We start from the raw sequence: 71,662 nt of genomic DNA, 5'->3' as shown, positions 1-71,662 counted from the left end.
ACTGTGTTGTTTGAGCAACCAGTAAGGTAATAAAGAAGCTGTTTTATGCTGGCTTGGTAAATCTAAGTATTGGAGGTTTCAGAGTAGCAGCCGTGTTAGTCTGTATTCGCAAAAAGAAAATGAGGACTTGTGGCACCTTAGAGACTAATAAATTTGTTTGAGCATAAGCTTTCGTGAGCTACAGCTAACTTCATCGGATGCATTCAGTGGAAAATACAGTGGGGATCTGTATGAGTTTTTTCATGAAGTTGATAGATTTCCACTCCATACGGCTAAATTCAGTGCCTTGCATAATGACAGGTTTCAGAGTAGCAGCCGTGTTAGTCTGTATCTGCAAAAAGAAAAGGAGGACTTGTGGCACCTTAGAGACTAACAATATCCACCAGCTTTATGGGGACTGTCTGCCCCATTCTTTGCAGTTCACCTTAATTGAGTGACCACAGCTGGCTCCCCACTGGGACCCTGGTCACAACAAGAAGGAAAACAAGCGAGCTATTGGTAAAGGCCTGAAACTGGCAATATAATGCTAACTTTAAAATGTACCACCCAGAAGCCAGCCCTGATGTTAGGGCTGGGGCTACAGCTGACACAGTACTGTGCAAAGCTTTGAGAGGTGCTTGAACTATGTACAAAGTACCCCACTCTTCATGAACTGCCGTCACTATATAAAACAAATGATTTTTCTGAACTCTGCTGAGTTTTGATTTTCTTCCAAGGGGTCTTATGTCTCTCATCACTACACGCTGTCCTTCAGTATCTGTTGCAACTTCCTTCAGATAATCTAAACCCTCCCCCCAGCTCATTGTATTTCCCCTGTAAAGTTGAAGGGGTTCCCAAAGCTCTCTGTTTCCCATCTCCTTTTGGCTATTCCCCTCTGCTTGCCACAGTATGTGTTATTCCTTGATATGTTTCCTAATATTTATTACCTTATTACTAGTCTATTGCTTTGCTCACCTGGTATCAATTCCTATCATTAAATCACTTTACATTTATTATTTCCCCCCAACAAGCCTCTCTACACTAATCATATAAAACAGCAACTGAAGACTCTGCCTCGATGTGTAATGAGCATATCTGTAACTGGTATGTTCTGCTCTAATGGAAACAGAGCCTCATGCACTTTGGAGGAGCAGAGGAAACTGTCTGCACACCCATATTTTAATTCACTACATTTTTATAGTCATTACACTGATATTCTTGCATTTCAAATGCATTATGCTTTTTTAAAAATGCAAAAGAACTTCAGAAATAGCTGAACTGCCTTCCCCAGACTCTTTTTTTGGAGTCATCTAACAGCCAGGTAAAAGGACATTCACATACATATCAATCCAGAAAGGTTTCTCACTCCCAATACATCTGTCCTCATACTTCACATACCCTTCTCCTTCACTTATGGGTGTCAGTGAATTCAAATGTGATTAATCTATCTGTTTTGTATGCTTTGTTTATTAATCATGTAGTTAAATGCCAATTCATTACATGGAGGTACACTAAAGACAGAAAAAAACCCTATTAGATCATCTGGTTAATTTTCCTGCCTGTGCCGGATACAGTTCCTAGACAGAGGATGTTTCAGATAATAAATGCTAAAATGATACAGTTTCTGAATTAAAACTTCAGGAGGCAGATCCTCAACAGGTGTAAAGTAGCATAGCTACATTAGAGGGGTAGCCATTTTAGTCTGTAGCCACAAAAGCAACGCGGCATCCGGTGGCACCTTAAAGACTAACAGATTTATTTGGGCATAAGGATTTGTGGGTAAAAACCCCACTTTTTCAGATGCATGGAGTGAAAATTACAGATGCAGGCATAAATATCCTGGCACATGAAGAGAAGGGAGTTACCTCATAAGTGGAGAACCAGTGCTGACAAGGCCAATTCCAATTGTGGAGCTATGACACTTTATACCAGCTGCTCCTATCTTTTTTCTTTATCAAGGTCTAAAGGTTAACATTATAAAGACAGTTGAATCCAAACAGCTCTATTTTTTTAATCTCTGATCCTGTCAATCAATTTGGGGTGGAATCAGAGGCTTAAATAATAATAATAATAATAATAATAAAAAAAAGCGTATTTATATATCTTTTTTTAAAAAAATCATGATTTAAAAAAAGGGAAGGGGCAAACAGCCCCCCCATAAACCACTTGATCATCTTCAAATGGGTCACTCCCTCTGGGTTTAGGGCTTCCCTAAAACTTGCCAGGTGGGAGAAGGGGAATCTGGAACACCCCTTGCCCCCATAAAAAAGTAATATTTTTATAAAGTGCCCAATATATGTTAATTTTGTGGGGGGGAGGGTGTAAGTTATTTGCTATATTTTTAATTCACAGAGAACAACCATTGGCTTTCAGTGGGAGTGACTTTTATTTCAGGTTAAAGGAAAAGTCAAATAAGAAATAACAAAAATAAGGAGAGCGAGAGCGAGAGCGCACAGAGTGTGTCTCTATTATAACATGTTCTCTTACAAAATGGCAGCAGCCCCTGCAGACTTGGAAATATTCAAAGGTGCACAGATACAAAGATAATGGTTACAGAGCTATGGCCATTATTTAATCCTAGCATGCCACTAATGCCCGTGTCTTGCTTTGTTAACTCTCTTTGTTCAGACACCCTTGATATCTAAGTGCCACCGGCTGTGCGAGAAGCAGCACTCAGCAAAGCTCTGCAAATCATCACCAGAGGCTCTTGTGCATGTGTATAATGGCCAAAGGATGAACTCATTTATGATTTTTGAGAAGTATCCAATTTAGGGAAAATAAACTAAAGGGTTCAATTCCATTTTGCAGCTATTAAATCCCCACATCCTACTGGAGTAAAGCCCAGCATCTGCGAGCTGCTGTTTGGAGGAAGTTCACAAGGTGACTCTCTGAGTCCTGCCAACACAAGTGTAAGACCTGGTGTTGTTTTCAAAGCCATGATAGGAAAACAAAGATGCATTGTTCAAGGAAGTGAAAAACATCCTCAAACTCAAACATAATATTCTTAAAATGTGGCTCTCAATGAACAGTTAAATAGACCAGATTGCATTTATTCTGAAAATCTGTTATCATCTCACTGTTTCCTTGAGCTCCCCTTGACTGTTGTAGTATCCACCTCTTGTCACATATTTGAATTATAAACTCTTTGGGACGGGGACTATCTTGTTGTTAGATGTGAGCAGAGTATCTAGCGCAAGTGGTTCCTAATCACTGGCTGGGACCTCTAGGCATTACGGCAATACAAATAATACATACATAATCGAGTGGCTGTCAAAACTCCATAGTTAAGAGACTGCATCTGAGGCCTTGTCTATATTATGAAGTTACAATGGTTTTCCTTAGGACTTGTTATGGTGTTTAGATGTTGCTTGTAATTATTAGAATTGGGAGCTGTCATATCTATATAAAGGAAAGGGTAACCACCTTTCTGTATACAGTGCTATAAAATCCCTCCTGGCCAGAGGCAAAATCCTTTCACCTATAAAGGGTTAAGAAGCTAAGGTAACCCCGCTGGCACCTGACCCAAAATGGCCAATGAGGGGACAATATTCTTTCAAATCTGGAGGGGTGGGGGAACAAAGGGTTTGAGCTATCTGTGTGATGCTTTTGCTGGGAACAGATCAGGAATGCAAGCCATCCAACTCCTGTAAAGTTAGTAAGTAATCTAGCTAGAAAATGCATTAGATTTTCTTTTGTTTAATGGCTTGTAAAATTCACTGTGCTGGAAGGAATGTATATTCCTGTTTTTGTGTCTTTTTGTAACTTAAGGTTTTGCCTAGAGGGATTCTCTATGTTTTGAATCTGATTACCCTGTAAAGTATTTACCGTCCTGATTTTACAGAGGTGATTCTTTTACCTTTTCTTTAAATAAAATTCTTCTTTTAAGAACCTGATTGATTTTTCATTGTTTTTAAGATCCAAGGGTTTGGGTCTGTGTTCACCTGTACCAATTGGTGAGGATATTATTACCAAGCCTTCCCCAGGAAAGGGGGTGTAGGGCTTGGGGGAATATTTTGGGGGAATAGGACTCCAAGTGGCCCTTTCCCTGTTCTTTGCCTAAAACACTTAGTGGTGGCAGCGTTTTACCTACTCCAAGGGCAAAGACTTTGTGCCTTGGGGAAGTTTTAACCTAAACTTATTGGTAGAAATAAGCTTAGTGGGTCTTTCATGCGGGTCCCCACATCTGTACCCTAATGTTCAGAGTGGGGAAGGAACCTTGACAGGAGCACTGGCTGTTGGGAGTCTGAAAGGACAGGAAACAGGAAGGAGCAGGGAGGAGCTGAGAGGCTGGGAGAAAGCTACAGAGGGTGCAGCAGCAGCTTGGTAAAGAGGTTTCCACTTTGAAAATAAAGTCCTGTTGAAGCTTGTTAGTACCTTGCCTGGTTGATACAACATTTTGGCGACGAGGATGGATCTTCTGCCTCTGAACCCACCTGCACCCTTTCTGCAAAGCCCAGGTGAGCCTCCAATTGCTTTTACTACCTGGATCCATATGTTTGAGACTTATCTGCTTGCAATCAGTGCTACAGAGATTTCTGAAGTAAGAAAGCGTGCTCTGCTAATCCACTGCCTTGGAGCAGAAGGGCAATGTATATTTTACATTTTTCCCCTTGCAGATGATAAATATGAGACTGCACTCACTGCATTAAAAAAATTTTTTGTGCCAAAAGTGAATGTAGTAGCTAATCATGACAGATTCCGCCAGTGTGAGCAGAAACCAGGGGAAACTATAATGCAGTATATTGCTTCCCTGAGGAGTCTGATTGTAATCTGTGACTTTGGGAATAGGGCAGATGAGATGATTAGAGACCAGCTTATTGAGAAAAACAGCTGAACAGAACCAAGCAAAGTCTAAGGCTTTCACAGACAAGCGGCGGGGTGCTAAGGAACCAAAGTTTGAGTGTGGTTTCTTCGTTAGAATATGAAAACCTAGAATTTTATGCAAAGGGGACCATAAATTCACAGCTCCTCTTAAAATCATAGAGAAGAAGGGACCTTATACCTATCGACTTTCTGATGGTATGGAATGCTTCTTATCTTGCACCTGCCTATGCACCAAGAGGAGATTATGCCAACACGCACTCTGCATTGGATGACTTCACCATAGTACCAACACAACAAGACATTGCACTGGAACTGGGGCTTGAGAGACGGCCTGTCAGACCCAGGTGACCACCTGTCTGGACTAGAAACTATGTTATGTAGTATCTACAGTGTTTTCAGTGTAATATTTCTGCCAACAGTACAGTGTCTTGTTTCATATTTGTTCCTGTGGTTAGAACAATAATGTTTATTTTAATTGGGAGAGTTTCCTAAGAGAGGAGGGAATGTGGTGTTTAGATGTTGCTTGTAATTATTAGAATTGGGAGCACTGGCTCTTGGGAATCTGAAAGGACAGGAAACAGGATGGAGGGGGGGAGGAGTTGAGAGGCTGGGAGAAAGCTACAGAAGGTGCAGCAGCAGCTTGGTAAAGAGGTTTCCACTTTGAAAATAAAGTCCTGTTGAAGCTTGTTAGTACCTTGCCTGGTTGATACAACACTTGTCTACAAACAACTGAACTGCTTTCATTAAACTGGCTAAGTTAAACTGTTTATAAAGCCCTATGTGGACACTCATTTCAGTTTAAGGGCACATCTTCACTAGCAATGTTAAAGCGCTGCCGTGGCAGTGCTTTAATGTGGCTGTGTAGTCGTGGCACCAGCGCTGGGAGAGAGGTCTTCCAGCGCTGTAAAAAACCCACCCCCACGAGGGGAGTAGCTATTGCTCCCAGCGCTGGTGCACTGTGTACACTGCCACTTTACAGCGCTGAAACTTGCATCACTCAGGAGGGTGCTTTTTCACACCTCTGAGCGAGACCGTTTCAGCTCTGTAAAGTGGCAGTGTAGACAAGGCCTAAGAATAACTCATTCTGGTTTAGCTAAACTTGTTCCTAAATAACATAAGCTAAATTGAATTAAGCCTGTTTTAAATAAAAAAAGCATCCACAAAACCTTTGGCACTGGCTTAACTAAATTGGTTTAAATTCACATCTTAAATTAAATTGGTGCAATTATGTGTGTAGACAAGCTCTTAAGGTGTGATTTAAAAACTGATTTAGTTAAACTGGTATGAAAGACTGTGGACACTCTCTTTTTGGTTTAAATGACATTCAAGGGCCATACAACTCTTGAAAAAAATGGTAATGTCTACAAGTGCTAACACGTCTTGTCTAGACTAGGATTTAGAAGTGTGATATAAAATCATGTTAGCTCACTTGATCTCACTAACACCTTCTAAAACTCTAGTCAGGACAAGGCATGTGCTAAACAGAGGAGAGCTGTGCTAAATTACAATTTGCCTTGTCTTGACTAGCGTTTTAGGAAATGTTAGATTGTGGTAGGTAGCAAGATATCAGTAATGTCACACCTTTAAATTCTAATCTAGACAAAGCCTCAGAGAATAGCAAGGGCCTACCAATCTCATTATTTTAATGAGAAATTACACAGGATTCGCAAGACCTACATGACTTTTCAGTGTGAAGCAAAGTATGGAGTTTAAGGGGTTAGGGCCATGTCTGCTCTTAGGGCATGGCTACACTGGAAACTTCAAAGTGTTGTCGCGGGACTGCTCCCGTGGCAGCGCTTTGAAGTGCGAGTGTGGTTGCGCACGAGCGCTGGGAGAGAGGTCTCCCAGCGCTCCTGGTAATCCACCTCCACGAGGGGATTAGCTCCAAGTGCTGGGAGCGCGGCTCCCAGAGCTCAGAGCCTGTTTACACTAGTGCTTTAAAGCTCTCTGACTTACTGCACTCAGGGGGGTGATTTTTCACCCCCCTGAGCCAGCAAGTTAGAGTGCTATAAAATGGAAGTGTAGCCAAGCCCTTAGTTACACTGGTCTTAATCCAGAATAACTCCACTAAAGTCCAGTTTTACACTGGTGTAAACGGAAAGCAGATTTTAGCACTGAGGCGATACCAATCTACTGGGGTGTGTGTGTATGATATATATGTACATAGAATCACAGGACTGGAAGGAACCTCGAGAGGTTATCTAGTCCAATCCCCTGCACTCATGGCAGGACTGTATTATCTAGATCATTCCTGACAAGCTTTTGTCTAACCTGCTCTTAAAAATCTCTAATGATGGAGATTCCACAACCTCCCTAGGAAATTTATTCCAGTATTTAACCACCCTTACAGTTAGGAAGTTTTTCCTAATGTCCAACCTAAACCTCCCTTACTGCAATTTAAGCCCATTGCTTCTTGTCCTATCCTCAGAGGTTAAGAAGAACAATTTTTCTCCCTCTCCTTGTAACAACCTTTTAGATACTTGAAAACTTATCATGTCCCCTCTCAGTCTTCTCTTTTCCAGATTAAACAAACCCAATTTTTTCAATCTTCCATCATAGGTCATGTTTTCTAGACCTTTAATCATTTTTGTTGCTCTTCTCTGGACTTTCTCCAATTTGTCCACATTTTTCCTGACATGTGGTGCCCAGAACTGGACACAATATTCCAGTTAAGGCCTAATCAGAGCGGAAGAATTGCTTCTCGTGTCTTACCACACTCCTGTTAATACATCCCAGAATGTTGTTTGCTTTTTTTGCAACAGTGTTAACTCATATTTAGCTTGTGGTCCACTGTGATCCCCAGATCCCTTTCTACACTACTCCTTCTTAGGCCATCATTTCCCATTTTGTATGTGTGCAACTGATTGTTTCTTCCTAAATGGAGTACTTTGCATTTGTCCTCATTGAATTTTATCCTCTTTACTTCAGACCATTTCTCCAGTTTGTCCAGATCATTTTGAATTTTAATCCTATCTCCAAAGCACTTGCAATCCCTCCCAGCTTGGTATTGTCCGCAAACTTTATAAGTGTACTCTCTATACCATTATCTAAATTATATGAAGATATTGAACAGAACTGGACCCAGAACTGATCCCTGAGGGACCCCACTTGTTATGCCCTTCCAGTATGACTGTGAACCACTGATAACTACTCTCTGGGGATGGTTTGCCAACCAGTTTTGCATCCATCTTATAGTAGCTCCATCTAGGTTGTATTTCCCTAGTTTGTTTATGAGAAGGTGATGTGAGACAGTATCGAAAGCTTTACTAAAGTCAAGATATACCACGTCTACAATTTCCCCCCTATCCAGAAGCTTTGTTACCCTGTCAAAGAAAGCTGTCAGGTTGGTTTCACACGATTTGTTCTTGACAAATCCATGCTGACTGTTACTTATCACCTTATTATCTTCTAGATGTTTGCAAATTGATTGCTTAATTATTTGCTCGATTATTTTTGAAGTTAAGCTGACTGTTTTGTAATTCCCCGGGTTGTCCTTCTTTCCCTTTTTATATTTGCCCTTTTCCAGTCTTCTGGAATCTCTCCCATCTTCCATGACTTTTCAAAGATAATTGCTAATGGCTCAGATATCTTCTCAGTCAGCTCCTTGTGTATTCTAGGATGCATTTAATCAAGCCTTGGTGACTTGAAGACATCTAACTTGTCTAAGTAATTTTTAACTTGTTCTTTTTCTATTTTAGGTTCTGATCCTACCTCATTTTCACTGACATTCACTATGTTAGACGTCCAATCACCACCAACCTTCTTGATGAAAACCGAAACAAAGAATTAATTAAGTACTTCTGCCATTTTCAGTTATTATTCCCTCCCCTCCCATTGAGTAATGGGCCTGCTCTGTCCTTGGTCTTCCTCTTGCTTCTAATATATTTGTAGAATGTTTTCTTGTTGGGGGGAGGGATAGCTTAGTGGTTTGAGCACCAGCCTGTTAAACCCCACATTGTGAGTTCAATCCTTGAGGGGGGTGTTTAGGGATCTGGGGCAAAATTGGGGATTGGTCCTACTTTGAGCAGGGAGTTGGATTAGATGACCTCCTGGTCCCTTCCAAACCTGAGATTCTATGATACTCTTTATGTCTCTAGCTAGCTTGATCTCATTTTGTGCCTTGGTCTTTCTAATTTTGTCCCTACATACTTGTGTTATTTGTTTATATTCATCCTTTGTAATTTGACCTAGTTCCCACTTTTTGTAGGACTCTTTTTTGATTTTTAGATCTCAACATTAAATTACAAGGAAGATACTTTAGTGCACTAACTAGGAAATCACCTTTACAAAGAAGCAGCTATGCTTTTCAGTGGAAACATGGGGAGTGAGGGAAATTAATATTTGCCAAAGGGAAACATATGGTGAGGAAATAAACAAAACAGGAGATTTCTGGAAAGCTCTGTATACTTTTCATCACATGAGGAGCCCTCTGGCTGTCATCGTCCTCTTAAACTGAAAATATCATACACTTTTCTTTACTCTATTTATGAAATACTTGGACAGGGAGCCACCGACACAGTCAGGCATTCTAAAATCTCTTATGATGTAAAGATGCCTTAAGCTGTATTGCAAACACAGTAGGTGTATCTTGGGGTTAGTCAGCATGCACTATATGCCAGTCAGACAGCTGTTTCTACATCAGCACAAATTGTTATAGGTCCTCCACAAACAATGGATTTTTTCTTTATTTCTCAGTTGCAGATAATTGAAAGCAAATATATATGTGATGAGGCCTGTTCTTCTGTGATATCAGTCAAAAGGCATCATAACTTGTGGATTTTACTGAAATCAATGATGTTTTTACAGGAGTCATGGACTAAACCAGTGGTGGGCAACCTGCGGCCTGTCAGGGTAATCCGCTGGCGGGCTGTCAGATAGTTTGTTTCCATTTGCACGGCTGCCTGCAGCTCCCATTGGCTGCGGTTCACTGTTCCCGGCCATTGGGAGCTGCAGGAAGTGGTGCAGGCCACTGAGACGTGCTGGCCACCACTTCCTGCAGCTCCCATTGGCTAGGAATGGCAAACCGCGGCCACTGGGAGCTGCAGGCGGCCGTGCAAATGTAAACAAACTGTCTCATGGCCCGCCAGCTGATTACCCTGATGGGCTGTGTGCAGCCCGCGGGCCGCAGGTTGCCGGTTGCCCACCACTGGACTAAACTCTCTTTTCAGCTACCCCAATGTAAATGTGGAAGAATGCCATTGGATTGCTCTGGCCCTGGCCGAGAGAGGTCTTTTTTTTCTTTCTGTTTGTAACCTTCATTGTCACCCTGTTGTTTCGTTTGAACTGCTACAGGCCTAAGTTAATAATGTCTTTGATTCAATGAATACCAGTTAACCGGCTATAAAATTTAATATGCAACCAAAAATAAATATTCATACTGCACTCTTAGGTAATAGCCAATGGAAAAGAAGAAAATCCATTTGGGCTTCAGGCAAAGGGTAACAAATGTATTCTAAGGTCAGGGCTGAATTGTGAGTCTAATTATGGCTTGTGGACCAAGGCTACAGTTAGGGCCATATACAACGTTTGATCTAGAATGGGTTGTCTACTGAAGGGAATTTTCACAAGGATCAAGGATAAAATATGCCCCTTATGGAGTAGCTATGGAAGTTTTAAATATGGACGTTACTACTGTATTTAGCATCAATCACTGGGGAAAAGATGATGCAGGACTCTTTCAGGGGCTACTTCTGCCCCTGGTTTGTTTGGCAAAAACAATGAGGAGTCCTTGTGGCACCTTAGAGACTAACAAATTTATTTGGGCATAAGCTTTCATGGGCTATAACCCACTTCATCAGATGCATGGAGTGAAAAATACAGTAGGCAGGTATAAATATACAGCATATGAAAAGATGGGAGTTGCCTTACCAAGTGGGGGGTCAGTGCTAACGAGGCCAATTCAGTCAGGGTGGATGTGGCCCATTCCCAACAGTTGACAAGAAGGTATGAGTATCAACTGAGAGAAAATTACTTTTTGTAGTGACTCAGGGAATGGGCCACATCCACCCTGATTGAATCTTGTCTGAAGAACATTGTAGACAGGGTTTTTGTACAGGCCTGTGATGGTGGTGGCGGCAATATTAATAATTCACAGGGAAGTGTTAATAAATGAGACATACAAGATTGTGTTTGTGTGGCATCACAGGACAGGAGTGGAGCTTGTCTGGGGTCCATTTCTGTAATCCATGGTGATACAGAACCAGATGGTGGGTGGGAGGGGGAGCTGATGAGAAGATCTGGCAATCTGGGAAATGGAGGAGATGCTGCAATGGTTGGTGGAACAGCAGAACAATGGAAAAGACCTTGCAGTCCTTCCAACAATCACACTGCATGGAATGGCAATCCCTACTGGCCTGGGAAGCCTAATAGCAGAAAAGCTTGCAAGAGTTTATATGAGAACAAGTGCAGGTGCAGCAGCAGCAGCAGCTACTCCATAATCTGGTGAGTCCCATTGCAGGGAACGGCAAGTGGACACAGCGGTCGATTTCTGCAAGACGGGACCAGCGGATAACCCTGATGCATTCTTAGTTGCATGGGAAAGTGTACCTATGGGAACCAGTTGGGAAAGAGGAATGTGGGCCCTCCAGTTAGCACCCTACTGAATGAGGGGAGGGGAAGCAGCTCAAGCGAACTACATGGCCCTGAGTGATCAACAGGCCAGAGACTATGATATTGTTAAGGGTGGTCATACTGGAACAAATGGGCCTGTCCACCAAGAAGTTTTGGGGTGGTAGGTGGTTGGAGGGGTACAGCCCAGGGCATTTGCCCCAAAATTACCAGACTGGGCTACCTGCTGGTTAAAGCTGTATACGTAAAGCATGGGTGAAATTATGGACATGATGATCTTGGAGCAATTCCTTTAAAGCCTCCCTAAGAACACCAGAGTGTGGGTCAGGAGGCATGAACCGACAACACTGAAAGCGGCTGTCAAATGAATGGAGGTGTTTGTGACAGCAGATTTCCCCCGAAAGGGGTTCATCCATTTAAGGGATCAGAGCTGGGGAAGAAAGCTGGGGAGTGATAAAGCCCATAGCAAAGAAAACAGAGGAGACAAGAGGAACTCTCTCAGGGGGTTGGGGAATTGTATGCTCCCCATGTAGGTGACACAGGGACATATAAAAAGAGACTGCCCCTAGCTGGACTGCGGGCTGGTTGAATTTTGTGGTTGGACTGGGACACTGGTGGAGTGGTGAAAAAGAAAAAATGCCAATTGTCTCTGAAGGTGGGAGGAGATGGGAATGAGGCATGGTGGACACTGCCTCAGGATGTTTGCTGGCCAGAAAAGATGTGATAAAACCACACAGGATTCTGCCGGGGGAGAGGCTGAGGTTGGAGTGCATTCATTGGAGTCCATCTGCCCAATGGCTGAGATACACCTGGAAGCAGGCTGGGGAAGTTAGGCTGCCCCATCCAGTAGTGCTAGGGCCTGACTGGAGCCCCTTCCCAGGGAAGAGACCAGATGTCTGGGGTTTACATTGAGGAACAGAGCATCTAAGGAAGATGAAAAGAAGGTGCAAAGTAGAGCAGCATTTCTTGCGTCTGGCCACTCTGTGATAAGGTACTGTAATAGGTGGACAACTAGTCTGGTGCATAGGGCAATTCATATATTCCTACTTACTAGCATCCTGAAAATACTGAGTCTAATACAGATGCAATTTTCCTGCCTGTCGTAGCTTTGCCAAGTCAGATGTTGTGACTCTTCTTTCCTGTGATGGACAGTTACACCAGTGTGAAATAAAAATCCAGTGTTCTGAATACAGGCTAACTGCAGAATGGCCCAAAGGTTTCTATATTAGCTGAAAGACTTATATTCAATGCAACTAGTTAAATGCCTCATCTGTGTTATACTGTCTTACATTAAAGGCCACATTGCTAGCCTTTAAGCAATGTTTGATTGTCTTCAGGAGCACACCATGAATCTCTCACTACCTTTCAGTAGTTAGGTCACCTAGGCCCTGAAAACAAACACTAATTTTCTATCGGAATGCATCAGATGAAGTGAGCTGTAGCTCATGAAAGCTTATGCTTAAATAAATTTGTTAGTCTCTAAGGTGCCACAAGTACTCCTTTTCTTTTTACTAATTTCTATAAATGTTTGTACGCTGACAGAAGTATTCTGCTGTGTTGGCCCTTATAGTCCAAAACTATCCTTGTAACTAATTCTTTGGAATTGGCTCCAAAGCTGAAAGGCTTTCAGTCTCATTATAGTTAAACTCTAAACAGATGAAGAAAAAATACATAGAAGTTGATTACTATTATAAATCCATCAGTGGGTGATGGGTGGGTAAGTAGGTGACTAAAACAGATTATAGCTCATTACTTTTTTTTTTTTTTTTAAGTGCTTCCCGAAAAGTACTTCTCAGACTGTTATGGTATGTCTTTGTCTCTTACAAATTTTAAAGAAAGTACTAGAAGGAGGCATGTCAGTCTTGGGATACTGTCCTACAAGGACAGGCCAACCTTTGACCCAGCTAATTCTCTCCTGAGGATGTGACCAGTCTCTTCTGCATTTCAGTTCCACTGGACAGATCATGCTCTATACATGGAGGAGACCATCCATGGGGGAATCCCTGCACCTTCTATGGAAAGGGGTTCCACCACCTAAGCAGCAGTGTTCATAAGACTCCCATGGTTACAGTCCATGTGTTGGACCATGTGTAACCCCAGCAGATCCTGCTCATCGGCAGGCAGAGTTGAACCTGTGACCTTGGAAGCTTAGCGTATGAGCCTCTACTGCAGGGGTCCCCAACGCGGTGCTCGCAGGTGCCATGGCGCCTGCCGGGGCATTTTTGTGCGCCCGCAGGACACCCGCCCACCAAAATGCCGCTGAGAAGCGTTGCAGTTTCTTGGCGGCATTTCAGCGGCGGCGCTTCTTAACCGGCAGTGGCATTTCGGTGGTGGGGTGTTTGGCGCCCGCCACAGTCTTTTGCTATTCCCACAAGAAGGGTTGGGGACCACTGTTCTACTGTATGAGCTAAAAGCCACATTCCTTTTAGTCGAGGCTATAGCAGATTCATCAATCTCTAGATGGTCTAGGTGTCATTAGAGGGGGACAGAGCACCACACCAAGCAGGCATGGATTACCTGTGCATCTTCTTAAGTCAGTGGAGGTCCACCAGCGATAAATCTAGACCACTGTCCCCATTCTACAGATGGAGAAACAGGCAGAGATTTATGGAATTATAGTCTGGACAAATTTGTCCCAGTACTTACAGGTATTCCATTACTTAATGTAGCCCAAAAACACTTACTACTGTTATAAACTAGCATAACACCACTGGAGTTAATGGAGAGGGACTAGCTTGCGCCCTCTGTAAATTTGTCCCCATATCTTCACATTTAATGGTTTACCAAGGGGCCTGAAATGAGTTCTAACTGAGACGGAGTGTATTCACTAGGAGCGCAGTTCAACGTGAGTCTAGCAAACATGCATCTGAGAGCATGACAAAGTCTCAGGATTTTATATAAATATCTTGCCTATTCAAATAATGTAGATCTTTCCATCCTGCCTTTTGCTATCTTATTGCAATAACTCTTAGTGTTGTGGACAAAAGCATTCATGCCCCTTGCCTAACAGCTGTGGTCATTCTAGTCAATTTGATCAACTTTAAAATGTAATATTCAAACCTGCCCTTTACCAGAAGCTCAGCTGTATTATACATTCTGCTAGAGGGAGATAAATATCAAGTGTGAAACAAATTTGAGATAGGAAATGTAGCTAGTTTCGCTCTGATATTGAAGATAAGGACCAAATTATGCCCTTACTTTAATGCAAGCACATTTACTTCCATACTTGCTTTATAGACAAAGTCTTCTTCAGTGGGGTTTTGTTAGTGCACCTGAAGACAGCATTTGCCCTTCTGTTACAGTAATTTAGTAAGTTGGAGAACTTACTAAATACAGTCCATTAGATCACATACATGATGCTGCATGGCATAAAAGCTCAGATTATTGCTTTCTAAAAAAAACCTGCCTTTCATATTCTGCCCTTTAATTAGTCTGACTCCCACATAACTTCTCAAACAGCTTTCTAAATTGTTTTCTATATGAATTCATAGAATATCAGGGGTGGAAGGGACCTCAGGAGGTCATCTAGTCCAACCCCCTGCTCAAAGCAGGACCAATCCCCAACTAAATCATCCCAGCCAGGGCTTTGTCAAGCCTGACCGTAAAAACTTCTAAGGAAGGAGATTCCACCACCTCCCTAGGTAATGCATTCCAGTGTTTCACCACTCTCCTAGTGAAAAAGTTTTTCCTAATATCCAACCTAAACCTCCCCCACTGCAATTTGAGACCATTACTCCTTGTTCTGTCATCTGCTACCACTGAGAACAGTCTAGATCCATCCTCTTTGGAACCCCCTTTCAAGTAGTTGAAAGCAGCTATCAAATCCCCCCTCATTCTTCTCTTCCGCAGACTAAACAATCCCAGTTCCCTCAGCCTCTCCTCATAACTCATGTGTTCCAGTCCCCTAATCATTTTTGTTGCCCTCCGCTGGACGTTTTCCAATTTTTCCACATCCTTCTTGTAGTGTGGGGCCCAAAACTGGACACAGTACTCCAGATGAGGCCTCACCAATGTCAAATAGAGGGGAACGATCACGTCCCTCTATCTGCTGGCAATGCTCCTACTTATACATCCCAAAATGCCATTGGCCGTCTTGGCAACAACGGCACACTGTTGACTCATATCCAGCTTCTCGTCCACTGTAACCCCTAGGTCCTTTTCTGCAGAACTGCTGCCTAGCCATTCGGTCCCTAGTCTGTAGCGGTGCATGGGATTCTTCCGTCCTAAGTTCAGGACTCTGCACTTGTCCTTGTTGAACCTCATCAGATTTCTTTTGGCCCAATCCTCCAATTTGTCTAGGTCCCTCTGTATCCTATCCCTACCCTCCAGTGTATCTACCTCTCCTCCCAGTTGAGTGTCATCTGCAAACTTGCTGAGGGTGCAATTCACACCATCCTCCAGATCATTTATGAAGATATTGAACAAAACCGGCCCCAGGACCGACCCTTGGGGCACTCCACTTGATACCAGCTGCCAACTAGACATGGAGCCATTGATCACTACCCGTTGAGCCCGACAGTCTAGCTAACTTTCTATCCACCTTATAGTCCATTCATCCAGCCCATACTTCTTTAACTTGCTGGCAAGAATACTGTGGGAGACCGTGTCAAAAGCTTTGCTAAAGTCAAGGAACAACACGTCCACTGCTTTCCCCTCCTCCACAGAGCCAGTTATCTTGTCATAGAAGGCAAACTTGCCCTTCGTGAATCCATGCTGACTGTTCCTGATCACTTTCCTCTCCTCTAAGTGCTTCAGAATTGATTCCTTGAGGACCTGCTCCATGATTTTTCCAGGTTCTGAGGTGAGGCTGACTGGCCTGTAGTTCCCAGGATCCTCCTTCTTCCCTTTTTTAAAGATGGGCACTACATTAGCCTTTTTCCAGTCATCCGGGACTTCCCCCGATCGCCATGAGTTTTCAAAGATAATGGCCAGTGGCTCTGCAATCACATCCACCAACTCCTTTAGCACTCTCGGATGCAGCGCATCCGGCCCCATGGACTTGAGCTCGTCCAGCTTTTCTAAATAGTCCTGAACCACTTCTTTCTCCACAGAGGGCTGGTCACCTTCTTCCCATGCTGTGCTGCCCAGTGCTGTAGTCTGGGAGCTGACCTTGTTCGTGAAGACAGAGGCAAAAAAAGCACTGAGTACATTAGCTTTTTCCACATCCTCTGTCACTAGGTTGCCTCCCTCATTCAGTAAGGGGCCCACACTTCCCTTGACTTTCTTCTTGTTGCTAACATACCTGAAGAAACCCTTCTTGTTACTCTTAACATCTCTTGCTAGCTGCAACTCCAGGTGTGATTTGGCCTTCCTGATTTCACTCCTGCATGCCCAAGCAATATTTTTATACTCTTCCCTGGTCATTTGTCCAATCTTCCACTTCTTGTAAGCTTCTTTTTTGTGTTTAAGATCAGCAAGGATTTCTCTGTGAAGCCAAGCTGGTCGCCTGCCATACTTACTATTGTTTCTACACATCAGGATGGTTTGTCCCTGTAACCTCAATAAGGCTTCTTTAAAATACAGCCAGCTCTCCTGGACTCCTTTCCCCCTCATGTTATTCTCCCAGGGGATCCTGCCCATCAGTTCCCTAAGGGAGTCAAGGTCTGCTTTTCTGAAGTCCAGGGTCTGTATTCAGCTGCTCTCCTTTCTTCCCTGTGTCAGGATCCTGAACTTGACCATCTCATGGTCACTGCCTCCCAGGTTCCCATCCACTTTTGCTTCCCCTACTAATTCTTCCTGGTTTATGAGCAGCAGGTCAAGAAGAGCTCTGCACCTAGTTGGTTCCTCCAGCACTTGCACCAGGAAATTGTCCCCTACACTTTCCAAAAACTTCCTGGATTGTCTGTGCACCGCTGTATTGCTCTCCCAGCAGATATCAGGGTGATTTGAAGTCTCCCATGAGAACCAGGGCCTGCAATCTAGTAGCTTCCGCTAGTTGCCGGAAGAAAGCCTCGTCCACCTCATCCTCCTGGTCCGGTGGTCTATAGCAGACTCCCACCACGACATCACCGTTGTTGCTCACTCTTCTAAACTTAATCCAGAGACTCTCAGGTTTTTCTGCAGTTTCATACTTGAGCTCTGAGCAGTCATACTGCTCCCTTACATACAGTGCAACTCCCCCACCTTTTCTGCCCTGCCTGTCCTTCCTGAACAGTTTATATCCATCCATGACAGTACTCCAGTCATCTGAGTTACCCCACCAAGTCTCTGTTATTCCAATCACATCATAATTCCTTGACTGTGCCAGGACTTCCAGTTCTCCCTGCTTGTTTCCCAGGCTTCTTGCATTTGTGTATAGGCACTTGAGATAACTCACTGATCATCCCTCTTTCTCAGTATGAGGCAGGAGCCCTCCCCTCTCGCGTGCTCCTGCTCGTGCTTCCTCCCGGTATCCCACTTCCCCACTTACCTCAGGGCTTTGGTCTCCTTCCCCCGGTGAACCTAGTTTAAAGCCCTCCTCACTAGGTTAGTCAGCCTGCTTGCGAAGATGCTCTTCCCTCTCTTTGTTAGGTGGAGCCCGTCTCTGCCTCGCACTCCTCCTTCTTGGAACACCATCCCATGGTCAAAGAATCCAAAGCCTTCTATCCGACAGGACCTGCATAGCCATTCGTTGACTTCTACGATTCGACAGTCTCTACCTAGGCCTTTTCCTTCCACGGGGAGGATGGACGAGAACACCACTTGCACCTCAAACTCCTTTATCCTTCTTCCCAGAGCCATGTAGTCTGCAGTGATCCGCTCAAGGTCATTCTTGCCAGTATCATTGGTGCCCACGTGGAGAAGCAGGAAAGGGTAGCGATCCGAGGGCTTGATGAGTATCGGCAGTCTCTCCGTCACATCGTGAATCCTAGCTCCTGGCAAGCAGCAGACTTCTCGGTTTTCCCGGTTGGGGCGGCAGATAGATGACTCAGTCCCCCTGAGGAGAGAGTTCCCGATCACCACCACCCGCCACCTTCTCTTGGGAGCGGTGGTCGTGGAACCCCCAACCCTAGGACAGTGCATCTCATGCCTTCCAATCGGCGGAATTTCCTTTTGTTCCCTTCCCTCAGATGTATCATCTAGTCCACTCTCTGCATTAGTACCTGTGGAGAGAACATGAAAATGGTTACTTACCTGTATCTGCGTTGCTGGTACATGGATGCTCCCCTTTCTTCTTCTGGAGGTCACATGCTGCCAAATTTCTTCACTGTCCTCCTGTCCCCGCAGTGCAGCCTGCTCTGAATCTTCAGAACGTTGTGTCCGTAGAATCATATCCTGACGTCTGTCCAGGAAATCTTCAGCAGCGAACAGCAGAGAGGCTAACAGAATTAATGCAACTTCATTATTGGTGCTAAATTCTGGCCTTTTTGTTGTCTCTTTAAGATGTGCCCGGTTTCTATATATTGGACCACACAGTGTCTACATGTGTTATTGCATATTATGAGTTCCTAAATTACACAGCCCCTTTCCACTCAATCCCAGAATAAATACTACATAATCTGATTGATTGATTGTGCCTCAAGTGAAGATTAATTTGGGGGGTGGGGAGATGTAAATTCTGTGAGACAACAGAGAAAGAAAACTGTTATTTCCTTATGTCGAAGATGGCAAAGGAAGAGGTGTATGTTTCTTTGATTTATAGGGGCTGATTGGATGACACACTTGTAATTCCTCTATATCAGGAAGCAAAGCTAAGAAGCCTTAGTGAGTTTTAATTTAAAATGTCATGTTTAGTTTTAGAAACGGATTCTCCGTTTCTAAAAAAGTCTGTATCAAGCTGTTTTTATAAATGACTACACACAAGAGTGAACAGGAGGTATTCTGCTCAATGCAATTCTGCCCTCTGTAGTGTGGATTGTGTAATTTCACATTCAGCATTCTATTCATGTAAAAACTCACCATTCTTGACTGAACACCTCTCACCAGCACGTACTGTATTGCCTTTTCTAATGCTACTTGTGACTGCTAACAGCACGCTGTAATATAATATAGAAACCTGTGGGAAAAGTTATACCTTTCTGATTTAGTAAGCATTTTTTTTCCTGTTCAGAGTGAAATTCACTTCACCCCCAAAGCAGGGACTGATGCTTTTCTGTGTTTGTACAGCACCCAGCACAATGGGCCCTCAAGCCTGACTGGGACTTCTAGGCACTACCATAATGTAAACATTTAAAACTACTACTTTTATGAGGGTGAACTGCATCTTTATATGTTGAAGAAACAAAATGTGCCACAAACCAAAGCCAGGGCATGGGGCATCAGTGTGGCCTCTTCCTGCCACTCAGACAGCATGTTAAGGTCACTGGATTTTGGTAGCGGCAGATGCAGTGATCCCTTTCCTGAAAAATAATTCTCTGATGGCCCAGAGACCCCTGTGATGGGTTATACAACTCCCCACGCTAGGTAACATAGGGTTGAAGAACTCTGCCCTGCCACACCTGGGAAAGATGTTAGACTTAGAAAAGCAAACACAGCACAGGTGGGGGCAGACAGAGGAGAACAGACTTCTAGACTTCAGTACCTGGAGAAGGGCAGGCTGAAAGCAAAGGCATCTTGAGTAACTGCTGCCTTGAGGACTCCCTCCTTGAAGGAAGGGAAGGCCTGATGCTAAACCACTATTGTGGCACTATTATTCGAGACAAGCTGTTGCTCCAACCTGGCTCATGGGCTAACTAGGAGCCCTACTGTGCCTGTGGGACAGTTCACTTGTGTTTATTGACAACCCAGGAAGGGCATGGTATCTGGGACTCAGCTGGAGGGCTGTTTCTTATGACTGCAGTAGTGTGGTGAAATGCCTGGATACTGCAGACCAGAGACTGTGTGTGCGCAAAGGCCCCATTTTGGTCCCTGTGAGTGCCTCTGGAGAGGAACTTAGTGATACATGTCCCTTTATGCTGTACAAAGAAGCCCTTGCTTCACAACAGCTTTGACTATAGTCTCTCTGCATTGGCACTGGAGAGGTCCTTTGCCCAAAGATGTTTTAATCTGAGACCAGTGGATCAAATTCTGCTCTCAATGCATGCAACTTCCGTGCCTTCAGTGGAGCTATATGGATGTAACAATAGAATGTGCCCAATGTCTGTGGCTAGCCCATGTACTATTTATAAACCACTACTAATTTAATAGGTTCTGCTTTTACTAACTTTGCAGGATAAGACACAGAATGCAATGTGATTATGATTATTTGATACAGATGCTGCCCTCTTCTCCCTCCCACTGGGCAGCAGTCTGGGTAGACTACATCTAGGAACTGGTCTCTTGTATCACAATCTTACCAGATAATTTTCTAGATGTTTATTTAATGTCCTCTCGCACAGAAATAATTTTGGGCAGCATTTTACTTTTATAGGGCTCTGTTTGATAGGATGGGCACACCAGGGCTTATTTTACAAGTTGCAGGCTGCCTTCTAATGTGCTGATTTCCCCCAATCTGCTAAATTAATATCCAATAGTCTTTTAATATTTTTCAAAGCCACTTTCATTCGGGGAGCGGGGGGAGCTTTCGGTGCTCACGGTGTTTGCACAGAACACTCTTACAATGCAAAAAGAAAAAAAATTCTTACATTGTGTATAACACAGAACTTACAATACATGCTACTTTTTACTAAGCTATTGTAAGGCGTCATAATAAATCAGTACAGCTTATAGCTGCTATCTCGATTGAGATCCAGAGCCCAAGTTCTAATATCCTATCTCTCACAACAAAAACACATGAGATTCAACTGGAACATCAGATTAGTGATAACTTTTAATCTGCTTCTTTTCATCGGTTTTTAACATAGTAACTTTATGCCTGTCCAGCAGTAGTCCAGCAACGTCATCATAGGGTATGTCTACACTACGAAATTAGGTCGAATTTATAGAAGTCATAGAATCATAGAATATCAGGGTTGGAAGGGACCTCAGGAGGTCATCTAGTCCAACCCCCTGCTCAAAGCAGGACCAATCCCCAATCAAATCATCCCAGCCAAGGCTTTGTCAAGCCTGACATTAAAAACTTCCAAGGAAGGAGATTCTACCACCTCCCTAGGTAACGCATTCCAGTGTTTCACCACCCTCCTAGTGAAAAAGTTTTTCCTAATATCCAACCTAAACCTCCCCCACTGCAACTTGAGACCATTACTCCTTGTCCTGTCCTCTTCTACCACTGAGAATAGTCTAGAACCATCCTCTCTGGAACCACCCCTCAGGTAGTTGAAAGCAGCTATCAAATCCCTCCTCATTCTTCTCTTCTGCAGACTAAACAATCCCAGTTCCCTCAGCCTCTCCTCATAAGTCATGTGTTCCAGACCCCTAATCATTTTTGTTGCCCTTCGCTGGACTCTCTCCAATTTATCCACGTCCTTCTTATAGTGTGGGGCCCAAAACTGGACACAGTACTCCAGATGAGGCCTCACCAATGTCGAATAGAGGGGAACGATCACGTCCCTCGATCTGCTCACTATGCCCCTACTTATACATCCCAAAATGCCATTGGCCTTCTTGGCAACAAGGGCACACTGCTGACTCATATCCAGCTTCTCGTCCACTGTAACCCCTAGGTCCTTTTCCGCAGAACTGCTGCCTAGCCATTCGGTCCCTAGTCTGTAGCTGTGCATTGGGTTCTTCCGTCCTACGTGCAGGACCCTGCACTTATCCTTATTGAACCGAATCAGGTTTCTTTTGGCCCAATCCTCCAATTTGTCTAGGTCCCTCTGTATCCTATCCCTGCCCTCCAGCGTATCTACCACTCCTCCCAGTTTAGTCGGTTTTTAAGAAATCGGTTTTATATATTCGAGTGTGTGTGTCCCCACAGAAAATGCTTTAAGTGAATTAACTCGGCGGAGCGCTTCCACAGTACCAAGGCTAGAGTCGACTTCCGGAGCGTTGCACTGTGGGTAGCTATCCCACAGTTCCCGCAGTCTCCGCTGCCCATTGGAATTCTGAGTGGAGATCCCAATGCCTGATGGGGCTAAAACATTGCCGCGGGTGGTTCTGGGTACATATCGTCAGGCCCCCGTTCCCTCCCTCCCTCCGTGAAAGCAAGGGCAGACAATCGTTTCGCGCCTTTTTTCCTGAGTTACCTGTGCAGACGCCATACCACGGCAAGCATGGAGCCTGCTCAGGTAACCGTCACCGTATGTCTCCTGGGTGCTGGCAGACACGGTACTGCAATGCTACACAGTAGCAGCAACCCATTGCCTTGTGGCAGCAGACGGTGCAATAGGACTGGTAGCCGTCATCGTCATGTCCGAGGTGCTCCTGGCCAGACATGGGCGCAGGGACTAAATTTGGAGTGACTTGATCAAGTCATTCTCTTTAGTCCTGCAGTCAGTCCTATTGAACCATCTTATGGTGAGCAGGCAGGCGATATGGATTGCTAGCAGTCGTATTGTACCATCTTCTGCCAAGTAGCCCTGAGATGTGGATGGCTTGCAGTCCTTCTGCACCGTCTGCTGCCAGCCAAAGATGTAAAAGATAGATGGAGTGGATCAAAACAAGAAATAGACCAGATTTGTTTTGTACTCATTTGCTTTCTCCCCCTCCCCCGTCTAGGGGACTCATTCCTCTAGGTCACGCTGCAGTCACTCACAGGGAAGGTGCAGCGAGGTAAATCTAGCCATGTATCAATCAGAGGCCAGACTAACCTCCTTGTTCCAATAAGAACAATAACTTAGGTGCACCATTTCTTATTGGAACCCTCCGTGAAGTCCTGCCTGAAATACTTCTTGATGTAAAGCCACCCCCTTTGTTGATTTTAGCTCCCTGAAGCCAACCCTGTAAGCCGTGTAAGTCGCCCCTCCCTCCGTCAGAGCAACGGCAGACAATCGTTCCGCGCCTTTTTTCTGTGCGGACGCCATACCAAGGCAAGCATGGAGGCCTCTCAGCTCACTTTGGCAATTAGGAGCACATTAAACACCACACGCATTATCCAGCAGCATATGCAGCACCAGAACCTGGCAGAGCGATACCGGGCGAGTAGGCGATGTCAGCGCGGTCGCGTGGGTGATCAGGACATGGACACAGATTTCTCTGAAAGCATGGGCCCTGCCCATGCATGCATCATGATGCTAATGGGGCAGGTTCATGCTGTGGAACGCCTATTCTGGGCTCGGGAAACAAGCACAGACTGGTGGGACTGCATAGTGTTGCAGGTCTGGGACGATTCCCAGTGGCTGCGAAACTTTCACATGCGTAAGGGCACTTTCATGGAACTTTGTGACTTTCTTTCCCCTGCCCTGAAGCGCATGAATACCAAGGTGAGAGCAGCCCTCATGGCTGAGAAGCGAGTGGCGATAGCCCTGTGGAAGCTTGCAACTCCAGACAGCTACCAGTCAGTTGGGAATCAATTTGGAGTGGGCAAATCTACTGTGGGGGCTGCTGTGATGCAAGTAGCCCACGCAATCAAAGATCTGCTGATATCAAGGGTAGTGACCCTGGGAAATGTGCAGGTCATAGTGGATGGCTTTGCTGCAATGGGATTCCCTAACTGTGGTGGGGCCATAGACGGAACCCGTATCCCTATCTTGGCACCGGAGCACCAAGCCGGCGAGTACATAAACCGCAAGGGGTACTTTTCAATAGTGCTGCAAGCTCTGGTGGATCACAAGGGACGTTTCATCAACATCAACGTGGGATGGCCGGGAATGGTACATGACGCTCGCATCTTCAGGAACTCTGGTCTGTTTCAAAAGCTGCAGGAAGGGACTTTATTCGCAGACCAGAAAATAACTATTGGGGATGTTGAAATGCTTATAGTTATCCTTGGGGACCAAGCCTACCCCTTAATGCCACGGCTCATGAAGCCGTACGCAGGCAGCCTGGACAGTAATCAGGAACTGTTCAACTACAGGCTGAGCAAGTGCAGAATGGTGGTAGAATGTGCATTTGGACGTTTAAAGGCGCGCTGGCGCAGTTTACTGACTCACTTAGACCTCAGTGAAACCAATATTCCCACTGTTATTACTGCTTGCTGTGTGCTCCACAATATCTGTGAGAGTAAGGGGGAGACGTTTATGGCGGGGTGGGAGGTTGAGGCCAATCGCCTGGCTGCTGGTTACGCGCAGCCAGACACCAGGGCGGTTAGAAGAGCACAGGAAGGCGCGGTACGCATCAGAGAAGCTTTGAAAACCAGTTTCATGACTGGCCAGGCTACAGTGTGAAAGTTCTGTTTGTTTCTCCTTGATGAAACCCCCCACCCCTTGGTTCACTCTACTTCCCTGTAAGCTAACCACCCTCCCCTCCTCCCTTCGATCACCGCTTGCAGAGGCAATAAAGTCATTGTTGCTTCCCATTCATGCATTCTTTATTCATTCATCACTCAAATAGGGGGATGACTACCAAGGTAGCCCAGGAGGGGTGGTGGAGGAGGGAAGGAAAATGCCACACAGCACTTTAAAAGTTTACAACTTTAAAATTTATTGAATGCCAGCCTTCTTTTTTTTGGGCAATCCTCTGTGGTGGAGTGGCTGGTTGGCCGGTGGCCCCCCCACCGCATTCTTGGGCGTCTGGGTGTGGAGGCTATGGAACTTGGGGAGAGGGTGGTTGGTTACACAGGGGCTGTAGTGGCAGTCTGTGCTCCAGCTGCCTTTGCTGCAGCTCAACCATACACTGGAGCATACTGGTTTGATCCTCCAGCAGCCTCAGCATTGAATCCTGCCTCCTCTCATCACGCTGCCGCCACATTTGAGCTTCAGCCCTCTCTTCAGCCCGCCACCTCTCCTCCCGGCCATTTTGTGCTTTCCTGCACTCTGACATTATTTGCCTCCACGCATTCGTCTGTGCTCTGTCAGTGTGGGAGGACAGCATGAGCTCAGAGAACATTTCATCACGAGTGCGTTTTTTTTTCTTTCTAATCTTCACTAGCCTCTGGGAAGGAGAAGATCCTGTGATAATTGAAACACATGCAGCTGGTGGAGGAAAAAAAAAAGGGACAGCGGTATTTAAAAAGACACATTTTATAAAACAGTGGCTACAGTCTTTCAGGGTAAACCTTGCTGTTAACATTACATACATAGCACATGTGCTTTCGTTACAAGGTTGCATTTTGCCTCCCCCCACCGCGTGGCTACCCCCTCCCCCCTCCCCGTGGCTAACAGCGGGGAACATTTCTGTTCAGCCGCAGGCAAACAGCCCAGCAGGAACAGGCTCCTCTGAGTGTCCCCTGAAGAAAAGCACCCTATTTCAACCAGGTGACCATGAATGATATCTCACTCTCCTGAGGATAACACAGAGAGATAAAGAACGGATGTTGTTTGAACGCCAGCAAACATACACTGCAATGCTTTGTTCTACAGTTATTCCCGAGTACGTGGTACTGGCCTGGAGTGGTAAAGTGTCCTACCATGAAGGATGCAATAAGGCTGCCCTCCCCAGAAACCTTTTGCAAAGGCTTTGGGAGTACATCCAGGAGAGCCGCGAATGCCAGGGCAAATTAATCCTTTCACATGCTTGCTTTTAAACCATGTATAGTATTTTAAAAGGTACACTCACTGGAGGTCCCTTCTCCGCCTGCTGGGTCCAGGAGGCAGCCTTGGGTGGGTTCGGGGCGTACTGGCTCCAGGTCCAGGGTGAGAAACAGTTCCTGGCTGTCGGGAAAACTGGTTTCTCCGCTTGCTTGCTGTGAGCTATCTACAACCTCATCATCATCATCATCTTCATCTTCTTCTTCTTCGTCCCCAAAACCTGCTTCCGTGTTGCCTCCATCTCCATTGAAGGAGTCAAACAACACGGCTGGGGTAGTGGTGCCTGAACCCCCTAAAATGGCATGCAGCTCATCATAGAAGCGGCATGTTTGGGGCTCTGACCCGGAGCGGCCGTTCGCCCCTCTGGTTTTCTGGTAGGCTTGCCTCAGCTCCTTAAGATTCATGCGGCACTGCTTCGGATCCCTGTTATGGCCTCTGTCCTTCATGCCCTGGGAGATTTTGACAAAGGTTTTGGCATTTCGAAAACTGGAACGGAGTTCTGATAGCACGGATTCCTCTCCCCATACAGCGATCAGATCCCGTACCTCCCGTTCAGTCCATGCTGGAGCTCTTTTGCGATTCTGGGACTCCATCATGGTCACCTCTGCTGATGAGCTCTGCATGGTCACCTGCAGCTTGCCACGCTGGCCAAACAGGAAATGAGATTCAAAAGTTCGCAGTTCTTTTCCTGTCTACCTGGCCAGTGCATCTGAGTTGAGAGTGCTGTCCAGAGCGGTCACAATGGAGCACTCTGGGATAGCTCCTGGAGGCCAATACCGTCGAATTGTGTCCACAGTACCCCAAATTCGACCCAGCAAGGCCGATTTAAGCGCTAATCCACTTGTCAGGGGTGGAGTAAGGAAATCGATTTTAAGAGCCCTTGAAGTCGAAATAAAGGGCTTCATCGTGTGGACCGGTGCAGGTTTACATCGATTTAACGCTGCTAAATTCGACCTAAAGTCCTAGTGTAAACCAGGGCATAGAACATGAAGCCTAAACTTCTGATATTTCAAAGTGAATGCTTTTGTTATGGATTTTTATTCTCTTCCCTTTATTTCTCATTTAGTTCAAAACCCTCCAAAGCAGGACAATGTTATCTCTGCTGGGGAGTGATCTGAACAAAACAGAAGTCCTATGCTTTCTTCTTGTCTTTTCCAGAGGTATAAGCAGTAACATTTCTTTCTTCCAAAGCAACAATTGGGGGAAGACAAAGGTCACACTTATATTAGTCAGTGTTTCTCTGTAATACAGCCATTTGACAAAATACAAAATGGGAGACTGAGTGAATGACATTTTTAAATGAGTAACTTTTTATATCCTCTGGTTATAAACTACACCCAGAAAGCAGCTAAATTTGGGAAAGACCAAACCACATGAAGAAACAACTCCTATGTAAAATGCTGAAAAAACCCTATGCTTAGAGCTATGTTCTACCTTGGATTATTTCCACAGGTCTGATGCTAAGATTCATTACAGCAGTCTGTAAGAAGATCCTTGGCTATTGTTCTGTTATCTGTTTCATGCATTGTGTTTCCAATGGAAGCACACATGCTGTACACCAATTCTCTGTCGTTTGTTTTAAATAAAGCACTTTTCCAGACCTGGGGGATTTAGGTATTGCACTGCACTTTACAGATGAGATGAGGTGCTTTACATGGAGATATTAACAAAAAGCTGGGATATATGAAGTATTTTAAGATTGCACATGGATTGGACTGTCACTCTTCAAGAATTACCACTCCAGTCCTCCCCCTTCGAAGAGAACTAAGAATTAGTTTTTTAAATTTAACTATTCCCAAATCTAAAACGACATGAAATGTTGTAACTGTAAATAAAAACATTTATACAAATCAAAATGCAATAACACTATTTTTGTAATTACTGTACCTATATTTCACTTGTGATGAGTTCTTATATCTGCCATTCTAACCAAGGGCACAGACAAGTAGCTAGACTCCTTGAGGAAGAAACTATGAATGGTAGGATTCTTTCATTTGAGTATTCAGGCTTCTAATCACGTCTTCAAGAAGAGGCCACCTGTGCCCCCAGTATTCTAGAATTTTCACTGTTTCTTGTATGTTTGCAGCATATCCCTGCTGGTACTAGCTGGTGCTATTAGCTGATAGTTGCCTCCACCCAGAAATAAGACACCATTTCCACAATGTTTTTAGCTTGCAAGAGGACGAAGTGTACGGTGACCTATGAGAACAGCTGATTCGTACTGTAAATAGATTCCTCCTTCACTCTCCTGAAGATTAAAGTCTTCCTTCTTGCATTCACTCACATTTGGCCTTTTCCCCTTTTTCTCCCCCTCGGTAGCCTCCACTTTCCAGTTACATTGTTAGTCACTGTTGTAATAGCTGGGCCTACTAATTTACCCTAATTGTGAGCTCAATTGTGAAAAGTGAGTGCAAGTTCATAAAATGTCACAATAACCTATAATATAAACGATAATGGGGAAAGGTACAAAAAAAGACAGACTGAATTAGTTCAAATGAAGAGGCCTACTCCTTATAATTCAAGGATTGTATATGAAGATCATGCCTGGTTAACAAGAACAGTGTGAGATGGAAATCAATGAACCAAAACTTGTGTGTTAGAAATTAGGCCTAACTGGTGGACAAAATGAGAGGATGGGCTATTCTGCCCATCACTTCCCTTTCGGAGTCCTCCCAAAAAAACCCCAAACCTAAAAACCTACTTCGGGGGGGGGAGGGGGAAGATGGCTTACTATGAAGCTGGCTGACTGTGAGACATGAGAAAAGGAAGAAGCAAGCTTCACTTTCACGTCAGAGACTAGGGGGTTTATTACAGAAGTGGGTGGGTGAATGTTCTATGGCCTGCAACGTGCAGGAGTTCAGACTAGAGCATCATGATGGCTCCTTCTGATCTTAAAGTCTGAGTCTGCCATCCCACTATTTGCTAGGGCCCCAGGCATTTGTCATTCTGATCCTGAGAGATGTCTTGACCAGACCAGGGCAGAGAGAGGGACCCAGATGACACCACCACATCTACTGGCTCTGGCTGAAACTCAACCACCAACTGGGATATGAGAGTTTATCCCCTCTCACCCATGTGTTCTTTTCCTTCTCCACTTTATTTCTTCTCTCCTTTTTGTTCCTGCCTAACAAAAAGTCTGGCTTAGCTGGCCAAGACTACGTATTTTGCAACACTGTTGTAAGCCTCTGACCAGACAAGCAGCTAAAAGCAATGTCCTAAACAGCCCGATGCTGGTACAAGTTTGCCAGGACTCAGAGCGGTTGATAAGACCGTGTGCTGTGTTTGTGTTTCTCAAGCAGCGAGGTAACAAGTAAAAGTTAGCACCAGAGAAGCTACATCTTCTGTCTTTTTCTCTCCCTTTTTGGGTGCTTGTCTTAAAAACAGGATTGGGCTTGCACAACAGTTGTAGCCCATCTCCGCTAACTTGTCTTTTCCCCAAAAAGGACAGTTCTTACCATCTTTGATATCATCTAAAAGACTGTCACACAAGGGGCTTTTTCCTTTTTAATAATTTAATAACTGTCTCTAAAGAAAAGGGAACAAGGGATGTTGTTAAAATGAGAGCCTGTTTAATTCTTTAAGTTTCAAATGCTTTAACTGTTTTCCCTTCTTTTCTGTATCTTTAATATTAGGTTAAGAGGATTTCTAATGAATTTGCCATAGGCTGAAGCAGGTTGAGGTCTCTGTATACCAAACCTTGTTTTAACAGTGTATAATGTTGGACAGTGACAGGGTCTCATTAGCACCTTTGACTCTTCAGGCCTATTTTTTCCATCTACATTAACACATAATTTTTCCTAGTTTCTGCTTGCTAGCTCTGAAAGCATTGACCGGGGTTCCCTGTTCATTACTGGCTTAGCTTCACTCATAGCCCTAGTCTACACTGGGGTCGGGGATCGATCTAAGTTACGCAACTTCAGCTAGGTGAATAATGTAGCTGAACTTGACGTACTTAGATTGACTTACCGTGGTGTCTTCACCTCAGTGAGTCGACTGCTGCTGCTCCCCCATCGACGCCTCTCATGGTGGTGGGGTACAGGAGTCGACGGGAGAGCGCTCGTGGGTGGATTTATCACATCTAGACTAGACGCAATAAATCGACCCCTGCTGGATCGATCGCTGCCCACCAATCCGGCGGGTAGTGTAGACATACCCATAGAGCTCCCTGACAGGTGTAGCTGAATCTGGAAACGAGAGACCAGTCAGCAAACCCACATCTCCCAGAGCACTACTATTAGGTCAGCTTGAGAGCTGTGTATCTTGCATATCATTATCAGAAACAGAAGTCTTGAATATTTGGTTCCATATAGGAGAGGTGCCTTCCAAATACTGGGTAGCAAAGACTTAGGGGAAGTTCCTCTAAAACAATTTTGAATTAGGCAAACAAAACCAAAGCAACTCATCACTTGTTGAAATGCAGAGCTGACCTGAACTCCCTCTAGAGGAAGAGTGGAAAGTTTCCTTCTCCTAAAGAACTCTTCAATAAATCATGGTCTGATTGTAGGTGTCGTCTTACCCCAATCCCACCTAGCATTCTCTGAGCCTGTAAACCACTCAGCTCATCTGAAGAAAACCCAGGAATACTTACCCCTTAAAAATCCAAGCCGAGGATGGTGAAGCTCTTCATATTGGGTTGTTAGGTAAGCAGAGTTTTCTTGCTAACAGCTGTTTCAGAACTAGTCCATCAACTGATCTCTGCGTTTGCCTATTTTCTGGAACCTGCAATTCTATATTCTCTAAAAGCTGGAACTTTGCCTTGAAATACCAATAGCAGTGAACTTGCAGATGATACACATTCATTACGAGTTTTCTTACGAAATTTTTCTAAGGACCGAATGATCAAATCTACAGCAGGGCCAACCAGCAGAAAACTTACCAAATTTTACTTGCAACCAAAATACCACAGAGACCATTTGGCCAAGGATGTGAAAAGATTGTCTTTAGTAGTTAAATGAAGATAACTATACAGCATCATCAGAAGAGACAAGAAAATTCTCCTTGCTAATAAGGGAATATTTCCATTTATTAGAACCACCTATCCAGAACTTTAGGTTCATGACAATTTTTATAAGATTGGTTAAAAGGATTTCTTAATTACAACCCGCATCGCCCCAAGAAATTAATGACAGTAATTTCCAATCTTTGAGTTGCTTCATTCATCTGCTTACTGCAGATTGCTCCTCATATTTCTCCTGATGTAATTAAAGTATGACAGGTGTTTAAAAACCAGTTATCACTTTGTATACATGAAATTGCATACATCAAATAACTCTGAATGAATCCTTAGAATACTATTTTATTGAATAGTAAAAATATTTTCAGTACAGTGTTTTCATTCCATTTTCTTTTACATCACTGTATGAAATGATCCCATCCCCTTTGCCGAAATTGAACTATAGTCCATTTTTCAATATGATAATTTTCAGTGCTGAAAAAAAACAAGCCATACATAATACTTGTGCATATTTCATATATGCAGATAGTGAAGAAAACAAGGGCTTATAAGCTGCTATGACATTAATATTAAATCAAATCATCTCGCCAACTAACATGATACTGGGAGCTGTTTTAAGGGGGAATTCAATGGGCAAGTCACACTTTTGGAGTGTGTAGTATTTCTGAAATGAAGCTTTTAACTGAAAAACCCAAAGACAAGGAAAGTTGGGATATATCTTGTTGCACTCTTAAATGCGAGCATCTTTGTTAACTGTTGCAGAGCTACAATTTCCCCAACTTATCTTGTAAAATTGAATTGAATATTGTTAAATAATTCAGGTCCATACTGTCCTCTCCCTGCAGTGCAACCAAAAGAGCGAGGAGAGACCAGGCAAAGAAACTAAGTGGTAAACCTCAGAGTCTCCACGGAACGTCTTACTCTGGACAAAGGGCTTTGAGGAAAACAAAGAGTAGTGAGTACTAAGGAGTTTGGATGGGAGTCTCCAAAATCTGCATTCTTGGGGATTTGTGGGTAAAGGAAAGTGAAGCCCTGTGTGGTGACAGCTGGTCTTGTCCTCGTTCTTTTGGCTCTGTACGACTACTCACTACCTGGGCTGCAAACCTTGCCACCCCTGCATAAGGCTACAGGCAGAATGGGAGGAAGAGCATTAGTTCTCATGCGGATAGCCAGTCAGCTCTGAAAGAGTGCCACAGGGCATGGCTGCTCCCCATGTCCATGGAGTCAAAGATCTTGTACAAGACTTCTGCTGGCTCAGGGAGCCCGTACCTAGGGGCTCTTGCTCTTCCCTTTTTCTGTGCCCCATCTGGTTTCACTGGCTTCTTCTCCCTCCAATGGCATGAGGGGAGGAGCACATCAAGCCCACTTATCATTAACACTTCTAATGTCACCTGTAGCTGGCACTCTAGGGAATAGAAGGCCTCCAAGCTGGCTGTTTCCTCTATGAACTCCCTTAATTCATGAGACTGTTATAGTGAGAGGAAAAATGTTCAGTTCTGAATTCAGTGTCACTATCTAGTTCTAGATAAAACATTCAGGTTCCTTTCTGTTCTCAGAAAATGGAGTGGGAAATACATGCTAAAAGGAAGTCAGTTTGACTTGAAAGTCTGTTTTCACACAGGAATGCATACCAAATATGTGAGAAGACTTCATTCTACATGTTTACCACAGACCCAACGAAGCTGCCGGTCTGTTCGGAGGTCAGTTAGTTCACCAATGGATCTCCAACTGCACTGACAAGCATAAGCCCGTGATCCCTTCTTCTTTATCATCTTTGCTCTTAATTTACTGAGTTCAGGCATGTTATTCCTGTCAATCAAATAAGTTCACTTTAGTATCATGTAAGTTCGTTTTTTCTATAAAATAAGCACTTAGCACCATGGGGCCAAATTCTGACATTGGATGTGCATACACTGGGACTGACTTTAGCGGGAGTTGTGTGTGAAGTTGAGAAAAGATCTTAGCCCATGGCATTTTGCTGAAACCAATTCTGCTGAAACCACTCTAACAGACTAGCTTTATAAAGACACCTTATTACATCTGTTTTTTTTGTTTGTTTGTTTGTTTGTTTTTAAAGCAAATTTTTAGCATCCTAGGTGCATTACACTTTAATGAGATCGCTGGACAGCTCTTGCTTCTATAGCAGTCTACATGCATGCAGGAAACTGCCAGTGAGAACAGCAGTGTTACTCCTCTCTAGCTACTCTACGGGCTCCTGGTCCTGTTGCCTACATCGACTTATCTTCTTCCAACCCACAAGCTCTCAAGACTGTTTTTCCTTCTCCTCACCGCCTTCTTCCACTATCATGATATCTGAAGTGAGAAATCACATACAATTTAAGAACTTGTGTAGTGGTTGTGGTCCTTTATCTACTGGAGCCAGAGCAGTTGCTGAGAATCCTCTTCCTTACCTGAAGGAGGACCAGAAGTACACAGCCACCCCAGTAAATGCAGCACTGCTGCCCTCAGAACCAGTTCCCTGTCGGTTAATGGACTGTTGCATTTCCAGGTGCTGTCATTGTAGGAGCTTTGACTACAGTAACTATAAAGTTCCCATGCAATGCTGAATGAGGTTATTTAACAGGCCAGTCTCCTTTTTATATGCAATTTTTAAATCACCTTCATGGTAAGTACTGAGGTTATAGTGCAATAGCATCTCTGGTTTAATTATGAGTTATAGGCTAAATCAGCCATGGGCTGCTCTGAAATGTATACAGGTCACTTTAACTTTTTTGTTACAAAAGCAACACAATGTTCTAGCAAATAAAAATTCAAGAAGGCAAACTATTGGGTCAAAATCCTCCTGTTATATTGTTTTTACTTACATCAGTTGGAAGAAAAGGAACATTTTGTACTGTGATAATGTTGATCCCTTCCGTGGGTGGTTTATGCTGACTGAGGTCTGTGGTGGGGAGGGAGCAAGGGTGAGGTGAGGGGGAAGGGAAACAGCCACTCTCTGCAGCATTGGTTCCCTCCCCCCCCCACGAAAAAAAGTCTGCAAGAAACACTAATGATGTATAATTCTGACTGGGACAGAGCATCTTGCTTTCTCTTCCTCCTCTGCAGTATACAACCCCCAGGGAGACAGGAGCCACAGGGAGAGTCCAGTGCAATAACAGCCATTCCTGCACTCAGGCCAGATGCTAGGTGATGAAACAAGCTTTGGGCCTTGATTCAGAAAAACACTTAAACATATGCTAGACATTAAGTGTGCACTTAAGTCTCATTAACTTTAGTGGGATTTTAACATGTGCTGAAGTGCTGTCTTGAATATAATGCTTTCCTAAGTAAAGGTCTCAGTGTACTGTCACTATTGTTTGCAGGTGTATTGAAACCTGAAGTTTTTGTAGGTTTAGTCCTCTGCTGGTTCTGCAGAGGAGAGAATTCTATCCTCCAAAGTATCAGTCAGAAAGAAATACCAAGTAGACTAATGTAGTATCAGCTCTCCTACTTGGGAATAACCTAGAGGGGTCAATCTGGTCTAGAGAGTGAATCTGAAGTGTGTTGTAAGTATTCATTTAGTTTAGATTCATACAGTATCAGCTATCCTAAGTATCTTAAACTGGTTCACTTGTATCATAAATGAATCCATATGCACAGTGACATTCTGCTGTCAGAAAATAGCATATGCAAGTTAATCACTACGGGGGTCTGTGGTGAAACAGGTCAGGGTAGAAGGCAAAAGGGATCACATTTCATAATACAAACGGATAGACAATAGGGAGAACATGCACCAAATCACAGGTTACTTCTACGCTAGCATCCAGCAGTACAAATGAAGAAGCCAAAGGACCAGTATAAAAGTCAGTTATTTCAAAAAGCAAACGTAAACTTAATGTGTTAACCATGACTGACATTTAGCCTGCTCTTTCCATTAATCCTTCCTTATAGATGGTCAAATACTACACTGATGAGCACAGTAAAAATGTTTCAATAGAAATCTGAGAACTAAACACAGTGGGGTAGATGCTTATTTACTAACTTGCTTGTCCATCCTTTAAATCTCATTTTTACACTATTTATTTAGGAAGGATTAACAGGTTTACAAATGCATGCCAGGGAAATATGAGAAACAAAACAAAAGCTCACTATTGTAATGATTGTTTAAAGAGACATTGCATAGGAATATTGTCATCAGATCTCTCTGTTTAAGAGTTATATTACAGAGTAAGCATTATTACAAGATCTATGACATGTTGTTTAATAGACCAGGCATGTCTAATATTAATATTCAAAAAATTGGACAGGTATGCTGGTTGTGTTTGCAAGTGAATGTAATCAAATATCTGAGACCTGGTCTACACTACATAGTTAGGTCGATGTGAGGCAGCTTACGTCAACCTAATTATGTCAGTGTACACACTATAGCCTTGTCCCTACAGTGTACACACTATAGCCAGGTAGCTAGAGCCTGGCTGCCCCCAGCTCCCAGCCAGGCTGCTGCCCAGAGGCCCCCTGATCAGGGAGCCAAGAAGCCCAGGCAGCTTCTCGCCCCCTGCCATGGGGGGGCTGAGAAGCCCAGGAGGCTGTCCCTTGCTCCCAGCCAGGAGCAGGGAGCCAAGAAGCCTGGGAGTGGGGTGGGGGAGCTGGTTCCCAGTAGGGAATTGAGAGCCCTGGCTTGTGAGGATGCACACCACCAACAGAAGGAGGGTAGTGTGGACATCAGGCTCTGCAGTAATTACTGTGGTGGTTGCAACTCAACCTGACATATGTCAATTTAAGTCTGTAGTGTAGACGTGCCCTAAGTATATTTGTCCTCTGTCTATTCTGCTTGGTATGTAACTGGTTCATTCTCACCTTTAATCCCCTAATTTCCTTTGTTAAATCCAGGTTAGCCTAAATTGCTGAACATCATGTTGAGGATTACACATTTTAATCAAATTAGAAATAGTTGATGACAATGCCTTTCACTTGATTAAATTCTTTATTTTATTCATTCAAAATCTCAGGAACAGAATAACTTGTACATTAAATAATATACATTCTGCCTTTTAGTTCATGAAACTCTCTAGTTACCAAAGAATCATATCAAAAACTTATCAATGCAGAGTATTTTTAATAATTTGCATTAATAAAAAAACCAAGGATCTCTCTATCGATTCTTAGGATCAGAGAGAACACAAAGGACGTTCTAACATAACAAGAAAGAGACTATTAATAACAAGATGACTTACTAATGTGTTGTTATTATAAGGTGTTAGTGTTCTTTACAAGCTACAATACACCCTGGTGTTCACACAAACAATGTGAACATCCAATTAACCTGATCAATATATTTTAAGAGAACAAAGTTTTGATCAAAACAGATTTTATCAAAATAAATGGAATGCACTGTATTTAAATTCCATGTATAAATCAGGAATAAACCTCTTATTTGTAATTACAATCCAATCTAGTGAGGTCTTCAGGAAAGATTTTAGAGAAATTACAAGTCAAAGTGGCTAAAGGACAAATTCAGGGACTTCAAATCCCCATTGGGATGGGGGAGAGGGAGAAATACCACAATTTAACAAAAAAAAAATTTTTTTTTTTTTTAAAGTGATTGGTCCAAGGTTTTTTTCCCATGGAAAACCTTGCATTCAGTCAAGCTTCTACATTTTTAAAACAAAGGCTTTTAAAGTGCTTGAGTCTCACTGAACAGCTTATATACATAGCCTGAGCACGGTACTTAACAGTGGAGAGAAAAAAACCTGACAGAAGCAATAAGTCTGTCACCCAAAACATGGTGGCAAATATACATAAGGACAGTCATATTTTTACTTTATTCATGAATGAGACATACTGCAATAGAACACAAGAGGCCAAATTCATCACTAGTGAAAGTGACACTGATTTACATGGAATATAACCTGATTATGCCAGCAATAAATATGGTTCTTTATCTATTAAAATGTATATTTTTGATAAGCATAGTACCCCAAATACTAACTTCAAGTCTACCTGAGGCATACCTGAAAAAGAGGTAATCACATGACTTATCCCACTGGTAGTCATTGTAATGAGACACATGGAAGTCACAGGCAGTACAACGTAGCTGATCACATGTTCTGTTCAAAGTAAAATAATCAAATATCAGTGATTTATTACAAAGATATATTAAGATTTCAAAATCAAGTGCTCAAAAGTTACAAAATTCCAGAACTAAGGTGCCCTCTCACACACAGACATTCTACATGCTTTAATTACATGAGCCCATACCATACTTTCCACTGCCTCATTCAGTGCATTCAGACTTGCTGGGGTCTGGGGCCAAAGTCGAAGACTGAGTCCCACTGCCCTCGGTGGCAGGGCTCAGGTTACAGCCCCGCCAGGGCTGAAGACCTTGCAGTTCAGCTTTAGCCCCCCTGCCCAGGGCAGTGGGGCTCAGGCAGGCTCAGGCTTCAGTCCCCGGCTCCTGGGGTCTTGTAGTAATTTTAGTTGTCAGAAGGGGATCGCGATGCAATGAAGTTTGAGAACCCTTGGGCTAGATTGTCAATTCTTCCTGATGAAAAATACGGAAGACTACATTTAGGCTACTAGATTGTAGAGCTATGCTAGTGCAGTGCAGTAGCATAATATGCAGCACAGGGCTCAAAAGCAACTGAACTGTTACAGATACACTGTTAAAGGTCACACTGGAAAAGGCCACTGAGGAAGACTGCTTCCCCTGCACAGTAAGGCGCAATACTCCACAATTCCTCTCTCTAAGCAAGTTTGAGTGGCTGCATGGCTTGTGTAACCACAACTAAGTAGTTCCATTAAACAAAACTGCCTTTTGAGGTGAGGGGTGTAAAGGTCACATACACAGCTGAAGCTGGTGGGCACCAAAGTGGCTTTACAGGGAAAGATTCGGTCTCCCACATAAAATCCCTGTGCAAATCCTTAGCATAGGAGTCAAGATCTGGCCCATAATTCTGGTTCTGAAGACACTGTTTGTTATAAGCACTTTAAAAACACGATTTAGAAGAAAATTCCCTTTGGGCTGAAATTTCTTGTGACTTGCTGTAAGTTGATGGGTTATTTAATTATTTTAAATGTTACCTGCAAAGGAAAAATGTTGCTTTGCATGCTTTTTCCTTCCTTAAAATGTCTAAAGATGGTCTGAAACTTGAACTGATTTTTTTTTTTAATTAAAAATCCAAGTCCGGCCTCAGCTGGATAACTATGACCGCAGAACTAATGAAATGGTGATACCATAAGAGCCGGGGACACCCTACTTTTATAAAAAGGGCCATAGAATTTTTAGTGTCAATATTGAGCAGATAAGCTCTCAAGAGGTCTCTAAAACACACTCATGAAATAAACCACATGTAATAGAGCAGTATCTTTCAGATTTCCTACCTCTGCGAAATATTTGTTCCTATACCACGTGGTGCAGAGCTTCCGCCAAGATACACTGGACAACAGCTATATGAATTCAACAGAGAAATGTAAGATTAGTTAAAGTCATTTGGGAAAAGTAGCATAATAATAACCTAAGTTGATTTGACCTAGTCTGTCATGCTCCAATGAGCGCATGTACCTTTTCAGCAAGTCCATTATTTTCATTAGAATTGTAAAGCACAGTAATTATAAAATAAGTGTTATTTTATTGGACTTATGCTGAACATCCAGGAGCATATAAGAGTTAAAAGTTTTTCAATGTGTGCATAAGCAAGAGTCACAGAAACACTCTACTATGGGCAACGTGTTCACCAAATAGTACAGGGACTTAAAATAAATACAGAAAAGTAAAACAGAACATTAATTTTGAACTGTTAATGCTTTTTCATGTGGCAGAAGATTATTTACAACTGCAGTAATCTTTAGTACTTTAATTTAGCATTATAGACAACATTCCTTATACTGATAGACTCAAGGAGCTCAATCTGTTTATCCTAACAAAGAGAAGCCTAAGGGGAGATTTGATCACAGGCTAAAAGTACCTACATGGGGAACACATATTTGATAATGAGCTCTTCAATCTAGCAGACAAAAGTATAACAATCTCCAATGTCTGGAAGCTGAAGCTAGACAAATTCAGAATGGAAATAAGGTGTAAGTTTTTAATGGTAATTAACCATTGGAATAATTTACCGAGGGTTGTGATGGTTTCCCCATTAGGGGCAATTTTTAAATCAAGATTGGATTTTTTTAAACATTCAAAAAGGAATTATGTTGGGGGAGGTTCTATGGCCTGTGTTATACAGGAGGTCAGATCAGATGATCACAATGGTCTCTTCTGGCCTTGGAATCTATGAATCTATTAAATGAATGAAAAACTTCCTTTGCTCTTTGGAGTCACAAAACGCTGAATTATTTGTCCTTTCTCCTACGAAAGCTCCCCTAAATACTTAGTTGCTTTGTAATTCAGTGTCATCATAGTTTAAATAGTAGACATTACTAGACTGATTATAGAATTTACACACTTATGTATTCAGGTCAGCACTCTTCACTTACCTTTTACCATGAGCCTGAATGGAAGCACTATTTCTTTCAGATGTGGGACTTGCAGATTTATATGTCAGTTTCTATTTCAAAAGAGAGAGAGAACCAGGCAGCATTACAGCAACATACACAGCCATTCAGTTTTGCTTAAGAAGCAAGGGCCAGAAATCTCTCTGATGGAAACTGGAATGAGGGTAGAAAAACTGCAAGTTGCCCATCACGGTGATTTGGCTCTTCTCAAAAGGCATCACAATTTTAGCAGATCCACCCATGGGTAGACAGGGAACCAGGTTCATAACACACCTAAACTCACCCAATTTCCTCCCCAAATGCAGATTCACCCACTCTGCAGAGGGCTCTGTGAGAACCCCATGCAATGGAGGCAGCAGATTCCGCCCCTCTCCATACAAATATATTTGGGTGTTGGGGGGCAGATGGGAATAATGATCTGGCCCAGGATAGTAATCAAATAACTTGAACTCTAAATGTACATCTTTCAAATTTATCCAACTGGAATTGTGGGTGCTCAGCACCTTTTTTTTTTAAAAAAACCACATTCTAGGTGTCTCACGTGTGGCACTGAAAATTAGTAGACACACTTAAAAATTGAAGCCTAAGTGACTTGCCCAAAGTCATACAGTAAATGCATAGCTAGGAATTTAACTCTGATTCCCAGTTCTGTATGCTAACCACCAGACAATGCTTCCATGAAACACTAACACACCAGACTGCAACTTCAGTTAATAAAATGGTGGAAGGATGTAGACTGAAGAAGAGAAAGCTTCTATTTAGACAAATATCTTGGTAATGACAGAAAAAGAAATTGGAAAGTACAAGACCATTTAATTGAAAGTTTTGAAGTTTTCCCTAATAGCAGCTCATCTAGAGTTTATCCACTTGAGTTATGGGATATTCTGATATTGGGCTTATAACCCAGGGACTTCTTGGTGCCAAATGGCAGAAGGCACAGGAGGTGCATAGGGTTTTACAGGGATCCCCTGGGTTGGATATAAGCATAACAGTTCACCAAAGGGTGACATGTGAGGTCTCTACCAAGAGCCAGTAGCCCATTGGTCACTGTCATCATTGCAAAAAGTATGTGCGGATAATATTTAAGGAGTTATGTATCTATTCTAAAATTTATGTTGTTAAGATCTTGGAGTTAAGGACGGTCACCAGGAGGTGAAACACCTCAAAAATTTTCCTTTCAGACAGGAGGCAGCAGATACCTATCATCCTTGGCTAGTCATTTGTGTATGGTATGGCTCACAATGTAGGCCTATTTGCATACTAAGCCACAGGCAAAAAAAGAGATTTTGAAATCTACAAGAGAGGAAATTCACAGGACGAAACAATGAGCAGGGGTGCCCTGTCTACGAATAAAGACAAAGGATGGGAGTGATATATCTGGGGGGTGAGGGCATGAGGACAGCATGCTTATCTCATGAAAGGAGTATCACAGCTAAGCTGGCTAAAAAGTGCTGCAAGGATTTTGGGTGAGCCAAACTCTACAAGACATGAGAGTACCTTGGTAAATAAGTCTAGGCTCAAGAATGCATTATAACTTTATTTTCTATGTAAACATTTTTTTCCAGTACTATTTCTTGCTATTACTTGAATCTGTGCTTTGTTAAATAAACTTATGTTTGCAGTGAAATCAAGTATATCGAAAGGCTGTGTATTGAGTGGAGAGGTGATACGAGATAGAACTGGTAAGCTGATGAGTACTGTTTCTTTGGAAGCAGTGAATCTGTGAATACTGCCAATACCAGTGGACCAGGTGCTGAACACTCCAGGAAGATGCCTGGAGAGCTCAAAGGTTGGACTGTATCTATCACTAACCTGTAGAGTAACAGTGGGGCCTGTAAGGCCTAGAGGGGAGTGCTTGTGTTGCCTCTGGCTGGAGGAGTTGGGGATTACCATGGCAGGCATAGATATGGCAGGTGATAGCGAGGTGCCTCACAACCCTGGGTATCCCTAGGCAATGTGTCAGGGCTCCCTCAATCTCTCCTGCTAAAGAAAGAAAGAGAGAGAGAGAGAGAGAATGACTGTGTAGCCTGGTGGTTAGGGCACTCACCTGCGAGGTGGGAGACTAAGGTCCAGTTCCCCTGCTCCAATGACTCTTTTACTACTTATTCATAATGGAACAGCTTCAACTGGAAAACTGGGGGAGCCCCACACCAGAATATCCCATAACTCAGTAGTTAGAGCATTTTTCTGGCAGGTTGGAGATGCCGGTTAAAATCCTTCCTCCCCCTTTAGCAAAGAGGGGAATTGAACCTGGATCTCCCACATCCCTGGCAAGTGCTCCAACCTCTGTGCTAAAAATTATAAACACCATCACTTTCTCCTCTTCCCGCCATTTTCTGTGGAACCTAAGTTACTTGACTCCAGGAGGTGGGTTCCTGATCATGGATTGTTAGCAGAGATAGGTGCCTATCTCTGTCAGAGCGGTAGGGTTTAGGACACACACCTCTCCTTAGAATTTCCCATGGGCTAGCATTTCCAGCTCCCTGACTAGCACGTTGGCTTCTGTGATTACATTCCAAGGCGCTTCTATCTCCACAGTCATTGTATAGGGAACCCAGGTACCTAACTCAGGCTTTGTGAATTGCAGTGTTGATTCTGTGTCTTTCTAGATGCCTAAAAGTTAGGCACCACGATGCTGAGCATTGCAATGCCTAAATCCCTTTCTGGATCCGGGCCTTAGCTTCCATAATTTCTTGTCCATGCTGCACCACTTATTGAGGAAGAGAGTCTGGTTCTCAGGCTCTCTGAAACTCCACACAGTTCACATATCCTGAGCTCCCAAGTTCACTAAACCCATCTACTCTCTCACAATTAAAAAACAAACAAACAAAAACCTCCCTGAAACTCCCTTTTCTGAAAACTTTCTAACTGAACCCCTTCATGCAGCATTTTTCAGAACTCTACTTACCACAGTTTTTTTGGAAAAGCTGCTTTCATCAATGATATCTTTAATTATGTCATCTATACTCTCTTCATCAACGACAGCCTTTGTTAGTATTTTAGCTGATCTGAGAAATGTAGAGGAAAATCCATCATTGTGTAAAATGAGCAGGTAAAGTAGTTTCAAGCGTTTCAACCATACCTACCTAGTTTCAAGAAACATTTAAAAAACATTCAGCTATTTTCCCTCTAACATATCTTTACTACCTAAGGCATGAAATATTAGTGGCATAAGAGCACAGGAAAATTAGAGATCAGCCTGAACATTTGCACATACTACTAAATTGTCAATGCAATTTAGAGTACACAAATCTGCTTATGATTCCTGACTCTTTTCAGACAGATCAAATTACAAGTAATTTCTGAAGCACAATTTTAATTTGTGTTTCAAAATTTTGATACACAACACTGCATGATTTTACAGACTTTTTTATAGTATAATAGATAGCTACATATGGAACCATTCATGACAGCTTTGGTGTTCACTGAATGTCCTTGCTTATATATACTTGAGACAATCCCTTAACATTCAATGCTAAATTCATACCTTGTGTAAACCAGTTCAACTTGCTGTTGAAGACATGGATCTGTGACTGTTTAAATCATGTCTGAATTTGGCTTTAAATTAACACAAATTAAAAAATACAACTATAAAACTTTAATCCTGCATCATACACAAGTGCTAAATAATGGCTTTAAAACCTAATTATTGTAATCGCCTGACAAAACCTACAATATGAAAGACCCTTAAGAGTATAAATTGAGATGGAAAAAGCATAGAATAGTTCAGAGTAGTTATGGTACTGTATTTCAGGAAATATAGAATACAGTAATAAGAATCTTAACATTAAACCCACTAAAATCGGCTTAGATTTGTGAATATTTCTATTTAAGGGCTTAAATGATCAATTACAATATTACAGTTTAGCAATTACAGAAAAATAAGGGTCAAATGATCAATTAGAGAAAATTTTTACATCTCTTATCTCCACCATGGTTGCCTCTAGGTTTGCATTTAACACCAGTGGTTGCCTCTCTCTCTCTGAGAAACAAACACCAACTAACAATCCTAGGTTTAAATGACAATTTGGGAGGTAAGGATGGTGGAGATGAGAGATTAAAAATGCCTATGTTGTTCTGAAGAAACTGAATGAGCTATTTATAGACTCAATAACATTCAGCCTTGGGTTTTTTTGGAATGATATGAGTGATTTCAACATTCTGCATACTGTAGAATAAGCTAGTGTTTAACCACTAAAAGTCAGGTTACATACTTCATGTAGACAGTACATACTTCACTGTACATTACAAAATAGCATAGGAAACTTTTTATATATCTTGCTAATAAATATTGCACTGCTGTAGTTCATATTCATGTTTGCACAGAATGTTTGTTTATTTTACTAATCAAAATTAGGTGACTGATTTTTGTACAGTTTATAGGTTAGTTAATTTTCAAGTATGGTATCTTCATAGAATCATAGAATATCAGGGTTGGAAGGGACCTCAGGAAGTCATCTAATCCCAACCCCCTGCTCAAAGCAAGACCAATCCCCAATTTGTGGCCCAGATCCCTAAATGGCCCCCTCAAGGATTGAACTCACAACCCTCAGTTTAGCAGGCCAATGCTCAGACCACTGAACTATCCCTCCAACTTGCTAGTCCACTATTAATAATCAATAATCAAATAACATTTGTTTACCACAATGCACTGGCCTTGAGTGACACCCTTAGCCTTTGGTTCAACTGCAACTTCCAAATAAGATACCACTATCTTTACTAGTGGTTAGCATTACACTCCAACTTATGTGTTAAGACAGTAGAGTAGCAGCCATGTTAGTCTGTATCTGCAAAAAAGAAAAGGAGTACTTGTGGCACCTCAGAGACTAACAAATTTACTTGAGCATAAGCTTTCATGAGCTACATGCATCCGATGAAGTGAGCTGTAGCTCACGAAAGCTTATGCTCAAATAAATTTGTTAGTCTCTAAGGAGCACAAGTACTCCTTTTCATATGTGTTAAGGGTGGGCACCAGAGTACGTGCAAAATCATTGAATGGAGTATTTTTAGTCCTGGTACTTTTACAGGCGAATTGAAGCTTGTCTTGGCCTCTTCTGACCCTGTGAAAGGGGGTTGGGTTGGGGAAGAGGGATGGGGTGCAGGGGAGCGATGGGCTCTGGGCTGGGGGGGGACAGAAATGAGGGGTTCAGGGTGCAGGAGACACCTCTGGGCTGGGGCAGGAGGCTGGGGTGTGTGCAGGGTGAGGGCTTCGGCTGGGGATGCAGGCTCTGAGGTGGGGCCGGGGATTAGGGGTTTGGGATGAGGGGTTTGGGGTGCAGGAGGCGGCTCCAGATTGTGTCAGGGGGTTGGAGTGCGGGAGAGGATGTGGGCTTCTGGGAGGGAGTTTGGGGTGCGGGAAGGGGATCCAGGCTGGGGCAGAGGGTTGGGGTACAGGATGGGGTGCGGGGTCCCGGCAGTGCTTACCGCGGCTCCCAGGAAGTGGCCGTCAGGTCCCTGCGGCCCCTAGGTGCATGGATGGCCAAGGGGGCTCTGGATGCTGCCCACGGGCCCACAGGTGCCACCCCAGCAGCTCCCATTGGTTGTGGTTCCCGGCTAATGGGAGCTGCGGAGCCAGCTCTTGGGGGCAGGGGCTGCGCGCAGAGCTTCCCTGGCTGCCTATGCACCTAGGGGCTGCAGGGACCTGGCAGCCACATCCAGGAGCCGCAGGTAGCCTGCCTTAGCCCTGGGCTCCCACTGTGCTGTTGACCGGACTTTAACGCCCCTGTCGGCAGTGCTGACTTGAGCTACCTGGTCCCTTTTCGACCGGGCATTCCGGTAGAAAACCAGACACGTGGCAACCCTACCCAGGAGGAACAGAGGTGAGGTTGGTGGGGAATGGGGGGAATGAAACAGACAGATATGGGGGCTAGGCAGATGGGGTTGAAGTGATGGGGTGAGTGTGAGGGGGGCTGGGAGACAGGCCAGGCAAATGCAGGTGCATGACTGATTTAGAAGTTGAGGGTAGAATTAATTGCTGGGTAGGGGACAGGCATGAGTGGGTGACAACTACTACAGTTGGGCCAAAATCACTGTACCCAATGAATTTGGGGGAGGAGACAACACTACTTGTCACCTACACACACTGTGAATGGGCTGGGCAAGTTCAAAAATCAAAAGACAAACCAAAAATCATGATATAATTTTTTCCTCATGATTTTGGACCTATTTCATGATGTTTCATAATGTGGGGATGTCAATACCACATTTGTTGCATTCCAGTGACTAGTGCACTGATACTGCTGTTTAGCTAATTTTAAATCAAACTACACTCAGTTTTCTCAGCAGAGAGCATTACAAAAGTGTGTATGACAGACACTCTAAAATCTGATTTACACTTCTTGTTTTATAAACCACATTAGTTACTGCAGAATCTACTATTATTCAGGTTCAGCTGGCTGCAAAATTATCTCTTTTGAGACACCAACAGAATGAAAGCCAATGTTAAAACTGGCCACATAATTTCTAACTTGCTTTAGTTTAATGTTCAGAAAAACTTTCAGTATGTGAACAACAATCGTTGCCTAATCTAGTTTTTCTGACATTAAATTCTCTCACTGTGACTTCACAGCCACATGCTGACAACAGAGCACCAAAGCCAGCAAGCCGCTCCGCCATGGATGCAGACAAGAGGCAGCAGAGATAAGGGCCATCTCCGGAGCCTGTCATCAAACTCCAAAACGTGGGCATCACTAGCCCAGAGTGAACGGGACACCTGCCAACAGCCGATGGCGAAGCGTGTCCTCAGCCCTCCTTTCAGTTTCTGATCTCCCTTCTTCTTCAAGCCGATCCCTGACAAACCCAACTTGGCAAAGTTGGTTTTTAAGAGGCACTTCAGCCACGGGCACGCGGAGGGGCTTCCGTCAGGGCCTACAAAGCCCAGGGCCAGAGCGTGACCCCAGGGCACACGCAGCAGAGCCTGGGCCAAGATGGCCAGGTGACAGGGAGCAAAGGGATTGGGGGAAGAGGGAGGGAGCCCAGGCCAGAGACTAGAGAGGCCCGAGAGAGTGAGCCAGGAACTGGAGTGTGTGTGGGCGAGGGACCGAGAGCCCAGCGACTGCAGGCCACAGGGAGCCCCCAGGAACGTGGCGGGAGCAGGAAAGAGACAAGCAGCGCCCGCGGCTACAGGGCACGCGCGGCGCCCCGCGGGAAGGGGGAGGCTGCCCGGGACGCGGGCACGCGCGGCGCCCCGGGGGGAAGGGGGAGGCTGCCGGGCACGCGCGGCGCCCCGGGGGGAAGGGGGAGGCTGCCGGGCACGCGCGGCGCCCCGGGGGAGGCTGCCGGGGACACACACGACGCCCAAGGCAGGGACGGAGCCCTGGGCCTGGACGGCGGGGCCGGGAGACCGCACCGGGCTCTCCCGAGCGTGGCGCACCCACGTCCGCCGCTAACCTGTCCCGCTCCCCGACCGCCTCCTCGCCTCCGCCGCGGTCCCGCTTCCCGGCCGCCCCCAGCGCCTGTAGGCGGCAGAACTTGGTCTCCACTTCGTCTAACAGCGCGTCCAGATCGTCCGCCATCGCCGCGCCGTCGGCGGTTGCCAGGGAGCCCGCGGGCACGCGCGCCACGGTGGGAGGAGGGCAGGGGCCGCGCGCGCCTCCGCGGAAAGGCTTCGCGCTTCGGGGGTATGGGTGCCGTCCCTCCTCTCCAGCAAACTAATAAAACATGCCTTGACCTCCCCCGCGTCACCCGCACAAACAGGGACGGCTATAGGGGCCCCGCCAAAAATTATTGCCGGCGGCTCGTAGTCGGCAGGATTCGAACCTGCGCGGGGAGACCCCAATGGATTTCTAGTCCATCGCCTTAACCACTCGGCCACGACTACGGATGATGAAAAAGGCTGGTGCAGCATTATAAGAAGCATAATTAATACCTGCCTCAGCTCTTTCCTGCAACGACTGAACTCGTTTTAGTTTTTGGATCACTTTGCTCCATTGCGACAGGCTTTTAAAAGAACTATATTGTGTATGGTCTGTAACGTAATTGTTATTTCATTCATTTATTTGTTAATCAGTGGTCCCTGCAGGTTCAGCACTATCACTGCCAGATTATTAACTATGGGCATGACCCACAAAAGCCTGTCTTTGCAGCTAGTCACATTTTTGCCCCCCCACAAGGCTGCTTGCACCCACAGAGGGTTTTTTCGCAGCTGCGCCCATCACATGTACATTTTTGCTACCTGCAAAGCTGTTTCCACCTACATAGATATCTTTGCAGCTGCACCTGTCATGCCCATATTTTTACATTCACAAGCCCCATTTGTGCATACAAAGGTGGTTTTTTTCGTAAGTGCACTTGTCACACTGGATCCAGTGCTCTCTACGGGGGACAGGACTACAAAATCCACCCCCACCCAGGACAGCCTAAGGAGGTGGCAGTTGTAGGCTCTGCCTGGCAGTCCCCAGGCTAGTTCATTGAGGGAAGAATAGTGTATGAGGACTGCAGGTCTCCCTTTCCCTGGAGATGGCCATTGGCTAAAGCATGTGGGGGCGAGGAAAGTGGACCCAGTGAGGTACATCTGGACAGGCAGCGGTGCTGGATCTAGGGTTGCCAACTTTCTAATCTCACCAAACCGAATGCCCTTGCCCCGCTCCTTTCCCCAGGTCCTGCCCCTGCCCCGCCACTTCTCTGAGGCCCCTACCCCCACTCACTCCATCCCCCCTTCCTCTGTCGCTCGCTTTCCCCCACCCACTTTCACGGGGGAAGAGGGTTAGCGTGCGGGAGGGGGTGTGGGCTCCAGCTGGGGGTGTGGGGTGGGGCTGGGGATGAAGGGTTTGGGGTGCAGGAGGGCTCAGCGCTGGGGCAGGTGTTTGCGGTGCAGGAGAGGGTGCAGGCTCTGGAAGGGAGTTTGGGTGCAGGAGGGGGCTCGGGGCTAGGGTTGGGGTGCAGGAGGGGTGCGGAGTGCCGGATGCAGGCTCCAGGAAGGAGTTTGGGTGCAGAAGGGGGCTGGGGTTGGGGTGTGGGAGAGTTTCAGGGTGCGGGCTCCAACCGGACAGCGCTTACCTCAGGTGGCTCCTGGTCCGCAGGGCTAAGGCAGGCTCCCTGGCTCCTGGAAGCAACTGGCATGTCTGGCTCCTAGTCCAGCATTGCTCAAATGAGGCCACTGTGGCTGCATGCAGCCACCAGGGGGTTTTCTTGTGGCCACAACCTCCTGGGCTATGATTAGGGGAGGGAGCAAAGCAGCAGCCCTTCCCCCTCCCTCTTGCTCCTGGATGCACTGCCTTCGTGTTGATTGCTGGGCTGCCACCAGAGGTTGGACCCTCCCCCCTCTGGAAACACCTGGGGCACAACGCTGGAGGAGCAGGCACCTGGTGAGTTCCCCACTTTCTCAGAGGTGGTGGGGCTCAGGCTTTGGGCTTCAGCCCTGGGGTGGCGGGCCTGGCTCTGGTTGTGGGGCTTCTGGCTCCAGTCCTGGGCTCTAATGCGCAGTGGCAGGCCCCAGGGCCAGGCTCCAGCCATGCACCTTCAGGCTCCGTCTGCCCGCTGCCTCCCCTGACCCCCGCATCCAGAGTTTAATTTGTCCCCAGGCTTGCCGGGCCTGAGTAAGCCTGCTGTGAATAGTGATACTTGTATGTTTGTTAATATCACTTTTGAGAACAGACTCCTGCCACCAGGGATACTGCCAGTGCACAGCTCCCCCTATCCTCATGACTAGACAATTATCTACCGGCTACCATGACTTTGGGGATGGGGAGGCTGAAGCAGCATAGGGATCCAGGGGAGCAGGACAGCAAGAGTGTGATAGCTGCAGAGTTGTGCCAGCTGGGAGAACAGCAGGCCAAAATGGAAGGCCAGTCAATTCCATTTAATTGACAAGCCATTAAAGGGGGCCAGAGACCCACATTGAATAATCCTGGGTTTATATGAGGAAAACAGGAGCTCTGTATGGTATGGGAACATGATGAGGAAAGTAATAAAAGAGCACGAGAGGGCTTCCTTCTTGGGGAGATGCTTTCCCTCCTTCTGGGTGAATCCTTCCTTCTGCCAAATAGGATAGAGCTACAGCTACCATCTGCAGCTGCTTAACTGGTATGTGCCCTTTTGTATTTCAGGCTGAGAACGGGCACTTCATTCCACATACTGCTGTTAGCAGGTATCCAAGGTAGAACAACTGGTGGTGGAGGACTCGGAAATGGGCTTTCTGGGAAAGTAGGCAGGGAGAGCACGTGTGAAAGGCTCCCCCTGAGAATCCCACTTAGCTTCAACTCAGCTAGGGTCCCAAACCCAACCTGCTGAGTCCTGGTGTGCTGCCTCACTAGAGATGAAGGATTCCACAAGGAAGAGAAAATTCCATCCTGGGAGAGTCTGTCAGTTAGATAACTGTAAGGGTGGGGAGGAATAAAGTCTCTCCAGGGGCAGGCATGAAATTGTCTTTGGGGCACAGTGGAGAGGCTTGGAACTGTTGCTGCATCCACACTGCCTTAAACCCCTTTCCCCAGCTTGTTCCCAGTACACAGCAGGTCTTCTGCAAAAACAGGTGCTGGAAGTGCTATGCGACCTGTTCTGTAAAGAGCCTCTTAAAGCCTCCTCCTGGTCTGTGTAAGCCCCCCTTTTCCACAGCACGCGTATTTAGCTGACTTTCTTCAGTGGGAGGTTGGAAGGGAATGGTTTATTGAAGAAAAAAATAAAACTCCCTGCTGCTGAGAGAAGCTTTAATCTATTCACTGTATCCCCACTCCCTTTGTTAGTGGTGTGATTTTCTGGCCCTCTTACCTCTCCCTTTCCACCTACCTGGTCTTTAGGAAATGAGTTTATATCCCCCATCTCTCTTTCCATAGTACAATCTGTTGCCTCCTTTTAGAGATTTCAGGCTGGAAGTGGACATTCCTGTTTGTTTTACCCTTGCCTTATTGCTTAGGATTTCGGGGTCCACCCCAACATTTTACACAATAGTAGCCATCTCACCTTGGTCACAGGATAGCATGGTGTGATTGGGACATGGGGAAAGCTCACGGGTGTGATCTCATTACAAAGCTAAATGGTACTAGGCCAACTCAGTGCTTGAATGGGAGATCATCATCTTCATGAAGGTAATCATTTAATCGTCCATGTGGGTGGTCAGCTCCCGAGACATTCATTGTTTTGTTGTGTGCACCCAAGTGATGTGCTAGGGAGTGAGGGAGAGCGTTTGGCCTAAACACACATTTTTGCTTCCCGGGGTGCATGCCCCCAACTAGTTCTCATTCACTCACTCTCATCTGCAAAACATGGCATCCTCAAAACATGGCATTTGACAGAGAAAGAAATATGACCAGCAGGTGAGCACCAATTATTATAATTACAAACTTTTAGAATTAAATTCCTTTTATAGTTATGAACAAAAGCAGGAAGATTAAAATATAAATTGCATCTTTGTGGCTATAATTTCTGCCCATGGTGCTTTAGAGCAGTATGACTGAATAGCTTTTGCGGTATGTCTCCATTTAGAGGCAAAATGAATCATATAAAATGACTAGTATAGTTCAGTATTTTATACATTGATCCTTTTAAACTAAAAAAAGTGAGCTTTTTACATGTTGCAATTTTGAGAAAATGGTCCATTTTTGCTAAAAACCTGTTTTTTGCTAAAAAGCCCGATTGCTTTAAAAAACAGCTATGTTTTTGAGTGAAAATCTCAGCATTTTGAAAACACATGGCCAGATTCATAACCTTTCTCTGGCCATGTTACCATGGTCCACTAGTGCAAAATGGTAGTATACTCCGCTGAGTAGGGGAATCTTCTGGTGGTACATAGCCACCACTGCAGTTCCTATGTCAACCCCCTCCTTGTATTTGCTATAAGAGGTGTGGCTGTGACCCCACAGCAGCCACCTGTTCCCCTGATGCTGACATAGACTTTGTGGCTTACTCTGGGCACCAGGCCAATGCCTAGCAGCTCCAGGATTGACGACTGTAATGGAGGCTTAAAAATGTGATTCTAAAACCATACAAAGTAGTTAATTACTGGAATAAATTGCCTAGGAGGGTTGTGGAATCTCCATCATTGGAGATTTTTAAGAGCAGGTTAGACAAACACCTGTCAGGGATGGTTCTGCCATGAGTGCAGGGGACTGGACTAGATGACCTCTCGAGGTCCCTTCCACTCCTATGATTCTATGAAATTGGTAGACATAATCTGGGAGAATTTATAAGTAATATCAGGTAGTTAATACAATTTTAGAAATTGGTAAATTTTGAATTGATGCTACCCCTGTAAATACATGTCATTTATTTATTTTTAAATAGTTTTTAGAAGATATCTTAAACAGGTGTGGGATTTTTGTACTGTTTTAAAAGTGCATCCTGTCAAAACGGAATATCACCTATTTCTTTATTAATAAATCCAGGCAAATGTACGTGATGTGACTCACTGGTCTCCCAACATGTGCTATATGTTTCTCCATCTTCAAACACACATGGAAGGTCAAGTGTTTCATGTTGGCACAAGGCCAGTTTTCTCAGTTGTAAAACATTAAGAAAAATGATGGAGTTGAACACTGTATGTAATGTTTGATTGGTAACTTGAGGAAGCAATTTAGAGAGAAAGAGAGAAATAAAATTAGTGCTGTCTCTTCCAGCAAGTTGACAAAAAGCTCATTGCTGGCTTCTCTTGCAAGCGCTTTTCAAAATTTGTCAGCCTGTAATGAAGTGAGGGCTACAGTCCTTAACAGCTCCAGGCAAAGCCTCTGGGTTACAAGGTGTTTTATAATTCTCCTGGTACTACAAGTAATGAATTGCAAGTCATCTTTGAATTCCCTTGTACTTAAGCTTTTATTTCAGAGCTCCATTTTCCTTCCCACACATCTCTGGACTTTGAATACAACCAGCTTATAATGACAGCACTGCTGGGAGATGTGTTAGGTAGAACAGTTGTGAGCCTCCCCGTGGTTGATGCTATCGAAGAAATGGAACAGCATTGATCCTGCTCCAGCTCTTTAAGTAGTCCCTTGGTTAGGAGTTGGTGTCATGTAGGTAAATTTAGTCCAGAAGAAGTGGATTCTTTAGTGGAATTTTTACATTTGTCTTTCACAGCTGTGGAGAGTTTAGACTAATCATAATTCTCCCTGGTATACTATCATCTCTAATCTGAAAAAGGATCAAAAGCCTGCAGGCTTGGAAAATCTTGAAGAAACTCTTGTCTTGAAATACATCACCATATGTGGAAAGACCACTTGCTGCATCATCATAAGGAGCTTAAGAATGCCGAAATCAAGTACTTTTCTGGCATTCTTTCAAATGGCCTTAGAAATCTAAGTGCATTTTCTTTTGACTGCAAAACAGCTTCTTTCCCCTTCAATCAACCCTGTGGCTGTCAATGTGTTTATCTGTTAGGTGCCAGAAATGTATGGAGTTGCTACAGGATAACTGGGCCAAAGTCAGGACTGCCAAAGGGCTTCGCTCATGAATCTACTGCAGTTTTTGCTCAGTTGAAAAGCATTTGAAGGCCTGTGACTTCTTTTCCAAAATTCATTGAACTGAAGAGGTTGCTTTTATAAGATTTCTTGCCTGCTGCTGCCTTGTCATTCTAAATGTGGCCTGTTACAATCATATAGGCCTACTGGGCCACATGAATTCCTGGTACAATAGTCAATGGACTTACATTAGGGTGAATCTAACCTATTGGGCCACATTTCTCATTTTGGCGAAGCTATGCTTAGCACAGGAATGAGGGTATGGGGAAAGGAATCAAGTTGGCTTTAAGCCACCTTTGCAAGCTTACTCCTAGCATAAGCTGGAGCACCTTCAGGGCTGCTCTAACTTATACTCACCACTAACTACCATCATGGGTTTTCCCACAACTGAGATAGAGTGTGGTGTACTTCAGCCATGCCACCATCCTCCCCCAATAGGCCTCTGATGCTGGGGACTGCAAGAGTGGGTGGTGTAGAGTCATTCGGTCAGCTTTTCTCCACTTATTCGGGGGGTATTTCTTGGTGGGGCATTTCTGCCAAGTTTCTGGCCCCTGTACATCACTGGAATAGTGGTTGGAATAGAGTTAGGCCATTCTAGGTATTTCTTAAGTGTCAGTCACTCTGCAGGCCTGCAAGTGACATACCTTATGGGAGAGGGCTCTTTAGTCCATGTGCTTTTGATTGAGGGTCTTGAGTGGAGTGCACTTCAGACACACTTGCTTTACTCCCTCTTCACAGAGGTAGAAGATTGTTTCACCTTTCATTTCATTGGGGGTTCTGCAGGAAACTCTCAAACAGTGGTCTAAGACTCATATGGTTTAATTAGAAACAGGATTGAGAATAGAAAGAAAATCAGATTAAAACAAAAGAAATGGTTTGTAACATAACTAGACGTGGGCCTTATCTATGATGAGTACTAGCCCTTGATTCAAGCCATCAGTGGCCAGCAACTTACATAGCTGGGCTGGTGTGAACCCCTACTATAGATAAAGAAAGCTATGATTTACATTGATGAAGCTTGCTTGGTTTAAAGCAGGAATAAGATCTACTGGTGCAAATCATGGCTTCCGATGTCTACACTAGGGGTTTGTACTCGAACAGCTACAACATTTGCTGGCTATTGATGGCTTGAAAGGTGCTAATCTCAAGTATAGACCAGGCTTCTTGACAGTGATGTGCACTTAAATAATCATTTCAATGACTCTTCCACAATATTCCTCAAATCCTTTTCCTGATCAGTGGGTCCAGTGTATCATTTTGAATGATGGAGCACTTACTTCCTAATAATGTCCTGTAGCGCTGCAAGATTCACCCGGTGGCACCTGTCACGGAGTCCCCGGGCGATGCCCTGGAACTGCTCCCCACGAAGCCAGTCAGGACTCTGGGGAAGTCTCCTTTCTGTGAGCAGGCTGTCTGCAGGACACACAGTTCACACATATTCCACCTTCCTGGGTCTGACCTCGGAGCATTCAGCATCTTCTCTGCCCCTTCGTGCGCTTCCCACAGCGAGTCCGCCCAGGCGAGCTCCTGGGGAAGCCAGAGGGTCCTGCACCCCAACTCTGCAGTCAGATGTGACTCTCAGCCAGCCAGTAAAACAGAAGGTTTATTAGACAGCAGGAACATGGTTTAACACAGAGCTTGTAGGTGCAGAGAATAGGACCCTTCAGCTGGGTCCATTTTGGGGCGCAGTGAGCCAGACAACTACGTCTGCGCTTCACTCCATGTCCCCAGCCAGCCCCAAACTGAAACTCTCTCCAGCCCCTCCTCCTCTGGGCTTTGTCCCTTTCCCGGGCCAGGAGGTCACCTGATTCCTTTGGTCTCCAACCCTTTAGCTCTCACCTTGCAGGGGGGAAGGACCAGGCCATCAGTTGCCAGGAAACGGGGTGTTGGCCATTCTCTGTGTCCAGACCCCTGCACACACCTGCCCTCTAGGGCTCTGCAATGATCATTCACCCTTATCCCACCACCTAGATACTTAAGAACTGCATAGAGGAAGCTGAGGCATCCCCACACTATTCAGAGGAAACATTAAGAACAGTCCCACTTCGTCACAGCACCTCCTGCTGGTTATCAAGGGAATTAGCTCACCAGCCTCCAGAGTGCCCTCTGTCAGCCAGTGTCCCGCCGGTCGCTGGCCCCCAGTGTCCCTCTTGGACCCTGGTGCCCCTTTCCCTTGGGTCCTGCCCCCTGGTAGTACCCCCCCAGTCTCTGGGTTCTCCCCTCCCCAGGGACTCCCCCCCATCCCAACCTCACCTCAGTGTATGGCTACTGCCAGTCACCACCTAGCCCCCATTCACTGGGGCGGACTGCACTGTACAAGCCACTCATCACAGGCAAGGGGGGTTTGGACCTGCTGCCTCCACTTACCCTTGGGCTGTCCTGCTGGCTGGAGCTCTCTCTCCCCCTGGGCTGCTTCTGCTGCTGTTTGGAGCTCCCTCCCTGGGCTGTTGCTGCTGGCTGGAGCTCTCTGCCTCCTGGAGGGCTGCTGCTGGCTAGGACCCCTTCTGGGAGCCGCTGTTGTTGCTGCTGTGGGGAGGGGGGGCCTTGCCGGCCTGCCCCCCCCATCCCCACCCTTCTGGAGGGAGGAGAAGTGAGGACCCCACCACCACCATCACTGTTGTCACTTCTTCTGCTTGGGTCCTCACTTGGCTGTCACCGCCGGTGACCCTGGCAGCCCGGCTGCCACTACCGCTGCCCCTCCTCCTGTGGCGGAGAGGGCGGCAAGACCTCTGCCGGCTGAGGGAGAGGGCCCACCCCAGGGGGAGATTTCCCTTCCTCCCGTTGTCCCGCCCTTGCCGCCCCGAGCCCCAAAGCGATCGCCCTTGTCCCCTGGCCCTGCCCCTGCTGACCGGCCCTCCACCTCCACTTCGGAGGGCTGGGTACTCGTCCGGGGGAAGCACAGCGCCCGTAAATCGTGGGCTCGTTCCTTCCCCTCCGACGAAGAGGGAGAGGAGGCCCTCCAAAAGATGCTGTGGGGGGCTGATGCTGTCACATCTTCTGCTGCGCCCCCGGATGGAGCCCAGCAGGAGACGCCGGCCATGGCAGCAGACGGAGATGTCACTGCCTCCCTTGTTGAGTCCCCTCCCGAGGAGCTCTCTGTAGGAGTTCCCCTGGCCCCTTTGCCATCTGTGCCCCCCGCCGCTGTCGATAGCGGGGCTATTACTGCCCCGGTTACTGGGGGCAGGACTCTGGGGCCGTGAGGACTGAATTTACTTCCATATTCGAGGAGATCGAGGCCCTGGGTCTGACCCCGGTCAGCCAGGGGGAGGACAATCCCCCCCACTTGCCAGCAGGCCTCGATCTGGGCAGTGGCTCAGTTCCACCGCCCCTCCTCCTTCTCCCTGCCCCTCATTCCCAGCTGTAGCACCCACTCTGGTCCTGGGGGCACCCCGGCTCTCCCTATTTGCCCGGCCACGGATGGCACCTCACCTGAAGCTGCTGAGCCCCCAGAGGCGACAGCCGATGCCGAGCAGTCGGGTCCCGAGCCTGTGGGCATGCCCTCTACCACCCGGACGGAGCGGTTGGCTTCCCCTCCAGAGGGGGGCCCCACTGAAGTTTCTGTAGTGCCTGACGCCATGGCTGCGGGCGACGTGTTTCTCACAGCTCCCGTGCCCAGCGTCAGTGAAGGCCCCTCTCTAACCCCGGTCCCTTTGTCCCCCACTCCCAGCCGAGAGGAGCCGCACCCCGATAGCCCGGCTGCCGGGGACCGTGAACCCATCAGTGTCCCCGCTCCTGTTCCTACCCCTGCTCCCGGCCCCTTTCCTGCCCCGGTCCCAATATTGGCCATTGTCACTGATCTCACCCCTTTTTCTGTCCTCGTCCCTGGCCCTGTCCCCGCCCCGATCCTATTTCCGTCCCCAGTGAGTCGCTCATCCCCTCCCCTGCCACCTCCCGTGTTATTGCTGCCCCCGAGGTTGTCTCGTTTCCTCTGTCTACGGACAATTCTCAGGGGGCGGTTTTCGTGTCCTCTCTTCCCAACATTATGGGGGCTGCACTATTCCCTCCGCCGCCCCCTCCTGTGCCGGGAATGGGGACGGGCTGCCCGGCGCAACGGTGCTGGCGTTCCGCTCCATGCTTGCCCATCTCTGCAGGCTGCAAAGATCTTTTAGGGGCCTCACCGGAGGACGGCAGCGGGTTGGCTGCCGTGTCCCCCTTTGCACTGAGGGAAAAGCTGCGCTGTTTCCTGCTGGACACCCGTGGCTCCAAGGGCAAGGTGCAGCTCGCCCTCCAGTGCTGGGGGGACTTCCACCACGTCCTCCAGGCCATGAAGGGCCTTTTGGGGGAGGGGAGAGGGACCGGGAGGCAGGGCCTCGCGGCCTAATGGCGGGCCTGTAAGTTCCGCGACTCCCTGATGACCTTTGGGGTCGAACATGGGTTGTTGCGGGGCCCGCTGGAGGCCGTCGATTCCCCTGCCCGTGAGGATTCGCCCCAGCCCTCCCTATGAAGGACACCATCTTTGCTACGCTGAACACGAGGGACTGTAGCATGGGTCTCCGCAGGAGCCAGGTGCTCTCCTTTCTTTGGGAGTGGGGGGGTACTCTGTGATCTTCCTGCAGGAGATCCACGTGGCTCCAGCTGTCGAGACTAGCTGGCAGCTGGAGAGGGGGGATGAGGTTTACTTTAGCCACCTCGGCGCCCGTTCAGCTGGGGTGGCCACCCTGTTCTCCCCCGGGCTACGGCCTGAGGTGCTGTGGGTAGCTGAGGTGGTGCCGGGTTGCCTGTTGCACGTCCGGGCCTGTGTGGAGGGGCTGAGATTAAACCTGGTCAACGTTTACGCCCTGAACGCAGGCCTGAAACGAGTGCATTTCTATCAACAGGCGTTGGCCTTCCTTGGCACTCTGGATCCCCACGAGTGCCTGGTCCTGGGGGGGGACTTCAACACCACCCTCGAGGACCGGGACCGCTCAGGATTTGAGACATCCCAGGCAGCCGCGGGCGTCCTCAGGGAGATCGTGGATCATCACTCCCTGGTGGATATCTGGCACGATCATCACCTGGACGATGATGTTACCTTTACTTATGTCCGGGTGGAGGGGGATCGGTCGTGCCACTCCTGGTTGGACCGCATTTATATTTCGCGTTTCCATCTGGCACAAGCCTAGGCCTCTGGCATCCGGCCGGCCCCGTTCTCGGATCACCTCTTGGTGACCGTGACAGCCTTTCTCAGTTCGGAGCGGCTGGGGCCGGCCTATTGGCATTTTAATAACAGCTTGCTGGAGGACGTGGGCTTCGTGGCGTCCTTCTGGGAGTTCTGGCTGGCCTGGTGGGGGCAGCGGCATGCCTTTCCCTCGGCAAGGCGGTGGTAGGATGTGGGGAAGGTGCGTGCATGGCTCTTCTGCCGCGACTACACCTGGGGCGCCACCCGGTGGAGGGATGCGGTGATAGGGCAGTTGGAGCAGGAGGTTTTAGAGCTAGAGAGGCGTCTCGCCTCCGGCCCCGAGGATCCACCCCTCCGCGCAGTGTACTGGGAGAAGCGGGAGGAGCTCCAGGCCCTGGAGGACCATCGAGCCTGGGCACTTGTGTTCGATCCTGCATCCACCTCCTTCGGGAGATAGATTGCAGCTCCCGCTTCTTCTACGCCCTGGAGAAAAGGAGGGGGGCCAAAAAGCACGTCACCTGCCTCCTGGCGGAGGACAGGACCCCCCTCACGGATCCGGAGGAGATGCGTGGAAGGGCCAGGGCCTTCTACACTAACCTTTTGTCCCTGGATCCGACTGAAGCAGATGCCCGCAGGGTGCTCTGGACCAAACTCCCGACCGTCAGCATGGGTGACCGAGACTGGCTGGAGTTACCTCTCTCTCTCTGGCCGAGCTCTCGGATGCTCACTAATAAATCTCAGGGCATGGATGGGCTGACCATGGAGTTCTACCGTGTGTTCTGGGACGTCCTCGGCCCAGACCTTGTCATCATCTGGGCCGAGTCCTTGCAAAGCGCCTCTCATGCAGGCGAGCTGTGCTTGCCTTATTGCCGAAGAAGGGGGACCTCCGCGACTTACAGAATTGGCGTCCCGTCTCGCTCCTCAGCACGGACTACAAGGTCGTAGCGACGGCCATCTCGCTGCGGCTGGGGTCCGTGCTGGCAGACGTGGTCCATCCCGACCAGACCTACACCGTCCTGGGCTGCACCATCTTTGACAACTTGTATTTGGTCCGGGACGTCTTGGAGCTGGGGTGCAGGGATGGTCTGTCGTTCGCCCTCCTGTCCCTGGACCAGGAGAAGGCGTTCGACAGGGTGGACCATGGGTATCTCCTGGGCACCCTGCGGGCGTTCAGCTTTGGGCCCCAGTTTGTGGGCTATCTCCAGGTGCTGTACACCGACGCGGAGTGTCTGGTCAGGCTCAACTGGACCCTGACCGAGCCGGTCAGCTTCAGGCGGGGAGTGCAGCAGGGCCCCCCCCCTGTCGGGCCAGCTGTATGCTCTGGCGATCGAGCCCTTCCTCCGTCTCCTCCGCCGGAGGTTGACGGGGTTGGCGCTTCGGGAGCCGGAGCTGCGGTTGGTCCTGTTGGCGTACGCCGACGACGTGCTCCTCGTGGTCCAGGACCCAGACGACCTGGTGCGGGTGGAGGCCTGCCAGGCAGTTTACTTGGCGGCCTCCTCCGCCCGGGTCAACTGGGTCAAGAGCTCTGGCCTGGTGGTCGGGGACGGGTGGCAGGTGAGCTCCCTCCCACCTGTTCTTCAAGCCATCCGGTGAAGCGCGGGTCTGCTGCTCTATCTTGGCGTTTATCTGTCCGCCACGCATCCTTCTCCGCCGGAGAACAGGCAGGATTTGGAGGCCAGGGTGGGTGAGCGGTTGCGGAGATGGACAGGACTGTTCCGGTGCCTCTCCCTGCCAGGGAGGGCGCTGGTGCTGAACCAACTGGTCCTGTCCATGCTCTGGCACCGACTCAACACCCTGAGCCCGGCTCCGAGGATCCTGGCCAGGCTCCAGAGGATGGCTCTGGAGTTCTTCTGGCCGGGGCTGCACTGGGTCTCTGCAGGGGCTCTGAGTCTTCCCCTGGAGGAGGGAGGACAGGGCCTGGTTTGCTTGCGCAGCCAGGTCCATGTCTTCCGTCTCCAGGCCCTGCAGAGGCTCCTTTATGGGGCAGGTAGTCCGGCGTGGAGCACGTTGGTGCACGCCTTCCTCCGCCGCCTCCGAGTGCTCCGATATTACCGGCAGCTCTTTTTTTCTCCATCCACGAGGCCTTCTGTGAGACCTCTCCGAGCTGCCGGTCTTCTACCAGGACCTCCTCCAGACCTGGAAGCTGTTTTCGGCGACCAGGTCATTTGTGGCCACCGAGGGAGCGGACCTCCTCGCGGAGCCCCTGCTACACAACCTCAATCTCCGTGTGCAGGTGGCGGAGTCTCCCTCAGTGTGTAGGAGGTTGGTCCTGGAAGAAACCACCAGAGTCGGAGACCTCCTGGACTATGGCAGGTGGGATTGGGTGGAGCCCCGCACGCTTGGACGACGCATGGGGCTTTCCACCCTTCCGACCCCTAGGCATGTACTCCAGGAGGTGAAGGCTGCCTTATCACCCGATTCTCTTGCTTTCCTGCGGCGAGCCCTGCGAGAAGGCATTCCCCGCCCACCCTCACCCCTGGCCCTCCGGACATTTTTCTTGGGCCCCTGTTCCGCGAGCCCCCCCGGCCTCCCCGCTCCCACACTCCGAGATGGCTGCATACCCTGCAGCCGGTCCGGTTTCAAACTGCTCCCAGAAACTATCTGTACACGCTCGTGCTCCATATGTTGCTTTCCTCACCCTCGTGTCCCGCCCCGACACCAAATGGCGGGACTGTCTTCCACCTAAAGAGGGTGGGGAGCCCCGGTGGGCCAGCCTTTATTCCACCTTGGTCCCACGTCCGCCAGGGACATTAGTTGGCGGCTCCTTCATGGAGCCGTGAGCGCGGGCATGCACCTGGCGCAGTTCACCCCTATACTTGAGGCCTGCCCCTTTTGCGGGGCATGCCTATCTCGAATGCACCAGGTTGCAGCCCCTATTCTGGCTACTCCAGAACCTCTTGTTGAGGTTCTGGCTGCACTTCTCTCCACACTTGTTCCTCTTTGCACACCCTATCTGTGGCCCCATGAAGTCGCGAGACCTCCTCGTCAACCTCCCCCTGGCTCTGGCCAAAGTCTCCATCTACAATACCAGGAGGAGGATGTGGGACGAGGGGGTGCTCTGCGACTGTGGGGCCTATTTCCGTTCCTCCCTAGTTTCACACATCTGGGCAGAGTTCCACTGGGCAGCGTCCGCTGGCTCCCTCGACAGCTTTGAGGAGCAGTGGGCGCTGTCCGGGGTTCTCTGCTCGGTATCCCCTTCCGGTATCCTCATTTTGAACCTCTGACCTTCACTCCGATCCCTGGTTTTCATTAGGTGTCCCCCGTAATCAGTTGGTCCCTGGGTCCAGTGGTCCCTCCTGCTAGGCTGGGGGAGGGGCCTTTAGCAGTGGGTGGGCTTGCGCCCGCCCACTTCCCGGGTTTTCCAATATGACCCCGCTACATGTCCCAAAGCACAAATGTAAGAAAATTAAGACATAATGCAGTCTCTTAATTGTAGTCTAATCTTTAATAAATATTTCTGTGTTAACTTAATACTCAGTAAAGTATTAAATCTGGAGACTCTGTTCTGCTAAAGAACATTTGCAGCATGGGTAGCAGTAAGTGCAGAATTACTCATGTCATGCTGTCAACGTATCTTATCAGTGATGCTGAGGGACTAGCACTAGAGATGAGAGGACAATTTAAGCTTGAGGCTGATTCAGTCTTTGACTTGTCTGCTGAGCCTTCCAGCAAAGGAGCCAAGCCGGTTGTAATGGTGGATTGTTGGTTTGTTTTTTTTTGGTGCCAGCTGAATTGTCCATTGGGGACTAGACTTGGATCAAAAATGTAGGCCATCAAACAGACTTTGGACGGTAACAACTTTCACTCACTTCCCACCTTAATTTGAACTGATAACTTCAAGACTCTGTATCCCATTATTAGTCCTCTGAGCCATCCAGTCGTCCTGAATATTAAAATTTTCCTAAAAAGTGTTGGAAAACTTCCAAAGTGAAGTGCTGGGTTTGTCTTGCAGAGGAGCTAATGTGTTTTCAAATGTTTAGAGCCACACTGGCCAATTTTTAGATAAGTATGTCAGCAGCATGATAATTCAGGTGTTAGCAAGGGAAGGAAAGATTTTTAAATAAATATTGTGATGCAAAAAACATCTACCCATTGGGCCATTATCCTTTTAATGAATCTGGCGTAGTGTTGAAAATTCTGCCTATAACCATGATATTTTCATCTGTGAGGCATAATAAACATCGTAAAGTAATTTCTGGAAAACCTGTTGGCTTGTAATGCTGTGTATCAAAAAGGTTGTACTTCCAAATCAACAATAATAATGAGTAACTTCAAATAAACAGTGTATTGCCAGGCACCGTGTAGATCACTGCATCTGTGTTCTCTGGCACCGGGGGTGTCTGTCCCTGTAAATTAGGGCAGAAGGAAGGAAGGGGTGATAAAGCAGATTGGTGCAGAGGCAACATCTCAGACCAAGCTAAAAATGGCTCCATCTGAAAGATAAAAATAATAATTAGTAGTAAATATAATATAATTGGTCTGGGAGGAAAGAACCAAACAGTGGAATATGAGTTATATGGAACAGCCATCCAGCACACTGATCTTGAAAAGGATTGGGGGCTATTGTGGAAAAATCATTCAGATTATCAGCCCACTGTACAGCTGCATTGAGAGAGACCAACAACGTATGAGACTGCGTTAGCAGAGGGACAGAAGGGATAAAAATCAAAACAGCGATACTATTACTTAACGTAGTAGCCAACACTGGAAAATATTTCCCAGGGATGATTCTCCAGATAATCTGGGGGGTTGGGTTTGTTAAGCAGCAAACCACTAGAAGATTGTGGGTGTGGAGGGCTCTGTGAGTGGGAGATAGTGGTTCCGGTAAACTCTGATTGCTTTTATTTGTTCTGTTAAAGTATCTTTATTATCCGGCTCTTAAACCTGATATTGTTTTCACACTGTTCTTAAATATCTGCTCTTCTAGGAGACCAAAACACCAGTAAATCCTACATTCTCTAACCCAGATATTGCAACATGACACTGCATTAGTTAGAGCTTGTGGTGTTTAGTCATAGTGATAACATACAAAATGGAGATGAAACAATGGAAGAAACCAAAAAGTTTACTATTTGGAGGGACATTCTAAAATCTGTTTGCTTATCTAAACTTATGGAGACTCCCATTACTCTAACAAGAGTCTCCTTTGCTGTTGTCATCTGTACCCCAAGATTGGCCCTACTCATTTTGCTGGCCAGGGTAAAAAAATTTTTTCCCCCCTCCAAGCAGCCAAGGTGTGTGTGTGTGCGGGAAAGTCTAGCAGCACTTTGCCTCCTGAAAGCTGGCATCTAGAGCAACTGCCTTGCTTACCCACCCGTAGACCTATCCCTGTTGTGCATTACTACCCCTAGCTGGTGTGACATTTTGATGGGGCATCTTTTGATTTTTTTCTCTCTCCCTCTGAGCTTCCTCAAATTCGAATCCTTCTGGGTAGGATCTCCATTCCTTGTCTTTGGTTATTATTAGTGGTGCAAGTAGAAATCATTTCTTGCCGGTAGGCTGCACTTATGAGAGGGACACAAAAGGGGGGGCACGTAACCTCCCCACGTGACCCCCACATGACTCCTCCCTGCCCCGCGCCCAGCCCTGGCTTCCCCACGCTCTCCCTGTCCCCTCCTCATGATCCACATCCATCCCACGTTACCTGGGGGGATCGCTCTGTTCTCCTCCCACTGCACCAGAGACTTCTGCTGTACAGACCCCAGGCAGGAGGACTCAGGAGATGCAGCTGTGTGGAAGGGCTGGGCTGGGCTGGGGGAGGAAGGGCACAGCCATGCCACAGGAGCTGCTGGCATGGGGCTGCCCAGCAGCCCCACGGTCTGCTCCTTTCCCCACTGCGGTTCCTGGGAGAGTTGTTCAGGGCTCTCCTGGAAACCACAGTGGGGAAAGAAAAGGAGCACTAGTGGCACCTTAGAGACTAACCAATTTATTTGAGCATAAGCTTTCTTGAGCTACAGCTCACTTCATTGGATGCATTCAGTGGAAAATACAGTGAGGAGATTTATATACACACAGAACATGAAAAAATGGGTGTTATCATACACAGTAAGGAGAGTGATCGCTTAAGATGAGCTATTACCAGCAGGAGAGCCAGGGGAGAGGGGGGGAAGAAAACCTTTTGTAGTGATAATCAAGGTGGGCCATTTCCAGCAGTTAACAGGAACGTCTGAGGAACTGTGGGGGGTGGGGGGGAAATAAACATGGGGAAATAGTTTTACTTTGTGTAATGACCCATCCACTCCCAGTCTCTATTCAAGCCTAAGTTAATTGTATCCAGTTTGCAAATTAATTCCAATTCAGCAGTCGTTGGAGTCTGTTTCTGAAGTCTTTTTGTTGTAATATTGCAACCTTTAGGTCTGTAATCGAGTGACCAGAGAGATTGAAGTGTTCTCTGACTGGTTTATGAATGTTATAATTCTTGACATCTGATTTGTGTCCATTTATTCTTTTACGTAGAAACTGTCCAGTTTGACCAATGTACATGGCAGAGGGGCATTGCTGGCACATGATGGCATCTATCACATTGGTAGATGTGCAGGTGAACGAGCCTCTGATAGTGTGGCTGATGTGATTAGGCCCTATGATGGTGTCCCCTGAATAGATATGTGGACACAATTGGCAACGGGCTTTGTTGCAAGGATAGGTTCCTGGGTTAGTGGTTCTGTTGTGTGGTGTGTGGTTGCTGGTGAGTATTTGCTTCAGGTTGGGAGGCTGTCTGTAAGCAAGGACTGGCCTGTCTCCCAAGATCTGTGAGATTGATGGGTCGTCCTTCAGGATAGGTTGTAGATCCTTGATGATGCGTTGGAGAGGTTTTAGTTGGGGGCTGAAGGTGATGGCTAATGGCGTTCTGTTATTATCTTTGTTGAGCCTGTCCTGTAGTAGGTGACTTCTGGGTACTCTTCTGGCTCTGTCAATTTGTTTCTTCACTTCAGCAGGTGGGTACTGTAGTTGTAAGAATGCTTAATAGAGATCTTGTAGGTGTTTGTCTCTGTCTGAGGGGTTGGAGCAAATGTGGTTGTATCGTAGAGCTTGGCTGTAGACGATGGATCGTGTGGTGTGGTCTGGGTGAAAGCTGGAGGCATGTAGGTAGGAATAGCGGTCAGTAGGTTTCTGGTATAGGGTGGTGTTTATGTGACCGTCGCTAATTAGCACCATAGTGTCCAGGAAGTGGATCTCTTGTGTGGACTGGTCCAGGCTGAGGTTGATGGTGGGATGGAAATTGTTGAAATCATGGTGGAATTCCTCAAGGGCTTCTTTTCCATGGGTCCAGATGATGAAGATGTCATCAATGTAGCGCAAGTAGAGTAGGGTATTAGGGGACGAGAGCTGAGGAAGCGTTGTTCTAAGTCAGCCCTAAAAATGTTGGCATACTGTGGGGCCATGCGGGTACCCATAGCAGTGCCACTGATTTGAAGGTATACATTGTCCCCAAATGTGAAACAGTTATGGGTGAGGACAAAGTCACAAAGTTCAGCCACCAGGTTTGCCGTGACATTATCGGGGATACTGTTCCTGACGGCTTGTAGTCCATCTTTGTGTGGAATGTTGGTGTAGAGGGCTTCTACATCCATAGTGGCCAGGATGGTGTTTTCAGGAAGATCACCGATGGATTTTAGTTTCCTCAGGAAGTCAGTGGTGTCTTGAAGATAGCTGGGAGTGCTGGTAGTGGGAGGAGGGAGTCTACATAGCCAGACAATCCTGCTGTCAGGGTGCCAATGCCTGAGATGATGGGGCTTCCAGGATTTCCAGGTTTATGGATCTTGGGTAGCAGATAGAATACCCCAGGTCAGGGTTCCAGGGGTGTGTCTGTGCGGATTTGTTCTTGTGTTTTTTCAGGGAGTTTCTTGAGCAAATGCTGTAGTTTCTTTTGGTAACCCTCAGTGGGATCAGAGGGTAATGGCTTGTAGAAAGTGGTGTTGGAGAGCTGCCTAGCAGCCTCTTGTTCATATTCCAACCTATTCATGATGACGACAGCACCTCCTTTGTCAGCCTTTTTGATTATGATGTCAGAGTTGTTTCTGAGGCTGTGGATGGCATTGTGTTCTGCACGTCTGAGGTTATAAGCAGAACATGGGACCACCAGGCAGCCCCACTCTGGCAGCTCCTCTGGCGCAACTGCTGTACTTCCCCCATCCCCGCCCCCTGCCCTTCCACAGAGCTGTGTCTCCTCTGTCTGCTCCTCCGGTGGCTGTACTGCCTCCAGCCGCATGTTCCTGGCCCTGTCCTCCGGTGGGGCTGCTGTACAGAGAGAGGAGACGCAGCCCCGTGGAAGGACTGGGAGCAGGCTTCTCCTTTGTCTTTCCACTATGCCACACCAGCTACAAATATCTTACTGGTATGGCATACTGGACCGTACCACCGTACTTGCACTACTGGTTATTATTGTTATTTGTGTTAGAGTAGCACCTAGAGGACCCCAAATGAGCTCCATTACACACACATAGTAAGAGACAGTCACTGCCCTGAAGAGCTTCCACTTCAAACAGACGAGGGATGGGAGAGGAAACTGAGGCACAGAGGGAGGAAGTGACTTTTCCAAGGTCACCCAGCAGGCCAGTAGCGGAACTGGAAAGAGAACCCAAGTCTTCTGAGTGGGTGTTCTCTGGATCACACGGCCTTTCACTGATTAGTGATGTATTCCCTTGCTCTCTCTTATATAGGGGTTCCTCCTTCCTGTCCCAAGGAGCTTTCCCCCTTCCTCTGCTCCACACAGTGAGGTTGTAATTTCCTCTTTTCTACACTGGGGTTCCCTCTTCCTATTCTTCTCCATTGACTTCCCCCTTCCTCTGCCCCAGGACTGTGAGATCCTCCCCTTCCTCTCCCTATGTGGGGTTACACATTCCTCTCTTTGCTATCTCTTTCTCTTGGTGTCTCCTTGACTAGTGATATAGCACATGGTGAGCCATTATGTCTTTCAAACCAGGCCAACTTTTTATGACTACCAGATTCTGGGGACAAATAATACATTCAGGACCCCTCAGATCCACAATGTGGATCGTACCTGATTTATCCTCTTAGGGGAAAATCAAGCAACTCCCTCTGCAGTTGTCAAAGCCCTTCAGGCAGTGGACCCAATGCAGTGATACTGCAAAAGGGAGCGGTCTGTACTGGGGGGTTCTGCAAGGCGTTCACATCTGCATGTTATGTAGCCCAGCTCTGAAGAGACTCCCTGTTCAGCTGCACACAGGCAGGGGCAGGATGTGGGTGATCTGAGGGAGGTCCGTGGTAAAGCCAGAGAATCTGCCGCAGCATGGATTCTTCAACCCTTCTCACCACATCGGGGCCACATTGAGATGGAATAGCTCCATAGCTGTCCCAGGGGCTTGAAGGGCGGATGTCTCTCATGCCTGTCCCCCAAGTTCCTAGCTAGTTTCTCAAGGTGCATGCTGGGCCAAGGATTTGCCTGTGTCTGGACGGAATAAGAAAGTCCTTCCTTTACATATTTCCCACTGAATAAAAAAAAACATTAGTGATATTTCTTTGTTCAGTTTCTTTATGGATGTATTTAAAGGTCCTTCTGAATAATGTTGTAATCCTGCTTTAATGTTTTATGGATTTAATTAACTCTGAGATATTTTACTACATTTTTTTCCTTTCTGGCAAAGATACTTTGTTATAGTTTTAGCAGTTTAGGATAAATAATTCTGGTTATTGCATCAGGTTCCATATGCATTTCCTTCTTTGTCTTCTTGCATTGTGTTTGTTTGAGTCTTTTCTTCAGCATCTGAATCTTGCTCCTTGTATATTTTACAAGGTAGATTAGCACATGGGTTATGTATAAATGTTGTTTCAAACAAGCTTTTATGTTTAATTAGTTTATAAACATAAAGAGAAATAATGTCTCTGACTGTTCTGTACTTCCTTCAAATCTGTTTGCACTAGTTCATGTACATAACAAAAGAGAATTATTTAATATCCTTAAAAATAAAAGCAACAGTGAGATTATCACTTGTATTTGAAATAACTAGTGAATCCAGCTATCTTTTTCAGACTGATCAGTAATGTAGTTTCCTGAGAGAGAGAGTGAAATCCTGACCCCTCTGAAGTCAATGGCAAAACTCCCATTAACTTCAGTGGCCCAGGATTTCACCCTAAAAATGAAAATCCACCCCATCTCATTAAAAATATCTTGTTTCTTACTGGAAAACACACATAAATAGGTTTTGTTCAAACTTTAGCTCATCTCTACCAGCAGGGGACACTGCAGGGTGAGATTATTGTTTTTTAAGGAAAAGGTATGGAACGTAAATTGTATTTGAAACAACCATTTTGCAGGTCTAAAATTTATTTTAATGATCTTCATTGGGGCAATGGATTATCTGTAAATTTAAGATCAAGAGTTGTTTTTAGTGAGATTAATATAGAGACAGATGGATAAAGACATTTTGTGGTGTAAGAATGAAAGAAAATCAAATTCTAATGAAAACAGTTTATCCTCTAATGCTGCAGACAGTACACAACTTCTATTCTTGTTTTTGAAGGATACTCCAGTCTGAACTGAGAAGGCATGGTTTTAGGCTAAGAGACTCTTGATTGTGTTATTATCTGTAGAAAAAAGTTAAAAAGGGAGTCATAATGCTTTATAAGAAGGGAGAATAGACATTAAATTTGCCATCAGTAAAAGCAGTATAGAAAGTAACAGAAAGAGAGAGCATATGTATGAGCTATGGTGGAAAGTAAATTGTAATTACAAATATAATTAAAAAAAGCAAATAAGAGAAGGAAATACTATAATTTAAAAGGAGTATGCTGCACATCAAATAAAGAAGCAAAGGAATGCTTGGCTCTCAATAAATACCCTGGGTAGATGTGGTTGTAAGAAATAGCAACAAAATAAAGGGAAGATACAAATGTAACATGATAGATCTAATTTAAATGAGAAGTACAGATCAGAAGTAAAAGTAAAGCATGCATGTGAGGATGAGAAACATAAAAAAGTTAAAGAAAATAAATCTTTGGGAAAACATTTAAAAATGTTTTAAAAAGCAAATACTCAAGCCCCGACTCAGGAGAGCATCCCTTTTCAGGAGAGCATTTAAGGATATGTTTAAGTCCCACTGATGCTTAAATTCAGCAGGTTCTTAAGTGCTGCCCTGAATCGGGGAATCAGTGAACGATAAGGAGGAAGTGTTTTGACTTCTTTATAAAACCATGTGTTTAACCTTATAGATATTCTGCTTTGTAGGACAAAAAAGGGCCAGAACCGTCCTCATAATTTAATAACACATTCTCTCATAAATCCAATTTAAGAAAAATTCCCAGCATTCCCATGCTGAATACTTAAGTCTTCTCAAACTTATGCTATAGCAATAAATGTGTTATATGATCATAAAATTAGGGTTATGTTGGCTTGTAACTCTGTGAGCCTCTAGCAAATTTTATAAGGTTTACTGTCCTAGAGTTTGCAATGAACCTGAGCTACAATGTAAAATAACAGAAAACAAAAACAAACAAACAAAAAACCCAATGAATAACTCATAGTTTTTACTTAGAGCTCCCTAGCTCCTTAAAAAAAGGAAAAAAAAAAAAAAGCATGGAATTCACATTTTTCTAGATCTAGGATCTTCTCAGTGTTGCCTGTCTCTTTTTAAGGTTGATAAATGTTAGATTAATGACCAATCATTCTGACTGTAGTAAGGTTCTTCCCCCAGAATCAGGCTACACAGAATTCACACTATGGAGTTCAATATCTTATGGGAAGTCTGAGGGTGGATAACAAGGACACTCACACTGAGGGCAAAGATCCAAGCCACATAACAAGATAAAGATAATACAGGATCTCTGGTATCATTCTATGCATAAACTTTTAGAATTGCGTATTCAGTACTTAGTTGAGGACCTGGTGGTAAGAGACAAAGAACCAGCCCTGTCTCTGGCATGCAGTGTCCGATGGTCCAAGTTCCCCATCAAGTTGAAGGGTCAAGTAGAAAAGAAGCAGACAGCAAGGGAAGAGTTCCAGGAAATAACTGCCCCGGACCACATGGTAATTGCCCTGTTATAGGACCTGAACACCATCTGCTCATGCTCAGTCTTCCATGCCCATTACTATGTCCATATTTAGCCTTTTCACCAGGGGCGGATCTACCAATTTTGCCGCCCCAAGCAGTCGCCGCCGAATTGCCGCTGCCACAACAGCGGCGGAGCCACTGCTGCATTGCCGCCGTGCCCAGAAGAGCGGCGGAGCTGCCGCCCAAAAGCCACCGCGGCGGGAAGAGCAGTGGAGCTGCCGCCGAATTGCCGCCACGGGACATGGACTGCCGCCCCATTCTGAATGCCACCCCAAGCACCTGCTTGGAAAGCTTGTGCCTGGAGCTGGCCCTGCTTTTCACCAATATAATACTGAGGTATACTTATTCTATAGGTTAATGTATTGATATGAGTAACTACCTTTTCAGCACATGATCATGCCATCACCCCTTGCTTAAGTGGATTTGCGGTTATAACTTCCATATTTCTTGCGATCGCATTGACTGGAACATTTTAACTCCTACCATTGATCAAACTCTTCTTAGTTCCCAAAATCTAAAGGTAACCTTTGATCTGTGCCAAGGTTATGGCCTACTTAACCACACTTATGCTAACTTATGCTCCAGCTAATATCTTACAGGATACAGGCCTATACATTTCTTGTGTTACAGCTGAATATGATAAAAGGCAAGCCACTGAATATAATGGGGCAAACTTGCCATATGGGCTACATTAGAAGATCAGAAGTAATTCTCTCACTGTTGTACAGTATTTGAAAGTTACTAGTTTACAGCAGTCATCATTATACCAATGGAATGGTCAAAGGCTAGAAGAGGGTCCAATAGTATATCTAGACTGATGCTTTTAGAATGTGATAGATCATATGATGATGGACAATGTTGAGCATCAGGTTTCTGGAAGTCTATGCTAGTTGACGTCCAATTTCTGCAGAATGCAGTTGTTTTCTACTGTGCAAGCACATCAGGGAAAAAAGTTGATTTCTGTGCAGTTGCATATATGCAGGAGGTCAGACTAGATGATCATAATGGTCCCTTCTGACCTTAATATCTATGAATCTATGAATCTATGCAAACTCCACTATGACTTGTAAAAGGATCCCTGGCTTCTCAAAACACAATGGTCTGCTTTTATTTTGTGATTGTCCAGCACCTAGCAGAGTGGGGCCCTGATGTTGACGGAGGCCACTTGGCAATACTGTATTATAAATATTAACTAATACATAATAATGGCCTATGTTTCGAAAAGGGACTACTGATTCAGGATGCCTCGATTTTTGGGTGCCCAAATTGAGACACTTTAAAGAGGCCTGGTTTTCAGAGAGTGGATGTTCATGATTTTCTGAAAATCAGGCCCCCTTAAGGTTGGGGACCCAAAAGAACTACTCAGTTTTGAAAATGTAGGCCAATAACTTTAACAGCTTTTTAAAAGAGCAGTCCCTAGTACTAAATGCCTAATTTAGTAATATATGGCTTCCACAGAAATTACAGGGGCTTTCAGAGCAGTTGAACGTGTTTATACTGAATCAAGCCCTTAGCTATGAGAAATGTGGACACAGTGGAAGGGGGCTAAGGAGGAAACAGTTCTTCCAATAATATTAAAAAAACGCAACCACCATCATTTAAAAGACTTCTCTCTGAGCAATAGTCTTCTTAAATTCCTCCCATCCCACTCCCCGCCAACATACTGTCTTGTTCTGGCTTTTGTTTATTTCACGCAGCCTGCCAGCCAAACAATAGCTTGCTAGAATTGGTTGGTGTCTGATGGTGACCTGAGATGGCGGCCTCAAGATTTGCCAGGCGGAAAATGACCAGCTTGGTTTTAAAGTGCTGGCTCTTGTTTGTGAGGAGTTGGCAAGGCCTGTTTACCTTTTACTTTTATAGCTTGTTCCAGAGTCCATGGAGGATACACAGCTGCTTGGCAATGCCACAGCTAATTCCTTGGCTGCAAAGTCTAAAAAAATAGAGCCTCTGATGATGCTGCTGACAGGCAATGTACAAGAATAGTGTAC

At 45.9% G+C, this 71,662-nt stretch overlaps 1 protein-coding gene and 1 non-coding gene across 5 annotated transcripts; both read right to left on the bottom strand.

Moving 5' to 3' along the window:
• Positions 1–25,219: 25,219 nt before the first annotated feature.
• Positions 25,220–46,797, bottom strand: CFAP418 (cilia and flagella associated protein 418). Of its 4 annotated transcripts, none has more exons than XM_037892249.2 (7): positions 46,573–46,797; positions 42,092–42,191; positions 39,166–39,236; positions 38,068–38,133; positions 36,699–36,794; positions 32,379–32,556; positions 25,220–25,238 (listed from the first exon to the last, which is right to left on the bottom strand). In XM_037892249.2, exons 1-6 carry the CDS (start codon positions 46,695–46,697, stop codon positions 32,397–32,399), a joined length of 618 nt encoding a protein of 205 aa, XP_037748177.1. In that variant the 5' UTR covers positions 46,698–46,797; the 3' UTR covers positions 25,220–25,238; positions 32,379–32,396. The 4 variants fall into 4 exon arrangements, with proteins under 4 accessions (XP_037748177.1, XP_037748176.1, XP_037748174.1 ...); XM_037892248.2 differs by lacking the exon at positions 25,220–25,238 and adding an exon at positions 27,578–29,977 and having other exon boundaries at positions 46,573–46,796; XM_037892247.2 differs by lacking the exon at positions 25,220–25,238 and adding an exon at positions 31,070–31,221 and having other exon boundaries at positions 46,573–46,796.
• Positions 46,798–46,920: 123 nt separating this feature from the next.
• On the bottom strand, positions 46,921–47,002 carry TRNAS-AGA. The gene has a single exon. It is a non-coding gene; the product is annotated as a tRNA-Ser (tRNA).
• Positions 47,003–71,662: the final 24,660 nt, after the last annotated feature.

This window comes from Chelonia mydas, chromosome 2, assembly GCF_015237465.2.
Source record: "Chelonia mydas isolate rCheMyd1 chromosome 2, rCheMyd1.pri.v2, whole genome shotgun sequence".
Taxonomy (NCBI): Eukaryota; Metazoa; Chordata; order Testudines; family Cheloniidae; genus Chelonia; species Chelonia mydas.
This window is presented reverse-complemented; position numbering and strand designations above follow the sequence as displayed.

Excerpts from the sequence above, each read along its gene's own strand:
- CFAP418 (XM_037892249.2), bottom strand. The coding sequence starts at position 46,697 with ATGGCGGACGATCTGGACGCGCTGTTAGACGAAGTGGAGACCAAGTTC. Across the intron at positions 42,192-46,572 it reads GCGGTCGGGGAGCGGGACAG|ATCAGCTAAAATACTAACAA; the intron begins GTTAGCGGCGGA and ends TACATTTCTCAG. Across the intron at positions 39,237-42,091 it reads GCTTTTCCAAAAAAACTGTG|AAACTGACATATAAATCTGC; the intron begins GTAAGTAGAGTT and ends CTTTTGAAATAG.